Source organism: Phragmites australis, chromosome 1 (assembly GCF_958298935.1).
Source record: "Phragmites australis chromosome 1, lpPhrAust1.1, whole genome shotgun sequence".
In the NCBI taxonomy this organism is placed as follows: domain Eukaryota; kingdom Viridiplantae; phylum Streptophyta; class Magnoliopsida; order Poales; family Poaceae; genus Phragmites; species Phragmites australis.
In genome coordinates, this window is record NC_084921.1 from 9,939,039 (window position 1) to 10,010,000 (window position 70,962).

Here is a 70,962-nt window from a genome sequence, read left to right on the forward strand (position 1 = left end):
TTCAGAAAATTGTCATATTCACGTAGCCCTGTGAACGAGCTTTGCTTACAGATGAGCTCGACCTCAACTCGAATAGTCTCCTTAAGAGAGAAAATCCCATTAAAAAGGATTTTTTTATGAGGACATCACTCCTTTAGATATGTGTAACACTACTCCTTAAGACATACAAGACCAATTACAAAAGTATGTGCACGACAATTAAATCACTAGGTGAACTCGCTTCTCATCATTCATACTTTCTTAGATAGATTGCTACTAAATTTTTATGATGTTTTGTTGCTTAGGAATATGAGAAAAGCATCACAAGTTCATCTGTATGTCATCACTTAAAGGCCAAGTTTACTCGGACTCTAAGTTGGGTCCTAATTGAACTTCAAAGTTTACTCGAAGTCTAGTTGGACTCAAGCTCGAGGACGAGTCATAGGACAGTACGTCAATAAAACGGGTATATCTTTTGCATCAAAAGTACAATTGAGGTGTTCTTAAACTTGCTAAAAAGCTTATGATGGGACATTTCCAATAGATATAGTATCGTCCATAGATTCTTTATAGTTTAGTTAGAGTTAATGAAATAAGGTGTTGCGTCACCGTTGTGGGCCTTATCAGGTCTTGTAAGCGTGTCGGAATCGAAGTTCAGATTGTGTACGCCTCTTTCTACGGCAGCATAACCCTAGGTTGACGTCCTCATATCTCCCCTATATACACAGTAGTTATCGTAGTTTAGTCTTAGGTTTTTATTAGATTATTCTGTTTTAGACAGTTTTGCCGCTTGTTCTGTTTGTGGAACCCCAACTCAAGTACTTCATTGGTTCTGTTTTAGACAGTTTTGCCGCTTGTTCGGTTTGTGCATCTACCTGTTTTTGCTTGTGTTCTCGATTTGCTTGCAGGAAAGGCCTTTTCGGTAAGGTCAACTGTGTCTTGACATGGTTGATAACCATGATATAGTGCTAGAGTGGTTTCGAGGGTTTCTGACCTGTTCTGGTCAGAGCCTTTGGATCATCAATGTCGAAACTCCACCAATTGACTTATCATATTACCTTCGAAAGATCGGGCATACTCACATAAAGTGGTATCAGAGCCTCATTGCCTATCGGTAATCTCAGTTATCTCCTTTGCTTAGTCGTGTTCCATTATCTAGAGTCCAGAAAATTGCCCCACAAAAAGATTTAGATTTTAGATTTTCCGCTGTACAAACCACTTGGTACCTTTCACAATTTTGTTTTTAGTTTTCGCATTGTTGAGTTTAAGTCCATTGTTGGTGTCTTTATTGTTGGTCTTAGTCATCGTGTTCTAGTTCTAGCATCGAGTCTTTGCTATTTTAGTTGTCGGGTATTTTGGGTTCGACCACTAGTTGAGTCAACTATCTACTAGGGTTCGACCGCTAGTTGCTTCGACCATCTACTCAGGTTCGACCACTAGTCACTTTGATCCTCTACGCGGATTCGACCACCTACTTGGTTCAACAATTTAGTCAAATTTGACTTCCTACTCGATTTCACCCTCACAACCTAGTCAGAGTAAATATGTTTCTAGCTGCTCTCGGATACCCCATGTACTCATCATATCGAGCACTGTTCGACAAAGTTCGAGTAGCAATTCTATAGCCAAAACAGAGCAATCCAAAGTTCAGAGAGAGAGAGAGAGAGAGTATCTTTTTATTACCTTTATACCACTGCTCTCCAGAAAAAGTTTGTGACCTGCTCACCTCCTTGGACCTAGAAAAGGTAGTAGAAGAGTTTTGAGATTGAGTCACATTCGTAAAACATAAAGAAGCAAAAAAGCAAATAGTGCCAAAAAAGGTAACAAAAAAAGAGAATTCAAAAAGAAGAAAAAGAAAAAGAAAGAAAAAGAATTCAGTCTGCATTGTGAATTTTCCTCCATAGTGCTTGTATCTATCCTAGTTATTCAGCTTGCTTGAGCTAGTTCTTGAACGTGTTCGGGCTAGCAATTGTAATGAGTATTGTGAACTTTTATTTAGCTTTGCTAATCTGATTTCATTAATTGCTATTCCTTGCTACTAAATATTGCCTCTCCAAGCTCCACCTTCTCTCGATCAGAACACTTCTCCCCATGCAACCGCCTCACTCACACCCGATAAGGTATCACGAATAAGCCACCGGTTTTGCCACCTGTTGTGATTGGTAAGAACACTTGCTTAAGAGTATGTGACTCCACTTTCATCTCCACAACCTAGTAGTTGATAGTGATACTATATTTTGTTGTTTCCTGATTGCTACTAACCATGACAGGTGAAGCATCAGAGGCGCAAGAGTGTGTTTTGAGGGAAGAACACACAATGGTGTTAGATGATCATCGATAAGCTATTAATGATTACATTGATAAGAAGCTTGCAGAAACAAATACTGCATTGTAGTAAGTTAATGATAGTATTGTAATGCTCAATGCATGCTTTGATAGGTTGACCCTGTCAGACACCGAACAATAGGTGAGTGGATCCTCATGGTGCAGCCCACGAACATAAGGAGTCCGTCGCAGATGATGAAATTTTGAGGCAAGAACATGACGCCTTTCATGCATGACAAAGGAACAGATTGAAGTCCAACCATCAAGGAATGAGAGGTAAAAACTTTCAGCATCATAGCCCACTTGTTAATGATGACCCTTGCTAATGTTAAGTTTACTATACCACCTTTTGTAGGTGTCTATGATGCCAAAATATATTTAGATTGGGAGATGATGGTAGAACAAAAATTTAATGCTCACTTAGTTCCTGAGATGCATCGAGTTAGGAAATCTACCAGTGAATTCAAAGATTTTGCCATCATGTGGTGGAATAGGGTATGCAACGATGGGTTAGCACCTACTACGTGGGATGTTTTAAAAGTTGCTATGCATAACAGATTTATTCCACCCTCTTTTAAATGTGATATTATCAGGAGCTGTAAATTAGTATGCTGCATTGTGATATTATTGAGAATGAACAGGCTACAATGGCACGCTTTCAAAACAACCCCGCCTTCAGCTACACGGTCTGCTGCCCCTTTCTCGAGTAGGGTGCATTCAGCAACACCTTCAACACCGCCACAAGCACCCAAGGTAAGTAAATTGACTAGCGTGCAGGCTCCAACTAAGTGTTCTTATTCGGTTGCTTCTACGGGTTGAGTAATGGGAATTGTATGTTGCCGATGCAAAGGGAATGGGTCATGTCATGAAGGATTGCCCAAGTCAGCAAGTATACATTGCAACAGAAGACGGTAGATATGTAATTACCAGTGATGTCGAGGATGAATATGCTCTTGCAGCTAACCATGCAAGTAATGAGGACGAGCATGAGACGGATAGCGATCATTGGGAAGAATTGGATGCCACTACCACAGATGATTATTGAACCCTCATTGTGCAGCGAGTGTTAAGCACTTAAATGGAGCAAGCGGAATAGCTAAAATTCCATAATTTATTTCAGATGTTCCTCATAATCAAGGATTATCGTGTTCGAGTCATTATTGATGGAGGGAGTTGCAACAACTTGGTAAGTTCAGAATTGATCAAGAAGATTTCCTTGCTAACACGAACACATTCTCACCCATAACACATTCAGTGGTTCAACAACAATGGTAGGTTGAAGGTAATGCAAATAGCTAGGGTGTATTTTTCTATTTGTTCATACCAAGGTTATGCTGATTTCTATGTAGTGCCTATGCAAGCATGTTCACTTTTGTTAGGACGACTGTGGGATTTTGATACTGATGCAACACATCATGGTAGAAGTAATAAGTACACCTTATGCATAAAGGAAAGAAAATAACTTTTCTGCCTTTGACCCCTGCTCAAATTATGAAATATGAAAAAGAGATAGCTGGAAATAAGAGAAAAGAGTGTGACCATGAATCCGAAAATCAGCAAGTGGCGAAACATGTTTTCCCACCTAAAAAGGAGAAAGTGACGACAATTTCTATGTCCGATGGAATTAAATTGAAAGGGTGTGTTATGCTTGCCACTAAATCTGATCTTGCTGAAATTTATGAAAATGAGCTTCCATGCTATGTTTTGATATGCAAAGATGCCTTAGTGTCACTCAATGATATATCTAGCTCTTTGCCTCCTGTTGTTGCTAACCTTTTGCATGAGTTTATGGATGTATTTTCAGCTGAGGTATACCCGGGATTACCACCTATTCGAGGAATAGAACATCAAATTGATTTGATTCTAGGAGCGACCTTGCCAAATCGTGCTGCTTATAGGACCAACCTAGAAGAGACTAAGAAAATTCAGTGACAAATCCAAGACCTTTTGGATCGTGGGTATGTACGAGAAAGCCTTAGTCCTTGTGATGTTCCTGCTCTTTTGGTTCCTAAGAAAGAGGGTAGTTGGCGTATGTGTGTTGATTGTAGAGCCATCAATAATATTACTATAAAATATCATCATCCTATCCCTAGGCTAGATGCATGTTTGATGAGTTGAGTGGTTCTATAATTTTCACTAAAAATGACTTGCAAAGTGGATACCACAAGATTCGAATGAAACTAGGAGATGAATGGAAAACTGCATTTAAAACTAAGTTTGGCTTATATGAGTGGTTAGTCATGCCTTTCGGGTTAACTAATGCACCAAGTACTTTCATGCGATTGATGAATGAAGTTTTACGTGTTTTCATTGGAAGATTTGTAATGGTTTATTTTGATGATATCTTGATTTACAACAAGTCACATGAACTACACTTTGAACATCTACATGTTGTTTTTAAGGCTTTGAGAGACGCATGTTTGTTTGGTAACCTCGAAAAGTGCATATTTTGCACAAATTGATACTCCACAGGGAATAGAGGTGGATGAGGAAAAATTGAAACCATAAAGAGATGGACGGCCCTTGAGATGCCACAAAGGTAAGAAGCTTTCATGGTCTTACGAGCTTCTATCGACCTTTTGTGCGGGATTTAAGTACCATTGCTACCACATTAAACGAATTAACAAAGAAAGGAGTAGCTTTCAAATGGGGACCTACACAAGAAAAAACATTTAAGTTGTTGAAAGAGAAGCTCAGCCATACTCTATTGCTCCAACTCCTAGATTTTGGTAAGACTTTTGAGCTAGAATATGATGCTAGCGGGATTAGAATTGAAGGTGTGTGCTAATTCAAGAAGGTAAACCCATTGCTTACTTTAGTGAGAAATTAAGTGGGCCAAGTCTGAATTATTCTACCTATGATAAAGAATTGTATTCTTTAGTTCGTGTGTTTGAAACTTGGCAACATTATCTATGGCCCAAAGATTTTGTTATACATTATGATCATGAGTCGTTAAAATATTAGGAGTCAACCTAAACTGAATAAATGACATGCTAAATGGGTAAAATTTATTGCGTCGTTTCCATATGTCATAAAGCATAAGAAAGGTGAGGATAATGTGATTGTTGATACGCTTTCTAGGCGTTATGCCATGTTATCTCAACTTGATCATAAGATTTTTAGTTTAGAGACCATTACGGACTTATATGCTGCTGACTTAAACTTTAAAGGAGTACTTGAACAATGTAAAGAAGGGAAAATATAGAATAAATATGTGCTAAATGATATTTTGCTCTATCATGCTAACAAGCTACGCATTAGCTAGCTCTGTTCATCTTTTGTTGTTGCAGGAGGCACATATTGCACTACTTGCAATGTTGAATGTTACGTGTCATGTTGTACTACTTGCAATAAAACTAAGTCTCGTTTAAATCCATATCGTCTTTACATGCCTCTTTCTATTCCTAGTGTACCATGGGAGGGTATTTCTATAGATTTTGTTTTATTGTTGCCTAGGACAAAGAGGGGGCATAGTATATTTGTAGTTGTGGATCAATTTTCTAAAATGGCACATTTTATACCTTGTCACAAGAGCGATGATGTTACAAACATAGCTGATTTTTTTCAGGAAAATCGTTCGACTATATGGCATGCATAGTACTATCGTCTCGGATCGTGATGCAAAAAATTTGAGCTACTTTTGGATGTCACTTTGGAATAAATTGAGAACAAAGATGTTGTTTTCTACTACATGTCACCCTCAAACTGATGGTCAAATATAGGTCGTCAACCGCACATTATCCACCATGTTGTGGACTATTTTAAAGAAGAATTTGAGAATGTGGAAAGAGTGTTTACCGCATATTGAATATGCTTACAACAGGTCGGTACATTCCACCACTAAGGTAAGTCTGTTTTAGGTAGTGTATGAAATTAATCCTCGTGCTCCTATTGATTTACTACATTTGCCTACTTCTGAAAGACTTAACTTGGATGCTAAGAAATGTGCTGACTTTATTCTTAAGCTGCATGAAACAACTAAAAAGAATATAGAGAGTATGACTGAAAAGTATAGGATTGCTGAAAGTAAAGGTAGAAAAGAATGAAATTTGAACCAGGTGATTTAGTTTGGTTGCATTTGAGAAAGGATAGGTTTCAAAAATTAAGAAAATTAAAGTTGATGCCTAGAGCTGATGGTACGTTTAAGATACTTGATAAAATAAATGACAATGCATACAAATTAGACCTACCTGCAGATTTTAGAGTTAGTCCCACGTTTAACATTTCATATTTGATGCCATATTTGGGAGAAGAAGATGAACTCGAGTTGAGGACAACTCCAATTTAAGAGGGGGAGGATGATTAGGACATCACTCCTTTGGATATGTGCAACTCTACTCCTCAAGAGATACAAGGAACAATTACAAGAGCACGTGCACAATAATTAAATCACTAGGTGAACTCGTTCCTCATTGTTCATACTTTCTTGAATAGGTTGCTACTAAATTCTTGTGATGTTTTATTGCTTAGGAATATGGGAGAAGCATCACAAGTTCATTTGGACGTTATCACTCGAAGGCCAAGTTTACTCAGACTCCAAGTTGATTGCTAATCGAACTCCAAAGTTTACTCAAAGTCTAGTCGGACTTGAGCTTGAGGTCGAGTGCCAGGACAACACGTCAATAAAATGGGCATATCTTTCGCATATGAAATCCAATTGAGGTGTTCTTGGACTTGCTGGAAAGCTCATGACGGGACATTTCCAATGGATATAGTATCGACCATAGGTTCCTTATAGTTTAGTTAGAGTTGATGAAATAAAGTGATGTGTCACCGTTGTGGGTCTTGTTAGGTCTTGTAAGTGTGTCAGGGTCAGAGTTCAGGTTGTGTACGTCTCTTTCTACGGCTGCACAACCCTAGGTTATCCTCCTCACATCCCCTCTATATATATAGTAGCCGTCATAGTTTAGGCTCGGGTTTTGCTTAGATTATTCTATTTAGATAGTTTCGTGGCTTGTTCGATTTGTGGAACCCAACTCGAGTACTTCGTTGGTAATTAGGAATATTTAGATTGCATCTACCTGTTCTTTCTTGTGTTCTCGATTCACTTGTAGGAAAAGCCTTCTTGACAAGGTCAACTGTGTCTTGGCATGGTTGATAACCACAGAGTAGTGGTGTAGTGGTTGTGAGGGTTTTCAACCTGTTCTTGTCAGAGGCTTTGGATCATTAATATTGAAACTCCACCAATCAACTTATCATATTACCTTCGGAAGATCGGGCATACTCCCATAAATTTGATATATTCTAAGTGTATCATAGCAATTTCACAACATTCGCATGCATGAATTTCATCTCCTAAAAGAAGAAATAGAATATACGACAACCGATTATTCTGATTGTGGCGCATGCGGGACATTTTTTCTACTTCGTGGTAGAGGAGGGTAAGGGCAACCGATCGGTTGGAGATGAATGTTGGTATCACTGTTGGTTTTTAACATGAACTGACATTAATAAGGTATTATCACTGTCGATTCTTACCAACTCAATCATTTGAAACTAACCAACAGTGATACTATAACCACTATTGGTTTTGAGTGTATTGTATACCGACAATTATACTTCATGGATCATTGCCGGCTGGTGGTTTTGACCGACAGTGATCCTCGGGGAATCACTGTCAGCTGAAGCCTTGAGCCGACAGTGTTCTCCCCACCTCCCTCTCTTCGTCTCAATACATGCATACAATGAGACACATATTTAATGTAAATCAATAACAAAGACACCATCATTAATACACAGTAATTCATGTCCTTCATTAATATGCAAATAAAGCTACTTAATCTGGCTTAACGACTCGCCCTTCATTATGATCATGACGTACATAGGAAGGTTTGTCGGTGTCTTCTATGAAACCTAGATCGATGTCCTATCCAAACGGAGGTAGTCCGTCGAATTAAGAAACATGGTGTCATTTGAACATATATACGCAGTCAAACCTCTAGTAGACTTCTTCCTTATCGCATACTCTCTACTAAAAGGTAGGGTATCATCTAAAGGTCTCTCACATGGCAACGGCACAATAGATTCATAAAACTCACCATTTGGGTTCATAACATGTTCGATGAAGAACCCATTGATCTGTTCTCGAATGGCATGTATTTCTATAGGTAGTATCGCACTTGTGCAGTGATCCATTGTTCGGGGTTCTTCATCGCATAACTAATTCATACCTCAAAATCATTAAATGTGGCAGTGTCTCCATCTTTGCTGAATGTGTGCATGAAACTAAGAATATAGAACCCGCAGAGATTGTTGCCGGGTGACTGCCACATACACTTCAAGAGGAAAGGATTCGTCAGTTGAATAATTTGAACAGTTTTGTTTAGTAGGAAATGCAAGACATTAATATTCCCTGCGTACCAGAAGGTCAGTTTTTACATCATACTGCTTCCTGTATGGAAAGTAGACAACACTCTTTTTGTAGTATCTTGTGTACCCTGTACGTGAATATGAATACCAATTAAACTTAGATGCAATCCATGTGAAGATTAAATGATCGAGTTTACCTATTTAGCATGTTGATGAGGTATTGGTAAGTTGATTGAGCTCTCTTTTGTGAGTCCAAGACAATAATCTTGCTCAAGTCTGGGTGGATGACAAGGAGGATCCAATGAAAACTGCAGAATTATATCACCATAGTAAATTAGTACTAGAATTGATTTGCCCATAAAAGCAGAATGCCCTGGCCGCAAACACATACTCAAAGCTGTAGGATAAGAGTATGAAGGTCTTGTATTGGTGGTAAAGCAGACACTTCAATAAGTAGTCCTTGGTGAAGTCTAGATTCGTCTGTACAAGTTCCTTGTTGATAAGCCCAGGATCGATGAATCCTACTTTATTATCTAATTCTTGTCTGCATATGTGAATCTCCATTCTACTAAAGAGATAAGTTAGCCATGCAATTTCAAGGTACAAGATCATATAATATGAATTATATATATATAAGTCACTTACAGAGTCGACACTCTGATTATGGACACGTCGAGGGCATCTTCCTAGTACAATTCATACAAGCACTTGAATTTCACCCAAAGAGAGTCATCCCCGCTGAGGAAATCTTCATCTTTGTATCTTACATGGAACGCATGTATATCCTTCCTAGACTGTTCCAAGTACCATAGATGTAATCGACGTATTGAGTTGTAAGATTATTTTTTATATCTAGTTTGACTAAAGGTTTGCCCAACTCAAACGGTCATCTAACATCCAACTTCAGGATTTTCGCTCCCGCAACAAGCCATGCTAGTTGCTCTGTTGTTAATCCAAAAGTAGCCAAAATGCCCCCAATGCTTGGAGCATCCTCAACGATTGGACCTAATTTGCTCTTGACTTGATTCTTGCTGATGCGTTCGTAGTTAGTCGGTGGCTTACTTGAAGCCATCCCCGTCTGTTTAACTTTGGCTATATTCATGAAAAATTTCATTCTATCTTTAGGCACAACAGGCTTCGGTGGAGGTGTTGGAGGATGGAAAAAAGTTGTTACACTGGCGTCCACAATCTTTTTGGTTTGCTCATCATTAAGTAAATAGACGTCATTGAGTTTCGCCAACTTGTTAGATGGAACCAACTTCTTAGATGATGTTGTCTTCTTTGATGCTACAGAACCTCATCATATTTTCTGAGATGATGGCTGGCTTCTCGATGGTGCTAGCTTCTTGAGTAATGGACTTCTTCGAGGCCATGGCTGAGGAGGTAGACTTATTCGAAGAGATTGTAACACCCAGTTTTAAAGGAACAAAACTGAGCACAACACATATATGCCAGGATTAAGTTTCATACATGAGTTACATCATCAGTGTATCATCATAGTGCCATTATTACAATAATGATATTAACTTATTACAAAAGGACCCGGGGGTCTAAAAGAAAATACAGCGAAAAAAGAGAGCTTCAGTGCCAGAGGGTCTTCCATCTTCCACAGGCGTCAACCAGGGGCACACCAGCCTAGAACAGCAACTCCGAATCGAAGTCGTCTTCATTGAAGGAACCAACTTTATTGATGGCTTCTGAACATCAGAAGGATGCAAGAAAGGGGACAACAAGTGTGAGTACAAAATGTACTCCGCAAGTGTAGGGAAAAACATACTATGGGGCTTAAGTCAAGGAAAGGTTAGACACATGTGAACTGCACTAAGCAACTATGACCTATGACTTCAACAACAGGCATCCTATTTACTAGCTGTGAAGACACAACTATAGCAGAAGGAATAACTCATCGGATTCCATCCGACTACCAAGACTCACCAGTGATTCCATTACCCAGCTACCCGACTATCCATACCAAAAACCTTGATCCCAGTTAATCAAGAAGAAATCCAAGCCGCTCTTGACCGTGAGCACGGCTGATCGATCAGTTTTATACTCTACAGAGTTTGCACACCTTACTCACGAGTCATGATATCATCACCCGCATTACCAGGTGACAGTCTCCATGTTGTCGTGCTGGCCAAGTACTTACGCACTTTTGAGGTGTGCACCAGGAGATCACTACAAGGCCTTTACAAAGCTCCCGTCGACCTGCAAGCACCCATTGAGGTTTCACCACTAACAGTGATTCCATCACTGCAGAAGCCCCCTCTTGTGCCACTCAACCGTCCAATGGTGCTCACAGAATCAGAGGGGTGGCTAACTAATTGGTTAGGCCGTACCCATATAGGCCTCATGGTTGCGCTATTTAGTCGGGTTACATGCTTCAAGAACCGGTCCTAATGCTCTTCTTGGGATCTCTTTCAACTCTTGTAACTGTCGACAGCGCTTGGGAATCCATATTTCCAACCCATCACACCAACACCTCGTGTGTGACCATCGTGCTCCTTATTTTCCAGGGCCAAGGTGAGCTCATCCCTATCCCTATCTAGCTTGAAAGAGCCTTATGTAGACTGCATGTGGGCATCCACAAGCCTTTTTGCAAGAGTTTGCATCACTTCCTGATCTTTGGAGGTTGTAAAGTATAAGCTTCCATCAACCGAGTAAGAAGCACCCCTCCGTCAATTGAAGCATATCAATCGTTCACTCCAACCCTCCATCTCAGGTGTGACACCTTTCTCTCGCAGTTCATCTAGCTCTTGTTACGATTGCCATTTTTTCCTCACGTACCCACGATTGCCGACTTTGTGGGGGTAAAGGTTTTTATTTGAGTTTGCTTTGTTCACCTCACTCAACTTAAGTGCTTCTTCTGACAACTTGTACCCTATAAAGGCTTGTCAATGATCTTCCAGTTATGGCCATTTGCAAAAATCTGGCATTGTACCTTTCTACACATAGGTTCTGTTCAGTGTGTCATTCCAGTTCTTAAATGAAAGATCCATAATAATTAGTGTCTTACGCTTAACTACTTCCATATCTGTCTCTTCATGGAACTCAAACTTCCCTAATATGATGGGTCACAAGATGTCATTCTTGATTGAATCAAGAACCACGTGCAGATCACCCTGTACGCCAGTCACAATCTGTAGCTGATGGGCACGTGATCCTTAATAGCTATCCCACAAACTAACTTGTACAACTCTAAAACTTTCTCTGGTGCAGTTGGCTCCCCTGCTAGTGAGACCTCTGTGATCACAAATAGTCCTGTAGGAATCTTTGAGGGACCACAGACACGATGCCGCTCCTAGGATTGCTCATTGTCGTGACCCTCCAGAGCATCAGGCATCTACAAATAAGAGAAAAAAGTATTAAGAACCTATATGATCATATATACAACACATGAATTCATATACTTATGAATTATTGCATCGCCTCCACTGGTGTCTTTTTGGTCCCGGTTGAGGTAGTTTGATGCGGTGCAAGATCCCTTAGTTGTTTCAGCTAGTAATGATATGAAAAATCCTTCTTTTGTACAATTTGGTTCATTTTCTTTTGATGTGAAGCAAAGCAAGATGAAGGAAGAGCTTCTAGCTTGTACTACCACTTTTCCATGCAAGTTAATTTTTAGAGGATCCTTGTGCAAGAGAACGAAGGATGGAGAAATAAGCCAAGCTAGCTAATACATTCACATTGGTTCCATGCAGGTGTTATTTCCATGTTAAGCATGAGCTAGCTCTTGTGATTAGAGTTCTAGCTGGAATATTTTAATATTTCTAGACAAGAGTTTATGGTCGGGTTCAGTGCTAGTCAGTTTGTTCAAGTTTGAATCAGATTGTGTTTCATTTTGAGTTATGTTCGGTCTAGTTTATCTGGCCGAACGAGTCCAAGTTCTGGTCAGGTCTATAAAGTGCATACGTGCACATGTGAGTCATAGTTGAGTTGGAGTCGTGGTTTGGCCAGCCTGCAAGCCATAGAAAAGGTCAGGGATGTGATCCCTTGGAAGGGGACAGTTACGGTTGTTTTTCTGTCAAGAGTTGAGACTCCAGAAATCACCAGGGTTGGCGACATATCTACTCCTATCAAGGTGCTGAATTAGAACTAATCTCACATCTGTTCTTGTGCTAGGGATTGAGAGCTAGTGCTTGGTTCCTTTTGAATCCGTGGATTCATACCTGGTGATTTTCTCCATTGGATTGGGTCACAGGTTTTTGTTCATGAGTTTACATCTACCTTAAGTTATCCTGCAGCTGGTTCTTGAATTTGAGATATTGATCTGCTCTTTCTCTAGTTCAGTGTTGGGAGAAAGCTATTGGTATTTCAGATTGATATTAACCCAGATAACAATTGGAGCTTGATAATTGGTCGGCTGGTTAGGGTTTAATCTCATTGCCATAATTCTTGTTGGTCGGCTATTTTACAATTATTGTTCTGAAATCTAAGAGAGATATACATGCTGCTATTTATGGTACCGTGAAAGATAAGGCAATAATCATACATCGACTAGTTCATCGCTAGTTCATCTGTATCATTTGGTATCATAGTTGCTCGGGCTACCTTCTTCAATATTTGATAGCAACACATCTCCTTCGTGGGTCGGATTGTAGGAACCACCTTCCTGAGTGTTCTGTATATGATGGTGACAAGCTGTTGGTGGTGTCATTCCTAGCAAATTGTATTTAAATTTACTAATGCATATAACTTGATAGTACAATGGAGCAGACGAGGGAGGGAGAGAGGAAGCCAATTTAATCTGCCACATGCTGATGTTCAATTAAAATGCATGCACATACAATCTTTCACGATATTATAAATGAGTACATTATGACTACATTTGATTAAAAAAGAGCACATTATCACCACATAATTAAATAATTACAAATAGCACTGTTCTCCGACTTTGTTTGTGGTTGAAGCGTACACAACTCATAGTATATAATTAAACAATACAACACATTTGGCAAAAAAAAAACATGGCCTCGACGGCTACTACAACATCAGCTAAATACTTCCAAGGAACCTGCACCTGTCATTATTCCACCTAAATGAAACACGTAGTACCAGGAATAGCTCAGTAAACAACCTGAATGAACATAAAAAAAATGACAAATTGCATTTGGGGCAGCTGGTCATATATTGTATGATCGAGAATAGAACAGTATGTATATAATCTATGAGCTCTCAGTTTTCTAATTAATAATTGGCCCCAAGGTTGAAATATCTTGCCCCCTAACTGTGCAGCTTTATCTCATCATTAACTAGGCAAAGTCATATATGCACACCACCACTGCTACTGAGCTACCAAGTCGAACAGAGAGGCAATATATCTCTTGGCCAACAGACTGATAACAAATAAGAAAAATAAGAGGCAATATATCTCTCGGCCAACAGAATGACACATAGGTTCAGTAAGCTATCATTCAGTTGAGCCAATACAGAGCCACCAAGTCGAACAGAGAGCAATCCAGGTGAGGTAAACTAGTGTACTAATCCACTTTGCCTGTTTTCAATTATTGCTAAACATCATCGAGCAAGCACTCATAAAGAACCAATCTGTAAGTACTAACTGTTGCTTCACTATCTCATTGTGGCATAGCACATCCAGAATGAACAAAAAAAGAAATCAAAGCTTCCAAGTAGAACTAGCTAGTACATCATCAACTAGGCAAAGGCAAGATCTCAACTAATTAAAGACCATGTGCAATTCTCAAAGCTAGGGTTTATCAGGAAGGGCGAGGAGACGAAGGGGGGGCTAGGGTTTACCTCGTTGGTGGCGGTTGGTGGTGGGTCGGTCATCTACAATGAGGCGGAGGTGATGGGGCAGCGGCAACTTTTGGTGTGGTGTAGCACGACGATGGAGAGGTGGAGATACTGGTCGTCGGTCGATGATGATGTGGCGTCGGTCGATAGGGCAGTGGTGACAGGGACAAGGACGGGGACAACGGTGTTAGGGAGATAGCGACATTGAGGAGACTCCAGGTTGGCACGCGAGGTCGGGATGAGGATGGGGACTGCGGCATCGGGGACAACAGTGTCAGGGAGACGGGAACGTCGGGGAGGGGATGGGGACGGCGTGGAGACAGCAGTGTCGTTTCTGGGAATGGGACAGCAGCGAGATGGTGGTGTCAAGGAGACTCTGGGGCGGCGTGCGGGCTTTGGGGATGAGGAGGGGGATAGAGGCATCAGGGAGACGACAGTGACAAGCAGCCGAACAGGAAGGAAGAAGGCGAAAAAATTCTAAGTGATGGCAAGAGGCATAGGGCTTTTATAGGGGGGAGGTATTCACTGTCGGCTCAACGAGCAAACCGGTAGTGAAAGGGGGCTTCACTGCTGGCACAAGAAGTCCACCAGCAGTGAAACGTCTTACACGACTGGCTCACGAGGTCCACCGGCTGTGAAACCCCTTTCACTGCCAGCTGAAGGGGGAGCAAAAAAAAATTTGTGCTACGTGCATGAGGGTCGAACCCACGACCTCTGCGCCCAAGTTTGAACCAATAAACCACTGCGCTACTCAAGTGTATTCGGCTAAGTTGTACTGAATAACTATTAACATTCAGTTAAGCTCTGATTAATCACCAAGCCTCAATATTCATATTTATTTTAATTTCAACTTGTTATTAATTCATTTCATTAAGTAAAACAAATTGAACCAGTCCTTAATTAATACATAGTAATTCATATCCTTAATTAATATAAAAAATATACTTAATTGTCTTAACAATTCACCCTTCATTATGATCATGGCGTACATAGGGAGTTTCGTCGGTGTCTTCCATGATACCTAGGTCAATGTCCTCTCCGAAAGGAGGTTGGGTTTTGAATTGATTGTAGTCTTCTTTATCGATGACATTCTCCACTCCGATAATCCTTCTTTCTCCTTAAAGAACCACGTGACGCTCCTCCTTGTTAGCCGGATTTGAGTCCATTACATATAAGACTTGCATAATATTTTTTCCAAGTATGAATGGTTCTTCTCTGTATCTGACGAGTTTTTGATCCACTACGGTCATACCGTATACTTATCGATCTTCACACCCCCTAGGAGTCTGACCTATTGGCACCGGAAAAGAGGAACATTTAACACTCCATAGTTGAGCTCTCAGATATCCTTTATGAATCCATAGTAGGTCTCCCTATTGTTATTATAGTCGTAGGCATCTATAAGGATACCGCTATTTTTGTTGATGATCCTTTGAATGTAAGGATTATAGTTGATGGTCCATGAGCCAACAGACTCAACTGAGCACATTCTATTTGCTTATCCATCACCTATCTACGTAACCAGGCACCAAAATAATCTCGGTGCTCCCGCGATCCAAACATCGGACTTCCCTAGGTTTGGTGTGTAGCATCTTCTGGTGTTCTTTGACATGTCAGCTCACTTCAACTGATTGTTGCAGAACTATGAAATATGCATACGTGAATGAAACAGGATTGTTAGTGTGGAATGAGTTTGCACCTATCGTTCATTTCTCCTGTAGCCTCCCCTCATGGCGAGATACAGACATACCAATCAATTTGAGATTCATGTAGTCGACGCAAAAAAAAATGACCTCCTCGGTTCCTCGGCCGTCGACCAGGCAACATTCTAGCTAATTTTGGCTACAAACATATTTCTTCAGAACTCCTAAGAACCTCTCAAAAGGGTACATATGATGAAGAAACACGGGGCCAAAAATCCATGTTTCTTTCACAACGTGAACAATGAGATACACCAAGATATCAAAAACCGATGGAGGGAAACACGCCTCAAGCTGGGATGGAGTCTCGACCATGTCTTCCTCCGGCTTATCTAGCTTGGTCGGATTGATGGCCTTCTGTGATGTCGCATTGAAGAATGAACACAACTTTATGATTGTGTTTCGGACCTTCGGTGACAAAATACCTGTAATTGCAATTAGAAGCATCTATGTCATCAACACATGACAATCATAAGACTTCATGCTAGCTAATTTTAAATATTTCATGTTTAATAGTCTATTTATGTTGGCAGAGTAACCGGATGGAACTTTGATTCCATGAAAGCACTCACACATTGCAATTTTCTCCGTCTTGCTCAGAATGTAGCTAGCGAGACGAAAATATTTATCACCTTCTTCCATATCTTCAGGATGTAGATCATGTCTGAGTTTCAAACATTTTAGGTCCTTCCATGCTTGGAGTGTATCCTTATTTTTTGACAGGTATGTCTAGTAATGTACCAATCAAGCTATCACACACAATCTTCTCAATGTGCATGACATCGATTGCGTATCGAACCACCAAATCCGGCCAATAAGCTAAGTAAAAAAAAATAGATTTCTTTTTGAACATAGGAGCTCTAATATTAGATTTCGGAGCTGGTGTACTCCCGCATCCCTTTACAAGGATAACCTTAAGTCCTTTTACCATCTCATATACCTATCTCCCAGTGTGATGCTTAGGAGGTGGTCGAGTCTCAACTTTCCCATCAAAAGCTCTTCTATTGCTATGGAACGGGTGATCCTTGCGAAGAATTTTACGATGACCTAGGTACACTATTTTTTGGCAGTTCTTCAACCACAAGCTCTCTATTTCATCCAAGCAATGCACGGATGCAATTAGCCTTTGACAATCTGGCTCGATAGGTTACCAAGGGCTGGTCAATCTTGGATTGTTATGAATAGTATTACCCATAGGGTGAAGTTCTCTCATTTGTATTCATCCCATGCCCACACACTATTGTTCCACAATGTTACAAGATCTTTCATTAATGGTTTTAGGTAGACATCGATATCGTTGCTAGGTTTCCTCAGCCCTTGTATCAGTACCGATATCATAAGGTACTTCCGCTTCATACATAACCAAGGAAGAAGGTTATAGATACATAGAGTCACATGCCAATTGCTAAGACTACTACTCATGTTACGGAATGGATTCATCCCATCTATACTCAACCTAAATCTTATATGAAGGTGATATGCATTAAAGGCAATTATAGAGATGATTGTATCACATCCATGTTTATGTAGTTTTGAATAATGTGTTATTCCAAGAATGACTATCATTTACATTGATTGACAAGTATGTTGCTTGTTCGTGAAACTCTTTGTTTTATCATGATGTTATTCTAAATTGATCATTGGTCACGTATCATGTTGATGATTCATAAGATCAGCATATGTATTGATTGATGATCACGTTTCACGGATCATAGGTATAAAGATACTAGGTCAATAATGTAGACATTTATGTTGAAAAACATGACGTTGGATAGACCCACCTTGAGATACTGTTGGAATTGTTATTTATGATATGCCATCAGTTGTTATCTGAGATGGTGTACCTATAGGATCCTTAGACCTGATATCGTCATTGATTCCTAGAATGTGTAGTGACATATATTAGGACTATTAAGCGCAATTCCATAATTGGGTAGTCACAAAGGTAGTTTTGAAAAGGATTTGTCATGAAACCTGTCATGGGGTGTGAGCGATCAAGATGGAATTTGCCCCTCCTTGATAACATGAGAGATATCTCTGGACCCCTCGAGGTAATTGAATTGAGAAAGTGCATGGCCATGCCAATATGATTAAAGAGTTAATCATGATGAATTCACTACTTGATTGAGTGAATGGTCGAGCTATCGCAAGGGTGGCATGTATCTCGCCTTGAGCTTGACTGGTATCGTGAGGCGAAAGGATCGGTGCATGTGTATATCAAGGTTCAACCGATATAATTTTTGTGTATACTCGAGAGTCAATATATCCTGCTAGGGACTACTATTGACTTTGGCTTGGAAAGGGTTTCCGAGTCATAGTTATTTTTTACATGAACCTAACATGTCACACACTTAATGGGTTCGAACAAAACATACAAATTAGATTCGTATATGGGTTTGATTGGATTATAATTCATGAGATGTTAGAGTCCTATAGAGCTTCCAACATGGGAGCCACTCCAAAAACCTAGCCGTAACCCTCCACACGATCTCCCAAAACCCTAGCCGTGTGTGCGGTGCTAGCACATCGGTGCTCGGCGATCCTGCCTAATACATTTGGATATTGTAGAGGTTTTGCTACTATTACAGCGCTAATCTCCTCAACGTGAAGATTGCGACGCTTCTGCTCAGCTGGTCGAGGACCTACTCGGTTGGTCGACATATCTGCTCGTCTGGCCATGGAGTAGGACGCGATACACCTAGTTGAAGAACTGGTCAAGAAGTATGACCACCTGCTCGAAGTTGGTCAAGTACGCAATAGACCTGCTTTAGGAATTGGTCGAGAAGCATGACCACCTGCTCTAAGCTAGTCAAGGAGCATGATGACCCGCACGGGGCTGGTTGTGGATCTAATCGAGAAGATACTGAGTAGTTTGATGTGCACGACGTTGGATCGATCTACTTCAACTCTTCTTCTGCTACACTGTGTGTCTAGTGATAACAATCTATGATCTCCTACTTGCATGGTTTTCTGGGTGAATACAGTAAAAAAATTTATTTTTAGGCTAGCATAGCCTACCAGTTCCCCAATAGTGGTATCAAAGCCTACATGTGTAGTTTTTTATTTGGATCAGCCACATATAGATGATATGTGGTAGTGAAAGATTGAATCTTCATCGATTCATGTGATGGATCGGTTGTTGCACGATTTGTTGTAATTGGGGTCGGATGAGGTGTGAGTCGATGGAACCATCTGACTAAAAGATTAGCTCGATCTCCCACCTGCCCACGCGTGAGACTTGCCCCTACTAGCTGGAATCGCCATCAGGGCTAACAACGCACACTGCTACATGGTTGGATGAGCAATAGATCAAGGTTGTGTGTCTTGCCATCATTTCTGGAAAACCTCACGTAATGATCAATATGATTGATCTAGTAGAAATTGAGGCATTGTTAGTGACTCATAAATCAGCTTTATATGATAAAACCGATGAGATTTTTATAGCGATTTCATAGATATAATCTATGTATTTCTGAGAGGTTTCTAGGGCGCTACTCCGAAACCTGCGGGGCGGCTTCCCCTCGACCGTCCCCCCTGCCTGCTAACCAACTAGCGGGACCATCGTGCTATCTGAGCCTAGGGCTTTTAAGGATTATATTTTTAAATCATGTTGTTAGAATTTGATTCTACACTTAACTTATTTTTGCATGGAATGATATGAATAGTATGGCCTTTTTTGTGCATATGATGCATGTTTGTAATTTTCATGGCTTGGATGTCATGGTTAATTGTAGCCAAGGCTATCGTGTTATTGTATAACAGCTTGCGTGCTGACTTGTGATGCTTCATATTCTCATGTAATTCATTGCTAAGTACATGACCATGGAGACTTGAAGCATGATGATCCGGAGGACAGGACCATGGCGATGGAGATCACCATGTGAAGGAGCCATACTATGTCAGAGTTAATATGATTGCCTGTGATATTTATCTATGTTCCTGTCGTGCTATTTTATTCATGTTTTCTATGAGATGGATATTTTTACATGATATAATAGCTTCCCTCAGAAAAATTAAGAGTAATTGATGTCCTTCCAATAGCTGCACCTACATAAGTTTTGATCACTTTTGGTAGGTCTGTCAAAGCAAGGTGCCATCATTTATCTTAACCAGTTAGGGTAGATGTCGGATATCTACACATATAGTGTTGGTTTACTTAACAAAGCTATCAAAACAGTTTTGGACTTTAGGGCATGATGTTCGGCGCAGGGGCATTGGATGCCACCCAACAAACAAGAGTCATATATAATATGATGAGCAAAGTGTTGCATACCAATGTCACTAGGTTTCTAGCAGTGATGCCAAAGCTCACTAGAATTTAGTTAAATATGGATCTTGACCCATTATATGTCGTTAGAGGGAGACGGTTTCATATAATGGGAGTATCTTTTGTTAAATTGTTTAATAAAAGATTTACATAAATATAGTGCTATACTTTGCATGTTTATTTTCTGTTGTACATCATGGCACCGACTGTTAACATCAATTCCAGTTTTAATTTGCGTTTGATTCTTGAAAAAGATAAGCTTTTGGAAACAAACTTTATTGATTGGTTTAGAAATCTGATAATTGTTCTCAAACATGAGAAAAAGGAGTATGTTCTAGAGGTTCCCTACCCTGATGAACCACGTGATAATGCATCTGCCGCTGATCGGAGGGCTTGCGCGAAGTACACCAACGATCACTTGATGTTAGTTGTCTCATGCTTGCCACCATGTCCTTTGAGCTTTAGACTCAATATGAGAACACAGATGCACATGATATGATTGTGAGACTCTGAGGCATGTTTGAGAATGAATCTAGGGCCAAGAGGTTCAACACCTCCAAGTCCTTGTTTGCGTGTAGGTTGATAGAAGGTAATCCAGTTAGTCCTCATATGATCAAGATGATTGGTTACATTGAGAGCCTGGAAAAACTTGGTTTTCCCCTTAGCCCTGAGTTGGCTACGGATGTGATTCTCCAATCACTCCATGCGAGCTTCGAACCATTCATTTTGAATTTTCATATAAATAGCATGGCTGAATTGCATGGGATGCTTAAGACTGTTGAGGAAAGAATTAAGAAAAGCTCTAGTCATGTGCTGATGGATCAGAAGGATAGCAAGAAGAGAAGATGCGAGGCCGAGGCTAAAGTGTTAGATGAGATCTCAAGATCAAAATCTATACCTGTTGGAAAGTCCAAGGTTGGCCCTGTCGCTTTTGATGCTTGCCACCACTACCATAAGTCTAGCCATTGGCGGAGGAACTGTGAGCTATACTTGGAAGAACTCAAGAAGAAGAAGGGAAGTAAGACTTCCACTTCAGGTATAAATGTTATTGAAATTAATCTTGCTACTCGTTCTAATGGTTCATGGGTATTTGAGACCCGATCAAAGATTCATACATGCAAATCATTGCACGGGCTAAAAAGGACTAGGAAGTGTGCAAGAGACGAGATGGATGCTTGTGTTAGCAATGGTGTAAAAGTTGTTGTGTTGGCCGTCAATGTTTATTCCTTATCACTACCCTCAGGATTAGTTTTTAAATTAAATAATTGTTATTACATTACTGACTTGGGCAAGAACATTATCTCTTCTTCATGTTTAGAAGAAGATGGTTATGAATTCATAATAAAGAACAAGTGTTGTTCAACTTATTTGAATGGTATACGCTATGGTATTTGCCTATTGGTGAATTGATTATATATTCTAGATCTTGGGAATGTCCCTGTTTATAACATTAATACAAAGAAGCTTTTGCTTAATGATTTGAATCCCACTTTTATTTGGTATTGTCGCTTAGGTCATATAAATGAGAAACGCATGCAAAGGCTCCATAAAGATGGTCTTCTAAATTCATTTGATTTTGAACCATTTGATACATGTGAATCTTGTTTACTTGGCAAGATGTCTAAGACGTCTTTCACTGGTCAAAGTGAGAGGGCGAATAAATTATTTGCCCTTATACATACAGATGTATGTGGACCAATGAGTTCTACAGCCAAAAATAGTTTTCAGTACTTCAATACTTTTGCCAATGACTTTACTAGATATGGTTACATCTACCTAATAAGGCACAAGTCTGAGTCCTTCAAAAAGTTCAAGGAGTTTCGAAATGTAATACAAAATCAACTTGGCAAGACAATTAAATTTCTGCGATCTAATCGTAAAGGTGAATATGTGAGCCATGAGTTTGGTGATCATTTAAAGAAATGTGAATTGGTCCACAATTGACTCTGCCAGGTACGCCTCAATGAAATGGGGTGTCCGAACGGAGGAACCGAACTTTGCTAGACATGGTCTGGTCCATGATGAGCCAATCTGGTCTTCCATTATTCTTTTGGGGATACGCACTAGAAACTGTTGCGTCCACCTTAAATAGGGTTCCATCTAAAGCTGTAGAGAAGACACCATATGAGATATGGACCGGGAAGCGTCCCGGGTTGTTTTTCCTTAAGATCTGGGGTTGTGAGGGCTATGTAAAACGTTTGACATTTGATAAGCTCACTCCCAAATCAGATAAATGCTTCTTTGTATGGTATCTTAGGGAAATCAAAGGATATTACTTCTATAACCAGGAAAAAAAGGCAAAGTGTTTGTCGTCCGAAATGGTGTTTTTCTAGAGAAAGAGTTTCTCTCAAAGAAAGTTAGTGAGAGCATAGTGCACCTCAAAGAGATTTGGGAACCATCAAAAAGTGTTTCAGTTCCTACTGAACCACAACTGGATGTTACATAATATGTTGTGGAGACACCAGCCCCACGACGGTCGAAAATGGTCAGTCGTGCACCTGAGAGGTTTATGTTCCTAATCACAGAGCAGCGCGATATACTATTATTGGACAATGATGAACCCAAGACCTACTCAGATGTGATGGTGGGACCAGATCTGAGAGATGGCTTAGAGCCATAAGATCCGAAATAGAATCCATGCACAATAATCAAGTTTGGAACTTGGTTGGTCCACTTGATGGTGTTAAAGCAGTTGAGTGCAAATGGGTTTTTTTAAAAAAAGATAGACATTGATGTAAATGTTCATATCTATAAGGCATGATTGGTGGTAAAAGGTTTCAGGCAAATTCAAGGAATTGATTATGACGAAACATTTTCACCCGTCGCAATGTTAAAGTCTATCCGGATCATCCTAGCAATTGCCGCATATTACGACTATGAGATATGGCAAATAAATGTTAGAACGGCTTTCCTCAAAGGAAACCTAAGTGAGGATGTGTACATAGCATAGCCTAAGAGTTTTGTCGATCCGAGAAATGCTAGGAAGATATGCAAGCTACAAAAGTTCATCTATGGACTAAAACAAGCTTCTCGGAGTTGGAAACTTCATTTTGATGAAGTGGTCAAAGGGTTTGGTTTCATCAAAAATGAAGAAGAGCTTTGTATTTACAAAAAGGCTAGTGGGAGCGCACTTGTGTTTCTGGTCTTATATGTAGATAACATGTTGTTGATTAGGAATGATATTCCAATGCTTGATGCTGTAAAATCTTCATTGCGAAAGAGTTTCTCAATAAAAGATCTTGGAGAGGCAGCATACATATTGGGCATAAAATCTATAGAGATAGGTCAAGAAGGCTTATCAGATTAAGCCAGAGTGCATACATCGACAAGGCATTGAAAAAGTTCAATATACAGGATTCCAAGAAAGATTTCTTGCCAATGTCACATGGTATCACTCACAGTAAGAGTCTGTGTTCTTAGACACCTAATGAGCTTGAGAGAATGAGTATGATCCTATATGCTTCCGTTGTCAGGTCCATCATGTATGTCATGCTTTGTACACGCCCAGATGTATCATAGGCTCTAAGTGTTACGAGTAGATATCAATCAAACCCAGGTGAAGTTCATTGGGTAATAGTAAAGAATATCCTAAAGTACTTGAAAAGAACTATGGATATGTTCCTAGTCTATGGAGGTGAGGAGGAGCTCATTGTAAATGGTTACACCGATTCTAGCTTCCAAACTGACAAGGACGATTCAAGATCGCAATATGGTTTTGTGTTTTGCCTTAATGGAGGAGCAATGAGTTGGAAGAGTTCCAAGCAAGAAACGATGTCGATTCCATGATGAAGGCCAAGTATATCGTAGCTTCTAAAGCTGCAAAGGAGATTGTTTGGATCAGAAAGTTTGTTTCTGAGCTTGGTGGGATGCCTAGTGCTTATAGTCCAATGGATCTCTATTGTGATAATAGTGGAGCCATTATGCAAGCCAAGGAACCTAGGTCGCACCAAAAGTCCAAACATATATTGCGATGCTATCACCTTATTCGAGAGATTTTAGATCAGAGTGATTTGAAGATATATAAGGTACACAAGGATTTGAATATTTCTTATCCGTTGATAAAACCAGTCCTGTGGCCCAAGCATGAGGCGCACATGCAAGCTATGGGTATTAGATACTTACATGATTGACTCTAATGCAAGTGAGAGATTGAAGATGATATGCCCTAGAGGCAATCATAGAGATGATTGTATCACATCTATGTTTATGTACTTCTGAATAATGTGTTATTCCAAGAATGACTATCATTTACATTTATTGGTAAGTATATGACTTGTTCGTGGAACTCTTTGTATCATAATGTTATTCTAAATTGATCCCGGGTCACGTATCATGGTGATGATTCACAAGACCAGCACATGTATTGATTGATGATCACGTTTCACGGATCTTAGGTATAGAGATATCAGGTCAGTAATGTGGATATTTATGTTGGAGAACATGATATTAGATAGACCCACCTTGAGATACTATTAGGATTGTTATTTATGATGTGCCATCAGTTGTTATCTCAGATGGTGTACCTACAGGATCCTTAGATATGAGATCGTCATTGATTTCCAGAATATATAGTGACATACTTAGGGGCTGCCAAACGCTATTCCGTAACTGGGTAGTCATAAAGGTAGTTTTTGGGTTTGTCAAAAACATGTCGTGGGGTGTGAGCGATCAAGATGGAATTTGCTCCTCCTTGATAACATGAGAGATATCTCTAGGCCCCTCGAGGTAGTTGGATTGAGAAAGTGTATTGTCATGCCAATATGATTAAAGAGTTAATCATGATTAATTCACTACTTGATCGAGTGAATGGTCGAGCTATCATAAGGGTGGCACGTATCTCGCCTTGAGCTTGACTGATATCATGAGGCGAAGAGATCAGTGCATGTGTATATCAAGGTTCAACCGATATGATCTTTGTGTATACTCGGGAGTCAATATGTCCTGCTAGGGACCGCTATTGACTTCGGTTTGGAAAGGGTTTCTGAGTTATAGTCGTTTGTACATGAACCTAACGGGTCACACATTAAATAGGTTAGAACAAAACATACGAATTGGATTCGTATATGGGTTTGATTGGATTGTTATCCATGAGGTGTTAGAGTCCTAAAGGGCTTCCAACATGAGAGCCCATTAGCGCGATCTATATAGAAGAGGCATGGGGTGGGACGTGCAGATGTGAGCCACTCCAAAACCCTAGCCGCAACACATGATCTCCCATAACCCTAGCCACGCGTGCGGTGCTAGAACATCGACGCTTGGCGATCCTGCCCAATATGTGTGGATATCCAAGAGGCATTGCTGCTATTGCGGCACTGATCTCCTCAATGTGAAGATTGCGACACTTCTATCCGGCTGGTCGACATATCTTCTCGCCTAGTCATCGAGTAGGACGCAATAAACCTGGTCAAAGAACTGGTCAAGAAGTATTACCACCTTCTCGAAATTGGTCGAGGACACAATAGACCTGCTTGAGAAACTAGTCAAGAAGCATGACCACCTGCTCGGAGCAGGTCGCGGATCTGATTGAGAAGTTGCTCGAGGAGTTTAAAGCTCACAACATTGGATCGGTCTGCTCTAACTCTTCTTCCGCTGCACTGCGCGTCAAGTGGTAATGATATATGATCTCTTGCATTGTTTCCTGTGTGAATGCGGTAGAAAAAAATTGTTTTTAGACTTCCATAGCCAACCCATTCCCCAACATTATATTCCTTACATCTTCTGCAATTAACTTCTTATATTTTCTGTCAATGTTTCTCCACTGCATACAATCAGTGGGGTGTCTCAGCTTCCATCATCCTTGCACTCCTTGGTGTGCCATTGCATAAATTCGGCATGCCTTTTGTTCGCGAATAAACACTTCAAACGGGGGATTATAGGAAAATACTACACCACCTTGATGGGAGGCCTTTTCATCTTTCTTCACCATGGATATCATCACCGTCACACTTGTACCATGCGGCACCACAGACAAGACACACTTCCAAGTCTGCATGCTCTTCACAATACAACATGCAATTGTTTGCACATGCATGTATTTTTTGTACTTCTAACTCTAATGGGCACACAACCTATTTAGCTTGGTACGTGTTCTCTGGTAGCACACTCCCCTTTAGAAGCAATTTCTGCAAGAACAGTAATAACTCTGTGAAACCTACATCAGACCACCCATTGCTTGCATTCAATTGTAGCAGTGAAAGCACGATATGCAATTTTGTGTGCTCATTCTCATAGCCTGGGAATAACGGTGTTTTTGAGTCCTCTACCATACACTAAAACTTTTGAAACTCTCTTTCATTGGTGAAGTTCCCCTCCCCATCATGCAATATCTGCTCCAGATCATTATCGTCGTTGTCGTCAACCAACATCTGCTCTAGATCATCATCGACCAACGTATCTCTGATATGTGGTATATCGGTGTATTCGTCAACTAGCATATCGGTGCACAAGTCTTCGTCTTCTCTACCAATGTTTTTCCCTTTGTGTACGATCTCAACTTCACCGTGCTCAGTGGGAATGTATATGCTGGGTGGTGGAAAATTGTTTCTTAGTCTCGCAATCGACGCATAGACAACACATGTACTGAGACTGTGTACTTGACTTGTGCACCACGGCTGCTACCAGGAAATATTCCATGTCATTCTTGTACTCTATGCTCACACGGCTTGCATCGTGCATCCATCTTCTATCTATCTACAATTATATCATTATTATAAATCCACATTCAAAATATCTAGAAGATTTTGCAATCACCAACAATAAATTACCTCGCCATCTCCTGCCGACAATTGACCCAGGTTGGAGGAGACACCTGTTGTATGTTTTCGTGTTCGCTCCCGATGAGTATTTGTTTGTTTCATCCCTAGAAATTTTCATTATTATTTAATCCTTATATATAAATAATTAAGTAAAATTAAAAATAAATACCCTAATACATAAATTTCCTATATTGGAGCTTGATAACTAAATAAAATATTAAAAATATAATTGGATCTTGCTACATACCTAAATATCATGGCTAAAATTTCTAATTCATTAAAAATAAAAAATAAATATGATCATAACTAAAGTTTCTATATTAGAGCATACTAATTAATTAAAATATAATAAATATAATTAGAGCTTGTTACATGCTTAAATATCATGGCTAATTTTTCTAATTCATTAAAAATCAAAAATAAATATGTTCATACCTAAAGTTTCTATATTGGAGCTTGCTAATTAAATAAAATATAAAAATTATAATTGGAGCTTCTATTTACCTTAATTTTGTGGCTAATTTTTCTAATTCATGAAAAACTAAAAATAAATATGCTTATACATGTAGCTAATGTAAATCAATAATAAAGACACTTTCCATCATAAGCTACTAACTGAATCTTCCATATCATAAATAAGGTATGATTGCATCTACATTGTCTTAAATATCATGGTCATAGGTTCATCTCCATTATTTTAAAATCTAGAGCAATTTAGCAAATAAAATTCAACTAGAAATGGATTGGTGATGAAGTTACATACCTTGGAACAACTAGGACATGGGGATTCCTCAAAATGGCCGCCACCAAGCAAGAACAGAGCTTCTCTCTGTTGTGCTCGGCTTGGGGAAGGGGAGGGCCACTATTATATAGTCGAGACATCACTGCCAACTTATACAACTAACCGGCGGTTATGTCCTACTAATACTATTGGTCGGTGGCTTCAATCGACAGTGATGATGGAGTTGGGCATTACTACCAGCTTAGGCCATTGGGCGGTATTAAAGGGCTAGCATATAAGACCAATTCTGTACTAGTGCATATGTGTGTGCCAAAATACCAAGTCCCAGCCATTATATAGGAGAGAGTTTTGCAGTCGATTGGTAAGAGGAACCTACTATAAAAAGCATATTTTCATCAGTTTCGAAAGCCAACTAACTATAATAATTGATGGCAATGTATAAACCATACACACGTTTCAATCGAACTGACCTTACCGAGGGGACATAGGTTTCTCGAATCTGCGGAGTTTCTCCCTCACCAAGGGGACTATAATATTTATTTTTGGCCCCCAGTCTCTCTTTCTATTGGACACACATCATGATCAAGTCACTCATGGTCCACTTCTTCTTATAAGTATTGTAATTGATCTTAAATGGAGTGAACTCAGGAGATAGTGAGGTCATAATGAAATGGACAAGAAATCCTTCAAAAAAATCTCCATGTCCATGCCCTTGTGCTTGCCGGGCATATCAGTAATCATCATAATGTGCTCTCTTAGTGCTTAAAAGTCTCTGAATGAGTGTTTTATCATAAACCTTAGAGATGCATTTGAATTGCTCCTCCACAGATGTCAAGTACATCTTAGCCTTATCCCAACAGAAATGGAGTTCTTCATTACCATAAGAGATAAACGGTTTGACTGCTCCTACTTTTCAGTAATTGCATCATGTTTTTTCTTAAATTCATCACAATTCTCCATGCGAATAGCGGGAGCAATGGGGGCGTCAATCCTGAGTGCATAATAAACGTCCAAAACACTAAGGACAACCATTGCTTTAGCTTTCCAAACAGAAAAATTGTTCCTTGTGAGCTCCTCTATGCTGTCAATGGTGGCGGCATTGGTGGAAGTATTAAGAGCTGAAGGAAAATTTTGAGCCAAATTACAACATTATCATAAAGTAATATTTGTATGAAAATAACTCTATGTCAGTCTGATTAAAATCAAGAAAAAACTCAATTCCAATCCATATCATCGTTGGGCAGAAAACAGGAAAAAAATCAATAAATACATAAATAACACATGATTACAATTAATGTTGGTCGGTATGCAACGACAGCCAAATAACATCAAAATTCTCTAAATAAATTTTTCCGTTGGTTCTAATTTATCCAGATAAATATTCATAAATTTTGGTGCATAAAATATCATTATTTGAGTCACATTAGTCAATTAAACCAGTGCATAAAAGGAAAACATCGAATTCACTAGGAAACTCACGTCAGATAAATAACCTTAAATTTTGGTACATTAAAAAATTATTTATTTGGACCATATACATTAAGAATTCTAGTGGTTTAAAATAAAAAACGTTAAAGAATTCACTGGAAAACAAGATTAAATAAAAGAGCTCATAAACCTTAAGGAGACCGGGTCGCAGCCCACTTCTGCAAGTGGCCCAAGCAATCGCGCCGACCCGTTCTTTTTTATGCGTGCACGCCTTCGGCCCAAGATTGCGGCGCGACCCACTCACACACGTGCCCTCCCACACACGGTCTAGAGAACCCGAAGTGCGACCCATCAACCCTTGCACGCACGCGCGATAACCCAAAAGCGAACAGCGGCCCGGTCAGGCAATGTTGGCCTTTATCACTCGCGTAGCCACCCATTCACACGACGCCATCAATCTTCATTAGATAGCCGGGCGCACATATCATTGGAACAAAACCCATTGGTCGACCGCCAGCAAGAAGAGCAGGAGGGAGAGGAAGCAAATTCTATAGGATCCTATCCTATGAAAGACCCTCTCCCCTGTGATGACACATGTCCACTCCCTCTATCTCCTCTTCAGCCCAGCCATTAGATCACGAAATGGATGGTATGGATGGGGTTTTACAAGGGTCTTTCTGGACAGGGTCCTATAATTTGCTTCCAGAGGGGGGGGGGAGAGAGAGAGAGAGAGAGAGAGAGAGAGAGAGAGTACAAGTCGTAACGGCGCCGCCATGGGTCGGCTTGCCGGGGCGCACGTGCGACTGCGGTTGCGCGTGGCTCCGTCGAGCTGGTCAATGGTGGTTTCGTGAAGGCGACCTCCGCACGTGGCGAGAAGGAGACGTGCTCCGATAGACCTCCGACACGCGCAAGGAGAAGGGGACGATGCAAGGAGGTCCGGATGGAGGATCCACACGCGCGACTGAGAGGTGGAGGACCCGCCAGAGAAGAAGAAGAAGAAGAAGAGGGCTCTGACGGACCTAAAAATTACGAGAAGCACCATATGCCGTAAGTTCTCCTCATCTCTCCTTTAGTCTAGGGTTTCTGATTGGGGGTTGCTTCTAAGGTTAGGGATTTAGAGCTAATTTGTGGTTTTGGGGATCAAGGGATTGCCTTAGGGTTCTTCAAAACATTCGATTTCCCCTCCTTACTGCTGTCCAAAACTAAAAGAGCCCCAGCCAAGCCCTAATTGACTGGACCCAAGCCCAAATCATCCCCAAAATGAGCCAATAAGCACATAAACACATACATGTATGCTTAAAATCGCCTAATTGCACTATTCCGAGTCTAAATGGCTTTAAAACATGAATTTATGCACATAACCGTGACATAAACTCACTAATGAGCCCTAATTTGATATGAAAACCGGCTAATTATGTACAGCTCATTCAAGGATGATCAATCCTTGTACTGCAGCTTGTGCCATTCACTGTCGTTGTAGCTTCTAGCCCAGCCCAGAAAATGTGAACACTTGGTTTACCAAGTCCGTCCATGCGTTGCCTAGCCATTTCGTAACATTCCTACCTGCAGATCTGATACTACTAACTTAACAGTGTAAGTTGCAACCAACTAGGGCATAACAGAATTTGAGACCACGTCCATTCAATCATTCCACCTTGCAGCACAGCACGGCCACTACTGAGAAAACAAAGAGTTTTCTAATCATATGACCTCCTCTCAATCATATCGTCATGTCCAAAGTGAAGCATTGTTAATCATATCTATGACCAATTCCTACCCGATGATGTATCTTTTGGCGCTCGAGTTGACGTGTCGGTTCGTCACTGCATAAAACCGTTTTAAATGGAAGCCACCTTTCGGTGTAATTGTTTATTGATGGGTAATATTTTTGGGCAAGCCTAATGATAGGCTGTGGACTGATCGGACTGTCCCGTTCGATGCGTCCGGACATTCGAGTTACAGTGTTTTCGATTGAAGAAACAACGAAAATATTTATAGTTTTCCCATGCTAGTGGGAGACTCCCAGGGATGGTGTCGTGAGGATTTGTAAGCTGGGGATGTATGCCCACCTTTCTGATTACTGAAAATGTTTAGACGAAGCGGTTTCCACTAATATGACAAAAAAAAAGAACTTGCGCGCTGGCATTTCCACTAACAGGGCAAGCAAACAACGTGTAGACGAAGCGGTTTTGATGATGGATTCATAATGTTTATCCCTTCGATACCCTGTATATTCTTCACCCCAACTAACATGTGTACCAGCAAAAACCGACCAGACCTGACGAGAAAAGGTTGTGCAATCTCCAAGCAAATAAATTGGCTAACCACTGTGCAGCTATCAGTTGCAACCTCCTGCGGTTAGAAAGAGGATTATAGTAGTATAAATTACCTCGACAAGCTTATACACTTGCGGAGCACAAGTGTGTATATATAGTATATTCGTACGACCAGGTCCAAGCCAATGGTACGGTGGCAGTTGCTGTATTGCCGAGTTGACTTCCAGAGTTGCCACCTTATATGAAGAGCCTAGGATTGGACAAGAATCCTGCAGAACTTCCAGTTCCAGTCCAGCAGCAGAATCTCCTTTCCCAGAGACACAAAACTAAGAGTCTGCATCGAAACCAGGGGTGTCATCAGCTCACAATGTCCAAGGTCCGTGATCATGCTTTTGTTTCTGCAAATTACTTCTGATCATGAACCATCTGTTCTGAGTGTTTGTGTTGTCGCTTACCTATTGCAGAAGACGGTGGTCAGAGCTGATCTCATCGGCAAGAAATGCACGAGTGAGATCCTGGCAGCTGTTGCCACGATCCAAGGTATCTATCTATCGAGCAATGTGTGCGTACGAACAAAATGGGCTAACACCATGCCGTGACTCGTGACCGTCCTCCAGGGATCAAGTCGATGGAAGTTGATCATGACAAGTGCACGCTGACGGTGGTCGGCGTCGTCGACCCGGTGTGTATCGCGCTGGCGCTCAAGAAGAAGTGCTTCGCCGCGACCATCGTCAGCGTGGAGGACGACAAGCCCAAGGAGGAGAAGAAGGACCCCTGCAAGGAGGCGTGCGAGAAGCTCTGCAAGGAGAAGTGCGACAAGGCCTGCTGCAAGGAGTGCAAGGAGAAGTGCGAGAAGGCGTGCATGGAGAAGTGCGAGAAGTTCTGCAAGGGGAAGTGCAAGTGGTGCGACAAGGGGTGCTCCTGCAGCAGCTGCACGACGAGGCCCGGCTGCTACTACACCCCCTATGCCATGCCTAGCTGCTACTGCTAAGACTGCAGGCTTGTGGCCTATGGCGGTTACTGCTAGAAGAGCGATCACCAGCGGGAGAATGCACCATCCAGTAGGGGGTCTGCAGACTCTACGGGAGTGCAGTATATTGTTGTGACTTTGCTTATGAATTTCACCATGAATTTTTTTTCATTGTTAACGGTTTCCTTTTTCTTTTGTTACTATGCACATGTTCTTTTGTTACGTTGGGGGCAGAGTATTTCTGCACTTTTGTTGTGGTGATTGTTGTTGTTGTACAGTTGTGCTGTGTTCTTTTCTTTAGTCTGTAAAGATAACTGGATACCATGGTTACTCATATTTGGCTCTTCAACTGGTGTGGTACGATGAATCAGAATTTTTTTAAAAATATTATTTTTTTACAGAAATTTTAAAAATATTGCACAAATTTGAAAAATTACAAAAAACCCCACTGTTGTGAGTTCATTGTGCAAAATTATTGAACTCGCGAAAACTAGATTTTCGTAGGTTGGTGAAGTGAAAATAGGAATTTTCAAAATTTGGAAGCGCGAAAACATTTTCGCGGGACGATTGTGTGAAAACCTCAATATTTTCGCAGTACGGTTGTGTGAAAACAGTTTCACACAACGATTGTGCGAAAAGTACATTCCGCTGTTCTCTCATACACTCTCGCCTCTTATCTTTGCTCTTGGTCGTCTCGTCGTCAAAAAAATCATTCGCTCGGTCAGCCGTTTCTAAGAGAAGAGAAGGGCGAAGGGAGAAGGAGGAAGAGGAAGAAGACAGAAGGAAGAAGAGAAGGAAAGATGAGGGAGAGGAGGAACAAAGGAGGGAGAAGGGGGAAGGACACGAGGAAGATTTCTATTTTAGTATTTTTTTTTAGTTTTTTTATTATTTAGGTTATGTACAAATTATAGATATTTAGTTATGTTATCATATAGATGTACAAATTAATTTGAGATATTAGTTCTAGTTTTTTTTAAGGTTTTATATAGTTTTTAGTCTGAGAATATTTTTTTGTTTGTTGTAAATTATGTCATGTTGTAGATATGTCAATGTCACACCCTGATTTTCAGATTTCTCAAATTTCTAAAATTTTTCAAGATTTGATTATAGGTTGAATAATTAGAGTAGGAAAAAGCCTATTTTCTAAATTCAAATTTGAGTTAAGTTATTAATTGTTTGAATGCATTCATGTGGTGGGCTTGTGGATACATTCCAAGAAATTTATTGATTATTTTCCTGTTAGTTTGATAATGGTGGTTCATGTGGTGGACTTGAGGATACGTTCTAAGAAAAGGTGTTAGGTTTTGTTAGTTATTTTCCTATTGGATAGTCTTTGCTCAAGTGTCACATATAAGGACCGATTCGTAGAGCGACAACCTAAGAAATATCATACCAAACACGAGGCCAATATGGGTAAGACTTAGCATATCATTTAGACACCTAGCTAGCATTCGTTGGAGTACCAAAACCTAATTGATGGACCATACTTCCCTCTGACGGCACACCACTGGCGTGTGTTAAGTGTCTTGCAAACACGGCAATAAGGATATCACGACTCGTGGCTAAAAGTTGAACAACCTCTGCAGAGTGTAAAACTATTAAAACAGCCGTGTCCTCGGTTATGGGAGACTTGCATCCTCACATGATTAGATGAGTTTGGTTTGGTCGTGGTTATGGTTTGCAAGATGGTTAGTTTTGGGTGAAGCCTAACGGTTGGATTAATTGGGATATATTCACTTAACAATGGTTTAATGCTTTTAAAGTTTAATTGTTTTCTTTACTCGTATTTACGTAAATATACCTTGTGTTAGCCTATTCTTGATATAAGACTGCATATCATTATTCTCCTGTATACTTGCTGAGCGCATCATGTGCTCACACTTGCTATTTTCACAATGCCATGCGACATGTACGGTGATGTTCAGTAAGTGAAGATGCTGAAGACTATCAAGACGCGGTTGTGACATTCTAGGCACGTGTCTCGGCCGGTTGACTGTGGTGTTGTTGGGCACCAGTGCTTCTGTTCCGCTGCAGATATCTACATAGAAGATAATATATGTCAATTGTTGTAAGAGTTAACGTTTATTTAATAAAAGTATTACTTTTGTTACTTCACATGTGACGTCCTTATGTGTGCTGAACATCCTGGGCACATATAAACCGTATCTGGTTTTGTCCGTTAAAACCGGGTCTGACAGTCAAACGCTATAAGTCTTAGAGTAAATATTTTTAAGTAACATTTACGTAAGCTTCAATTATATATTAGGGGGAAAATAATTTAGGTTATGCTAGTTTAATATGTAAGTAAGATTAGTGATTAGAAATATTAATTATAGGTTATATTTAGGTTTACACATTGAAAAATATTAATTGTAGGCTTAATACGTATGTAAGACTAGGGATTAGAAAGATTAATTAGAGGTTACATTTTAGGTTACCAAGATTTAATTATGGTACATAAATTATGGTTTGAAAATTTTTAATTTGAGTTTTTCTTTGTTTGATTAGTAATCGTAAGTTGATAATTTGTTTGATATATTTTTTACGTTGTAGTTATGTCAAATCCTATAAGGCTTAGAGTTTTCTATGGAAATAGTTAAATCCGAAATGGTCCTTCTGGTGTTGATTTGAGTAATTTTTTGTTTACCATCCATGAGCACTCAAACACTGAGGGTACTAGGATGAAGGAGATGATAATGTGGTTCACCCGATATTTTCAGTTAGATCCTGATATTTATTATGTTACTGTACAATGCATGTGGACTCGTACTATGGATCCAGTTTTTTGGGAGTTAAAGCCAGTGTATCGAACGGAAAAGTGGTTAAAATGGTTGGAATGGTGTGGGCGGCGTGGGGTTGAGTACACCATGCTGGTGCAAGCAAGTACAAAAGATGTGGATCAGTTCACCAGATCGTGCTAGTGGTATGTCATTGTTCCAAAGATGATTTCATAGTCAGCAGGAGGCGATGCAAGGATGACTGTCGCAGACTCGAAGTGGTCATAGAAGCCAGTGTCAGAGAATCCAACACGGATACACACTTGAGACATGATCGATCCTAAAAAATAGATGAGGGCTCCTACTTGGCGCGCCAACTATCGAAGATTAGTTCGCAACAATATATCCGTAATTAAACTGGGATACCTTCAAGATCAAGGATCGAGTAGGAAACAAAACACACGATGTATACAAGTCCGGGCCCTCAGTACGATGTAATACCCTACGTCCTGTGTGGATAATGTTGTATATGGATTATCTTGAGGACAATCAAGGTGGCTAAACTTGTTACCATGGAGTAGATCGGATCTAAACTAATATAGGGTTGATGTCGCCGAGTATCTCCAAAGCTAGGGTCTGGGTGCTTGCGTCGAGTTGTGTTGGCGTTGATCTATCGTGAGTTGTTCTCCGTCCCCTATTGAGGGGTTTGGGTTCCCACCTTATATAGGGGTTCTGGCGCTACCCTGGATCCGCCGTAGTCGATAAGAAGTCTTTTATCTTGTTAGTCAAGGCAAGACAGTCGAATCCAGCTTGGATACTAGTCGTACTCGAGTCGGTTAACCTGATCAAGACCTTCCTATTACAGGTTTCATGATCTCCAAGTATATCAGGTCCCACAGATTCGGAAACGTAATATCTGGAGTTGTCAATCAGGTGTACGATGTACCCTATCCGTGTATAGTGTACTCCTTATGTGCATATACCCTATAGTTAGATATTCAATAGTGAGGATGATTTGGATCCGATGTCCTTCCAGTAGGATGAAAGGATGATTGATCACATGTTTGGTGGTTCCATATCCTATGAGTCTAAACGACAGTACAAGACGGTGGCTCAAGAAGTCCTAGCTACCATATCTAAAGGTCGTCAGGCCGTTAAGTGGTCAGACACTGAAATCTCCTTCAGCCAAGAAGATTGCCCTAATAACATCGTACGACCAGGATGTTTCTTGATAGTGATCGAGCCTATGATAAATAATTGTAGGGTTACCCAAGTCCTTATTGATGGAGGGACTTTCCTGAACATCCTCTTCTATAACACATTCGAAGATATGCAGATCTCTCAGTCTTCCATCAAGCCTTCCATGGTATAGTACCTAGATCTTCGGCCACTCCCATCGGCGAGATATCGCTACCCGTTACCTTCGGAAAGCATGACAATTTTCAGACAACAAATTCTATTCGATGTGGTCAACTTCGAGATGGCATACAATGCCATCTTAGCAAGACGTACTCTTGCCAAATTCATGGCAGCCATGCATTACCCTTATCAGTGCGTGAAGATCTTGAGACCCGAGGGATTCATCACCGTCCGGGGTTGTCCCAAAGTTAGTCACTGTTGTGACAAGCGGAATCTCAACATGATAGCTCAACATCAACCAAGCGAGGAACCCAATAGCTCAATGATCAATGTAGATAACAAGCCTTAGTCGTAACCATGATCACAGTGCTTTGCGATGCAAACCTAGAAACCTCGGGGGCTCAACTGCACAACTGGCTCAGAATCCATGAAAAAGCGCCTACACTATCTGGAAGCAATAAGGGTCATTGCTTATCGACTTAATCTAGTATGTATCATTTAGGTTTAAGACAATAGGTCTACATAGCATGTTGCTCATCAATAAACTTTGTAAGTTTTAAGTGTAAATCCTAAGAATACTTTCTCGTAATAATAAAGATCATATTGCCTATAAAGTCGTTCGACTTCATTTTCTGCCTTACAGAGTTAGTCATTGTTGTGACAAGCGGAGTCTCAACATGGTAGTTCAACACCAACTAAGCGAGGAACCCAATAGCTCAAGAATCAATGTAGATAACAAGACTTAGTCGTAACCATGATCACAGCGCCTTGATATGCAAACCTAGAAACCTCGGGGGCTCAGCTCCACAACTAGCTTGGAACCCATGAAAAAGCGCCTACGCTACCCAGAGGCAATAAGGGTCATTGCTTATCGGCTTAATCTAGTCTGTATCGTTTAGATTTAAGACAATAGGTCTACATAGCTTGTTGCTCATCAATAAACTCTGTAAGTTTTAAGTGTAAATCCTAAGAATACTTTCTCGTGATAATAAAGATCATATTTCCTATAAAGTCGATCGACTTTATTTTTCTACCTTACTTGTCTTTTCGTGCATCTTCATGCCTGACAAACGGGGTAAGCCTCTTCTTAAATCCTTCATCACAAATGTGCACCAGGGTGGCGAAAAGTTTGTCTCGACCTGAGGGCAATGATTTACCTTTTCCTTAAAGATATTTTTACTATTTGGACTACCTACTCGGAATCTCTATTTCCGAGTAGACAGTCGAGGCCTTATTAAGTGCTAGGTGCTGGAAACCAAAAATGATATATTGTGTACCCTTTGAAAGTATATTCTAACGACAAGAAAAGGATCATTGCATTGCGAACTTGGGGTTACAAAAAGGCTGCTTATCACATTCCACATGTGACTAGGGGCTACGACGCCTCCCACTCAAGCGGACCATAGGCCAGTCATAATAAGTGCTCTGATTAGTTATCAACACGTCCTGAACTAATCGAAGGAAAAAGGCAAAAAGAAAATCATGATATGCTATCAAACGAGTATAGCACGAGGTACTCCCATTAAGCATGGAAAACTTTTAAAGTTCCTGACTAAAAATAACAAAATCTACCAAGTGTTTTTATGAATTGCAGGGTAAAAGTAAAAGAACTACGCCGAGGGCAAAAAATCCATCACGTCCATGAAGACCTTGGTTGTCATGGTCACCTCCTCAACCTTGCCAGTCGATGATTCTTCTGACTCATCCTAGAAACCTTCTAGTAGAAGTTGGTGTTAAATTCTGGTTGGTGGGTCTTCAGGATAGCCAACGCATAGGCGAGTACCAGCTTTGCACTCTATCGAGACTAGCTCGAAAGGTGTTCGGTGACCGTCTCTCGGAACCCACCGAATGCCTCAGCAAGATTGGTGGCCCGTATAGCGAGCCCTGGAGCATCCTCTACGCTAATAACCTCTGTTCGGACAGTGAGCCCTTGAGCGTTGCGACAAGTTGATGGCGAACAGCGGACATCTGGGCCCCTTCCTTGGCAATAGCTTCTTGGGTCATGGAGACTTCTGCAGGGCGACATGTTCAGAAGACAAGATGAATAAGCAGCCAGATGGGATACCAGAAGTTCACTCTCCATCCGGTCCTCTAGAGCAGCATCCGCCTTCTCCTTCTCGGCCGTCACCTGAGAGAGCTACTCAGATGCTAGCCTTATTGGGATCACAACGAGTCTTGTTCAAGCGATGCCTGGCGAACTACAAAGAACATCAAAGGTCAGTACCAGCTATTCATAGATTAAATTGCTAACCTACAGGTAGACTCTTACCATAAAGAAGGTAATGAAAACTAAGTCCGACTACTGGCCTATCCTCCCTTCGATCATGTCCCCCTAGGTTGCATCCAACAAAGTCTCGTACCTCCTCCGTGGAAGGGTAGCAACGACCTCAGGGCTGTCCACCTCCAATTCCTGACTGGTGGCCACCAATGCTGGGGGCTCACCATGCTTACTTCCATCTACTTAAGAGGAGGGAGGGGTTGGAGGTTGGGTAAGTCATGGCTTGGGTACTATCAGCAGTATTCCGGTTGGCCTACGAGAAAGACGAATCCAAACCATGCATTCCATCAAGCATACGAAATAATTTTCAACATACCTGAGCCATTTCCTAGTCATCGAAGGTTTCACCAGCTGGGTAAAGGGAACATCGCCCGGTATACTCACTAGGACCCCTTCCTGGGCCGAAGGCTAAAACATACTCAATAAAATAAAGAACAGGCACGACTGCAAAAGATCTGGGTAAATGCTCAACTTACCAAGGTCAAGGCCACTGCTGAAATTGGCACTGGGTTGACAAGAGCAAAAGGATCAGGAGCGGCTGATGTTGGAATCCTAACACCACATGCCGTTGAATCTTATTCCTGCGAAGTCATCATCCTCCAACACCATGCCATTGTCGAAGGATGTGATTAGCATTGCGCTGACCCCACTCTTGCTTAGACCCTTGCTCCCCGTGATAAGAACATCATCCGGGTCTAGAGCTGGGGCTCCCACGTTTTCTACCTCTGGATCGGGTCCTCCGCATCCGAGAAGCCGTCTATGTCGGCAATAGCTATCACTACAAGTATGACTACTCAAAAAGAAAAACAAGAATCAAGAAGGTTTTGTGGTACTTACCAACATGATTCTTGCCCAAGCCTCGGAGTTCATCTCCATGATGGGAATCGTGACATTCTTGTGACTGGAAGAAGGGATGACTTCAAAAGGACCCTGACCTTTTTGTCTGTAGCCTCTGGTGAATACACTACAAGAAGAAGTAATAGTCAATGAGAACAGATCTTGAAAATCCCTTACATATGGCTATTCGGGATCATGAAGTACCTATCTCACCATTTCGGGCTGGATCCAATCCGGCTAGAAACTATCCTTCAATATGCATGCTGTCCAAAATGATATCCTATGCTAGGGTTTACTAGTTTTGACTTGATATTTTCCTTGTCGCCATTGATGTATCATGTTAAGAAGATGGGTAGATCATGCTAGCGCTGTCCGGGTGGGGAAAAATGGTTAATGAACTATGTAACACTGTCCGGGAGGAAAAATGGTAATTCTTTTTGTAGCAACATGGTATAGGTCTTCCCCAACAGAATGGATGGATTGTGGTGCTGCCTATGGCAAGTTTGTGTATGTATCTGTATGGGGTCCTAAGGACCGGTTCTTGGACATGTAACCAAGTTATATCCGTACAACCATGAGGCCTATATGGGTACGGCCTGGCCAAATAATTAGCGACCACCGATTCTGTGGGCATCATTGGACGAGTATGTGGCACAAGAGGGGGCTTCTGCAGCGACTCCATCGACTGTTAGCGGTGAAACCTTAGTGGGTGCCTACAAATCAGCGGGAGTTTTGTAAAGGCCTTGTAGTGAGACCCCGGCTCCTTACCCCGGAAGTATGGAGTAGCAAGGGAACCACGACTCGTGGATCTGTGCAAACTCTGCAGAGTATCAAACTGGTCGATCAGCCGTGCTCACGGTCAAGAGCGAGCTTGGACTTCTTCAAGATTAGTTGGATCTGGGTTTTGGTATGGTTGGTCGGGTAGCCAGGTAATGGGATTATCTGGTGAGCTTTGGGTAACCGGATATGGGATATCCGGTGAGTCAAATCCTTTGGTTGTAGCAAGTGTCTTCACACTTAGTAAACAGAATGCCTGTTGTTGGAGGTATAGGTTAAGTCATAGTTTTAGTTGCTTAGTGCTAATAACCCCTGTCAAGCCTTTTTCCTGTCTCAATCCTCATACCATACTTTCCCCTGCACTTGCGGAGTACAACCTTTTGTACTCACCCTTGTTATTCTCCACCCTGCATTCTTCCGCCAATCAGAAGCTGTCTTTGAAGCTGGTGCCTTCGACAACGACGACTTCGATCCTGAGCTGCTGTTCTAGGCTGTGGAGCCCCCGGTCGACGTCTTCGCCTGTGGAAGCTGGAGCCGCTGGCGCTGAAGACCCCCCCCCCTCTTGTCTCCCGCTGTGTTTTCTTTTAGACCCTCGGGTCATTTTGTATTAAGGTTAAGTACGATGTAATATTTTGCACTGTGATGATAACACTAATGATGTAAGCGCATGTATGGAAGTTGTTCCTGGCATACATGTGTTGTGCCTGGTTTTGTCTGCTTTAAAAACCGGGTGTTACAATAAAATAAAGAACAGGCACGACTGCAAAAGATCTGGGTAAATGCTCAACTTACCAAGGTCAAGGCCACTGCTGAAATTGGCACTGGGTTGACAAGAGCAAAAGGATCAGGAGCGGCTGATGTTGGAATCCTAACACCACATGCCGTTGAATCTTATTCCTGCAAAGTCATCATCCTCCAACACCATGCCGTTGTCGAAGGATGTGATTAGCATTGCGCTGACCCCACTCTTGCTTAGACCCTTGCTCCCCGTGATAAGAACATCATCCGGGTCTAGAGCTGGGGCTCCCACGTTCTCTACCTCTGGATCGGGTCCTCCGCATCCGGGAAGCCGTCTATGTCGGCAATAGCTATCACTACAAGTATGACTACTCAAAAAGAAAAACAAGAATCGTGACATTCTTGTGACTGGAAGAAGGGATGACTTCAAAAGGACCCTGACCTTTTTGTCTGTAGCCTCTGGTGAATACACTACAAGAAGAAGTAATAGTCAAAGAGAACAGATCTTGAAAATCCCTTACATATGGCTATTCGGGATCATGAAGTACCTATCTCACCATTTTGGGCCGGATCCAATCCGGCTAGAAACTACCAAGCCCCGGTAATCCTCGACTTCAGAGGATTAAGCCAACGCTTGATGGAATCCTTGCCGATGTCATACACCATCAGGTTCCTCTCGTTAAGGTGTAGGATCTCCCCGATAAAGTTCTAGCGAAGGGTGGTCATCACTAGCTCATGGGTCCAGGCGGGCCTCGACAATAGTGGGGGTGACAAGCCTCGATAAGGAACCCTCTTCAGGCTAGGTTGGAATAGAACCACTTATTATGCCAACCAAATTAGGAGGACTTGGTGGCAAAGTTGATGTACTCTGCCAACTTACCTTCTTGGAGCCAGTGCCACCGATGACCTTGTTTTGGAGCCTCTTCAAGATGTACAAGTACCTAAAGAGATTGAAGGATGGAAGAAAGCCGAGAAATGCATTGCATATATGCACGAAGACGCTCAGCATGATAATGGAATTAGGATTAAGGTGGATGAGCTTCAAGCCATAGAAAGCCAGCACCTCGAGGAAGAAGCCGGAGGGAGAGAAGTAGAAGCCGCAGTGGAAGAAGTCAAGGAAGGCCATCGAGTTGTGGGTATCCAGGCTCGGGATCGTCTGCCCTGTCACCAAAACGTGCAGGGAATGAAAACCTAGGAGGAGTCACATCCTTGCTCTCAGCCTTCTCTAAAGCCTCCACCATAATCTCTGATTCTGGCCATTCTAGGATCGCACTCGCCATCTCTTCGGTGAAGGAGCTGTCTTACTCAATCTTTTTCTTGCCCATGGCAATGGAGAGATTGAGGGAAGAGGGTTTTTTGGGGGGTTTTTGGAGCAGGGGCTCAAGGAGAATGATGAGTGTGACAAAAAGAAGATGATGATGGAAGAATAGACATAGAGTGGAGGGTCCCGAAAATAGCGTTTCAACTGACAACATGACATGATTCATAGTCATGATCTTCCGCTTTATCGTCACATCGCATTTAATGCCCGGTGCATGCAGGGCAGTTGGCATTGTGCCCCAAGGAGTCAAGCTCCTCACGCTACTACCGTAATCATGATATTATGCTAGGAAAAGATTCTCATAACTACTCAAAATCTGCATGGTGACGTTTCAACTTCTGAAATTAGCCAGTGATAAACTTTTTCCTTCCAAAAAGGCGAAGCTAATAGAAAACCTACACGGATGGAGCACCTCCTTGAGAACTCTCTTGAGAACTTGAAGGCGTTTGGAATCCCGAGTAGGTGATATGAGAACCCAGCAAGTTTGGTTAGATGGCTCACCCTAATAAAAATCCAAGTCTACTCGATGATACGGTGAGACAAAAAGCTTATCTTTGTTGGTTATGTACTTGAACTAGCGAAGGCTCATTTCACGTACTGATGGGAGGCTTGACGATGAATAATGGATGTTAAAATATCCGGTACCCTAGGGTCTCCCATAATTCTCGGGGCATATATTTATCTCTGGGAAGGGGATCCTAGGAAGAAAAGAAACTACCCACAGATACCCAAGGCGTCCCATAATCGGAAAAGTCTATCTCCAAGAATAGGAAGGAGGAGTCCAAAGGACGTACGACACCACCATATATATACAGAGCCAAGGGACCCTGCGGAGGATGATACAAGCAATACAAGCCGAAACAAGTCATTAGAATCCAAGGAGAAAGTTGCTGACTAGGTTTAAATCCATTTAGTCTAGTTACACCCCCTTTTGTAATATGCTTGTCAAAGATTAGTTCCTGACAATATATTCATAATTGAACTAGGGTACCTTCAAGATCAGGGATCAAGTAGGAAACAAAACACACGATGTATATAGATTTGGGCCGCCGAAGAGGAGTAATACCCTATGTCCTGTGTAGATGATATTGTATATATATTATCTCGAGTACAGTCAAGGTGGCTAAGCCTATTATAATGGAGTAGATCGGATCTAATCTAATTTGGAGTTGAAGTTGATGAGTATCCCCAAAGCTAGGGTCTTAGTGCTTGCATTGAGTTGTGTAGGCTTTGATATGTCATTAGTTTCCTTTGGGGATCAGGGTCCCTGCCTTATAAAGGGGTCCTAGCGCCGCCTTAGTCCCAATCGTAGTCGATAAGGAGTTCTTCGTCTTGTCGGTCATGGCACGATAGTCAAATCCAGCTTAATACTAATCATGCTCAAGTAGGTTAATCCAATCGAGCCCTTCCTAGTATAGGTATATGTGATCTCCGAGTATATTAGGTCCCATAGAATTCAGATCCACAATATTGGAGGTGTCCATCAGGTATATGGTATAACTTATCCATGTATAATACACTCCTTATGCACATATACCCTATAGTTAGATATTTGATAGTAGCCCCCCAACACTACTCAACAGATAGGATTTCCACAAGCGCCTACTCGAGTACTACCAAGTCTAAGCCTGGTCAAGTAAGGTAGATCAAGCTTGTAGTTGAAGGAATTGAGTAAAGGATTTCCTCTTCCGAATCAACTATAAGCGCTATTGGGTCGAGCGCCCTACCGTTGTCCACACTCGAAACTCAAGAAAGCTTGAAAATTCAACTTCTCAACATCCGTCTCTGGGTAGAGTTAAAAAGAAATTTCTAATATTTGAACCTTGCATTTACTGCACTCAAATGGGCGTGCAAAGATTTTGCACGATGCCATCACCCCGTCTTTCACTCAGAGTGAGGTGCCATAGTAATGGGAGTAGTTACCAAAGAAAATGTTGAGTGCTAGGCGTTATATTCATACGAACCTGGACTGTAGCTATTCTTCATCCTCTCACCATAGCCTCCTGCTTCAAGGTTTCACCTTTTTTTGCCTAAGCATGTGCCGCCACATAGCAATCTTGCTCCATGGCCTCCAGCTCTTCTACAAACACCACTGCTCCTTCCTCGCCTGAGAAAGAAACCAACTTGAAGGCCGCCAATGCCTCCTTCGAGCAGTTGGATGAGATGAGGCTCTTGACCCATGCCTGGGCGATCTCAATGATGCAAGAATCAAAACTCCAGGAACTCCAAGAATCAGGTGAGGAATTCCCATCCTGCCAGTTTGATCATGAGATTGTGGTTTTTTACTCCTTTTTCCACTACGGTTTTATCACTTTCAAAACTGAAGGAACATACCCTCGATCACATGAACCAAGCAGCCTCCATAAGCACCGAGACAATGCTTGGTCTTCTCAAAAGCTACAACCCCAACCTCAACACATCAGTAGTGATGGAGGGGTTTGGATGTTCAGCAGAAGAAGTAGCAAAAATGATTGAAGATGTTAAGCCCTTGGTTCCCAAGTCGTTGAATCTCTGGCACTTGAGCTACCAGACGATGAGAACAAAAGTATTCCTTCTCGCAAGTTTTCTGTGGTTTCCAGCTTGAAACATTTGAAACTTACTCCGTGGGTTGGGGATATATGTAAACATTACTATTATTTTGCTTGTTTAGTATGCTCTTACCATTATCCCCTTGTTGATGAAATAGAGTCGGCATAAGTAGATGCAAAAACCGAATAGTACATGCTAAAACCATCCTTGAAACCTACTTATGAGATATCCATCGATACCTGAAAGCTCAATTGAACATTTTATTAAATGCATTGGACCTCAAGTGACCACTCGAAGTATCCTCAATAACATGAAAAAGACTAGTATAAAACTAGAAAGAGAAGAAAAACACAATGATTTTTGCAAACTTTTAGCCAACTTGCCTATTTGACTAGCGTGCGAACATGGACTCGATGTAGAACACACATGAGACCGACTAGAACTTCAAAACCTTATTGGTCGTTAAGTGTGAGGTGTCAGACAATCTATTGTGATGTTATGCCTTATGAGGTATAGTTTTTCGTCATCGACCCAACACATGCATCTATTGATTCTATCCAATGCAGTCGACACAAAGCTAGATAAACTTTATAAAAATTTGTATTTACAGAACATGGTATTACTATGTAACCCCCATCTCTCTGGTCGAGAAGGAGATTTCCCAAACGGAGAGTAAGAAAGAACATACATGTACCATCAAAAGTATATGGCGTAGCCTCGACTCTGTACTCATTGACTGAATCAAGTGGAGAGTAAAGCCGCAGCATTGAAAGTATGCAATGTAGCCCCCGACTCTTTATTTGATGTGATAATCAAAACAGAGAGTAGAGCTGTAGCATCGAAAGATACTTGACGTGGCCCCTGACTCTTCACTCATTAATTGAGTTCGAGTAGAAAGTAGAGCTTTAGTGCTGACATTAAACAATGTAGCTCTTGGCTCTCTGGTTTGCGTGATAACTAAACAGAGAGGGAAGGATAGCATCAAAATTATGCGATATAGCCCCCGATTCTTTGCTCGATAACTGGATCGAGTGGAGACTAGAGCGTAAGCATCGACTCATTATGCTCGAAGGTATAAACCTTCGAGTGTATGGTTGTGGTTATGTTATGGTCATCGAGTGAATTTGAACAATCAGGTAGGTGAAACTTAAAACCCACTCCTGTTCATGCTTGTTTTCACCACAACCTCTTATTTAATGTATCGTAATGACACATCATCCCTCTGCCCAAAGATTAGACATGCCATAATGCCTTGGCAACGTCTCGGCCTCCACCCGATGTGTCAGCCTTGAACTGTCGTGCACCTAAGGTGGCCTCGGAAATTCAATCATCGTTATTAGATCTTGACAGCTCCAAACCTTTCTGTTTGACCTATTTTTGTGGCTATAAATAGGGGGAACCCGAAGCCGTTTGTTTTCCAATCTACTTTTGCTCTTCCCTGCACATTTCTCAGTATGATTCGTAGAACTTGAAACCATGGCCTCCACTCCACCGTCGTCTCCCGAGCAATATCTAGAAATCAAAGAAGTTGGATCTCTCACTGCCAAAGCCTCTTGCCATTGTTCTGCCAAGAGTCATCATTGTTTCCTCCGATGAAGAGGAATCGAGTGAGAGGTATGGGACGAGAGTGAAAAAAAAAGTCCGTTGGAGGTCAACGACCCTTCACCTAGCACCTCCGGCGCTCCCTCGACCGTGACATCGCGGAGCGAATGGCGCAGGAGTCAATGACACGTGCCGCACAAGGAGGGCATGAGGATGGTGGTGATCTTGATGAGATCATCGACCAGGTTGCCAAGGAGGTCTTCGACGATGGAGCCCCCTACCTCCGATGGTGAAGAAAGCACAGTTCTCTTCTACATTCTCAACCGCCAGATCGACTTTATGTCCCACGGATGGTCACTCGGCATCACCGGTGTCGGTCAACTGCTCTAGCAGGGTCTTCGCCTCGGCCACTCTCCCTGGCCCTTATGTTGGTTAGTGACCGATTCCCGGGGTGATCAGCTACCACCCCTAGGAGGAGAAAAAGAGGTTCCTCAATTCGTTCGAGGGCGAGTAGGGGTCCACATACTCCTGAACTCTTGGAGGTGGTGGACCTTCACTATTTGCAAGAACTACGCGATTGTTTCTATCAACTTTGCACTAGCTATGCAGGTCAAAATGAAAAATATGTAATAGGGGTAGTCAGTCAGATCAAAATGTAATCGATTACCTTTAACATACCTTGTCTATGAATGAAATTGGTCAGAGTTGATCGATGTCCCATGAGTTTTTGAGTTCTTCACTGTTTGAAGTAGATAGTTGTATTGATCCAGGTCGAGTGACTTTGACTACTATATAGGGTCTTTCCCACTTAGGTGATAACTTATGGCGCTCAGCCTATTTCTGCACCTTTCGTAAAACAAGATCTCCAACAATGAGTCTCCTAGGTTGGATTTTTTTAACTGTGGTATCTACACAACCCTTGTTGATACTTATATGCTCGAATGGACACTCGATCATGGTACTCCTCGAGTAGATTGATATCGTCCACTCGTAACTGCTCTTGCGCCTCATACAAGTAACTTACACTCATGGCGACCTAAATTACAATTCAATCGGAAGCACTGCTTCTGCTCCATAGACTGAAAAGAAAGGAGTTTCACTTGTGGCTCTGTTAGTTGAGGTACGAACGACCTATAGTACTGAGGGAAGTTCCTTCACCCATCGTTTTGAGTAAGCTTTCAGTCTGTCAAAAACCTGAGTTTTGATACCCTGCAAGACTATACCATTGGCACGCTCAACCTGGCCATTACTTTGAGGGTGAGCTACTGAAGTGAAACAAGTTATGATGCCAAAATCTTCGTAGAATGCAATAAAGGTCCCACTTCTAAATTGGCCACCGTTGTCTGTAATTATCTGACACAGAATGTTGTATCGAGTAATTATGCTCCTCATAGACTTCTTAGCCGCTTCCGTGGTTATTTTTCCCACGGGTTCAGCCTCGATCCACTTAGTGAATGTGCTGATAGCCACAAATAGAAATTTGAAACCACCTTGGACCCTTAGGAGTGGTCCCAAGACATCCAAGACTCAGACGGAGCATGCCAAGAAAGAGGAATTGTTTGTAGAGCTTTGGATGGTCGAGTGGTCTACGTTCCAAAAAATTGGTAGCTTTTGCACTTTTTCACCAGCTCGGAAGCATCCTAGAGGGTAGACGAGCAATAGAATCCCTGGCGGAAAACCTTTCCAACCAAGGTTTGGTAAGATGCATGATTACCACACATGCCTCCATGGATATCAAGCAATATCTTATTGCCCTCTTTCTGAGTGATGCACTTCATCAAGATTTTGTTATTCCCCTTTTGGAAGAGCTTGCCGTCTACCAAAGCATATAGCTTGGACTTATGAGAAATTTTCCCTGCGGACGCATCATCATCAGCGATTTCTCGACCTTTGAGATAGGCTCATAATGGAGTCATCAAAGTCGATTCGCATTCGGATAGTGCAGCTTTCGTGTCTAAAAATTCTGCCTCGCTAACCCGACCAGACTACTAGTCGAGTTGGGCAGCATCTGCACTCGAGGCTATCGAGATAGATGGTTCAAGGAGTTTCTCGATGAAGACTCCTATAGGTGTGGAAGAATGAGACAAAACGAGCATGGCTAGTTCATTGGTAGTGGAATTGTCACCTCTCTGGATGTGCATAACTTCTAGCCCTTCGAACTTTTGCTCGACCTTTTGTACATCGCTCAAATAAGCTGTCATGTTGTCGTCTAAGCATTGGTACTCCTTTGCACTTGGTTTATGACAAGCTGTGAGTCCTTTTTCACGAGTAGTCGCCTAATTCCAAGTGATATATCTATGTGGAACCCATTTACCAGTCCTTCATATCCGCGACATTGTTGGAAGCTTTAAATTCTACTTGAACAACGTACCCGAGTTTGTTGACCATTGGAGATTTTAGCACGATGACAGCCCCCTAGCCTTGAAGCATGAGCGATTCGTCAAAGAAAAGCATTCGGTGATCCTCGACCATATTTAGCTTTGTTTCCTCAACATTTGTCCATTCGGTGATGAATTCTACTAGTAGTTCCAACTTAATGCTTGTTTCTGGTGCGTAATCTACATCGAACTTGTTGAGCTCGACCGCCCATTGCGCGATTCTTCCAGTAGCCTCCCTATTGTGTATAACATCCTTCAGCAGATACGTTGTTACGACAGTGATCCTGTGCGCTTGGAAATAATGTCATAGTTTCTAGAAAGTCATCAAGACTGCATACAACAACTTCTGAACTTACGACTATCGTAGCTTCGCATCATGTAGGACTTCGCTTACGTAGTAAACCGGTTTCTGGATCTTAGCCTTCTTTTCAGGCCATTCTCGCTCGACCACTAGAACCGTGCTCACAACTTGTGGGGTGGCTACAATGTACAGAAAGAGCTCCTCTTTTTCGTTAGGTGGGGTCAGAATTAACGGAGATAATAAATACCTTTTTAAGTCTTGAAAAGCCTTCTCCACTTCTTCCGTCCACTCGAACCAATCATGTTTCTTCAGTAGCTTGAAGAAAGACATCCCTAATTCACCCATCTTGGAGATGAATCGACTAAGAGCCGTTATGCATCCTGTCAATTTTTGAACTTCTGTCACACCCGGTTTTAATGGACAAAATCAGATGCGGCTTATATGTGCCTTGGATGTTTAACACACTCAAGGATGTCATAAGTGAAGTAACAAAAGCAATACTTTTATAGAATAAATGTTTAACTCTTACAGTAATTGATATATAATATCTTATATGTATATATCTACAGCGAAACAGAAGCACTGGTGCCCAACAACACCACATGCAACCGACCGGGAGACACGCTCCTAGAACGTCACAACCTCATCTTGACAGTCTTCACCATCTTCACTCACTGAGCAGTATTGCACATGTCGTATGGCATAGGAAAAATAGCAAGTGTGAGCACATGACACGCTCAACAAGTATATAGAAAAATAATGATATGTAAGCTTACATCAATGATAAGCTAACTCAAAGGTTTATTTGCATAAATGCGTACAATAAAAGACAGTTAAGTAAAAGCATTAAATTAAATGAAGTTTAACCCAACTTCCCACCAACATCACCACTAAAGTCAAAATATTGCGCAAAATCTTCACCACACATACCATCCAGTACCATCGTAACCACATCTATGACCATAACCAAAACCATTCTACCACCAACTAATCATGTGGGGATCCAAGTCTCTCATGACCATGCAATTTTATAAAACAAAATAATTTAAAACATAGGACTAATATGATCAATAAGTACACTTGTCTTTTACCCAATGTAGCTCAGTGTTGTCGAAACCTTGGTCTTGAAGTTCATTGAACTGCTCCAGAATGTAGTCGACTAATCGTTGTAACTACTGACAAACAACACAAAGGAAAACACTAAGAACAACATACCAAACATCATTAAAATATTTTAAAAAATATTATGGTTGGATAGGTATGATTTTAGAAAATTTAGACGAAATAATTGCCTAAAATGGAATTAGGATGAAGAAGAGCATGCTTTCGAAAGACGAATTAGGTTGAAAACGAAAGACTGGTTTACTGGAGTTATCTTCCTATGGGAAAAGGCTTTACCGTGCAATCATTATGTTAGGCTTGACAACATCATTGCACAAGGTTAAATAAGTATAGGGCTAACTAGACTTCACTGACTAGGCTAAGGAGGATGATATGGTGCTGACTTGGCATGCCATGCAAGCATCATCTTGGATTAAAGAAGGGGTACGTTGAGGTCTAGTCTTGATCACCCACGATGGATAAAGAGGTTAGAGGTTGCATTTTTGGGTTAAGGATACTGCTGGTGAAATTGCATAGCGGCGGCAGCTCGAATTTCGTCGGAGATAGCGATCGGAAACGTAGCCACTGACATCAACTTTAGGCTTCGGTGGCGTTTCAATGAAACGAGGGAACCATCATGTAGAACATGGAAATGCTAACTCAAAGGTATGGTCAGTTTTGGAAGGGGTCGTCCAAGGTAGCAGCAAAACAATGATGACTGCTGCTAGGTTTGGTGGTGACCGCGATCAAGTGTAGCAACGAAGATGCACGCTTTCTCGAAGATTGGCTATGAAATTTGAGAAACTGTCTAGATAGAAATGTTCATAATTCCTAGGAACACAATTCTATAGCACAGATTTGGGCAGATTATCCCCTGAGAGGAAGATCGATCAGCGAAGATGAGATGATTGATTGCTTGGGAAATCTGCGGTTGGCGACCATGTTCCTGTCGTGTCGCTGCACAAATAGTGAAGACTCCTAGGGTTACGTTGAAGACTCCATGAGACACACCGTGACACAGATGGCACATCCATACGGCTTCTGAATTGACGGAGAACGCGAATGCAAATTCGGTGCGCATGCAGAACATGTCCAGACTGGGGCAACGGGCATGGTGGTTGAGTTCCTGGGGGCGTTGGTACTCTAATAGCTGATCTGGTTGGTGAAGGAGTGAAAAACATCCTGGGTCACGTGCTGGACAAAGGCTATGGTGATTCGACTTCTGGTCAGCCGGGAACTTCGATGCCAATCATCGATGGCATGGCTATCCGTAACGATGATGATCGTGGCGGCACAAATTGGGCTTTGGCCGGGGCTAGGGCTTTTCTAGGGACTTAGTATGATGGTAAAACAGGAATAATTGAGAAGAAAGAGGGGTCCTCACCTTGCTTTGACGGTCGAGGGAGATGCCAACGTAGCGCATCACGGGCAAAGGCAACACTAGAGAACGGCGGCGCATGGGCACGGCAGCAGCGATGGCTAGAGCTTGGGGGTGTGGAATAGGGGCAGGAGAGGGTGTGCAACTCCTATTTATAGGGCTAGGGGCGGCTGGATGAGGTGGAGTGCAAGCTGGACATGACTCGGGTTTGAGTTTGAGCCGGTTAGGATTTCCTTTTTCACAGCTCTATTCTGATGATGATATCTCCACCCTACAAACTCCAAATTAGATGTTTCTAGACTCTACCTTATATTACTCGAAAAGACCTACAACTTTGGTATTCATTAGAACTTCTGAAAATGACATCTTGATTTTCAAAAATATGTCACAAGATAAACTGTTTGAACTCAGACTTATCTGCGTAGCGCTGATTTTGGAGGCCATAACTCCAAACTCCATTATCCAAAAGTGGACTTAAATAGTTTCAATCGAAGCTCTCGATGAAACCTACAATTTTGGTATTTTCAAGATTTGTATTTGATGCTGTCTTAAACTCCAAAACTACATGGGAAGGAGAGATTGTTCAGGACTCCATGAATATTTACAGATTTCATGGATCCTTTTTGTTGGGGCTTCTAGAACACTTGTGTGTCAACCAAGGGCTTAGGCTTGGACAAGATTGGGCTCAAAGACACTTTAGGCACATCTAGAGTTTTATAAAAGAAACTTTTGTAGAGAAATTTGAATTGATCTTGGAGTGAATTTGTGAGAAAAGAAAGATGAGGTTAAACAAGAATGTGAGTAGATAAGGAATTTGAAATTTTGGACTTGGAAAGGATTTGAGAAAAAAAAGATCAACTTTAAACAAGAATTTGAATAAGATTTGAATTGAACTAGAGAAGGATCAGGTATGATCAAGGATTGAATAGATGACGAATTCAAAGATTTTGAATTCCAACCATTAAGATCCTTAACTTATTCACTATTGTGTTTTTTAAAAACCTTTTCAAAACCTTTTTCACTCAAAACACCAAAGACAGAAAAATAAAAAGATCTCTAATGCATTTGTATTGCTCCTAACAAAACTCAGCATCAATGCTTACAAAATTATAACCTATATTGATTGATTGTTTATTAAAATAGGTTTTAGACCTATTTTGCTGGTGAAGCTATTCAACAATCTTATTTTTTTTAAAGTTGTGAATTCTAAAAACTAGGGTGTTACAGCTTCCTTTAGTATTGAGATAATTGTATTTGGTCGAGAGCTTCTATTTTGCCCGGATTGGCCTCAATGCCTCGAATTGACACCAGGAAACCTAGAAGCTTGCCGGACTGGACGTTGAATGTGCACTTCTGGGGATTAAGCATCATATGATACTTCCTGAGGTTGTCGAATGTCTCCTTGAGATCGTCAATCAATGCATCTTCGATTCTAGACTTGACCACAAGATCATCGGCATAAGCTTCTACATTACACCCAATTTAGGGTTGTAGGCAATTTTGAATACACTGTTGATATGTAGCACCAGTATTATTTAAACCAAAATTCATTTTTACATAACAAAATACACCAAACGGGGTGACAAAAGTGGTTTTTTCCTCACCCTCTATTTTCATGCTAATTCGGTGATACCCCGAGTAAGCACCTAGAAAATATAGCACTACACAACCCGTACTAGAGTCAACAATTTGATCGATACAAGAGAGAGAAAAAGGATCTTTGGGACAAGTTTGTTTAGGTCAGTAAAATCAACACACATTCTCTATTTAGGATGGTGAACACCCGCAATTGGCTTTATTCACAAGGACGGGATTAGCAAGCCATGTAGGATGGTGAACCTCTTGGATGAATCCCGCTTTCAGGTGTTTGTCGATCTCCTCCTGGATTGCTTGTTGTCTATCCTCCGCAAATCTTCATTGCTTCTACACCATAGGTTTGGCGCTAAGTTTCATAGCTAGTCAATGCTTGATCACTTTCCTGGGGACCCTGGGCATGTCAGGAGGTTGCCAAGCAAACACATCTTGTTTTGCCCGGATGAAAGCAATGAGCTCGAGTTCCTATTTGGGATCAAGGTTGACCCCTATCTTGACTGTCTTGGCTAGTTCAGATGAGTCAAGGGGCACTACCTTGATGCCACCACCTTCCTTCCTTCCCTTAGCACCATTGTTGTTATCACCTTTGGCGGTGGTGACGGATCTGGAGGCATTAGCGAGGTTGATGAGCTCGGAATCCTTGACCTCGGCATGCCTCTTGAGGTAGTTGTCGCTCGACCGAAGTGTTCAACCATATCTAGGCTCTGCTTATCACACTTAACCGCTTCACATTAATCTCTCTTGATGGTTATGACCCCATTAGGGTTTGGGATCTTGAGCACCTGGTATGCGTCCTCTTTAGCACAGTCATTAGATCATGGGATTGATGGTATGGATAGGGTCTCACGAGAGTCTTTCTGGACAGGGTCCTATAGAATTTACTTCCGGAGGGACAAGGAGGGAGAGAGAGAGAGAGTGTGTGTGTGTACAAGTCGTAACGGCGCCGCCATGGGTCGGCTCGCCGGGGCGCACGTGCGACTACGGTCATGTGCGGCTCCATCGAGCCGGTCAGTGGTGGTTTCGTGAAGGCGACCTCCGCACGTGGCGAGAAGGAGACGTGCTCCGTTAGACCTCCGACACGCGTATGGAGAAGGGGACGATGCAAGGAGGTCCGGACGGAGGATCCACGCGCGTGACCGAGAGGCGGAGGACCCGCCGTAGAAGAAGAAGAAGAAGAAGAAGAGGGCTCCGGCGGACCTAAAAGCTATGAGAAGCACCATATGCCTTAAGTTCTCCTCATCTCTCCTTTAGTCTAGGGTTACTGATTGGGGGTTGCTTCTAAGGTTAGGGATTTAGAGCTAATTTGTGGTTTTGGGGATTAAGGGATTGCCTTAGGGTTCTTCAAAACATTCGATTTCCCCTCCTTACTGCTGTCCAAAACTAAAAGAGCCCCGGTCAAGCCTTAATTGACTGGACCGGAGCCCAAATCATCCCAAAATGAGCCAATAAGCACATAAACACATACATGTATGATTAGAAGCTAATCAGAGCCTAATTCATGAACTTATGGGCATAAAAGTCGCCTAATTGCACTGATCCGAGTCTAAATGGCTTTAAAACATGAATTTATGCACATAACCGTGACATAAACTCACTGATCAGCCCTAATTTGATATGAAAACAGGCTAATTATGTACAGCTCATTCAAGGATGATCAATCCTTGTACTGCAGCTTGTGCCATTCACTGTCATTGTAGCTTCTAGCCCAGCCCAGAAAATGTGAACACTTGGTTTACCAAGTCCGTCCATGCGTTGCCTTGCCATTTCGTAACATTCCTACTTGCAGATCTGATACTACTAACTTAACAGTGTAAACTGCAACCAACTAGGGCATAACAGTATTTAAGACAACGTCCATTCAACCATTCCACCTTGCAGCACAGCACGGCCACTACTGAGAAAACAAAGAGCTTTCTAATCATATGACCTCCTCTCAATCATATCGTCATGTCAAAGTGAAGCATTGTTAATCACATATATGACCAATTCCTACCCGATGATGCATCTTTTGGCGCTCGAGTTGACGCGTCGGTTCGTCACTGCATAAAACGGTTTTAAATGGAAACCACCTTTTTAGTGTGAGAAATTTTACGGTAGTCTAAAATTAATATGAGCCATCTATTTTTAGAGTTCAACAGTACAGATTAGCCAGGATACTACTCATTTCTCACCGGTAGTATAGGTAATATATGTGAGTAGTATGGTAGTATTAGGCTTATTTTGAAAAGAAAAATATGTAGTATGAAACTAATTAACTGTAGTTATATGTCTCTAAATAGAGTAATATTTCATTGCCGTTTTAACATTTTAATCTGCATTTAGCATAAGAATTCATTTGCTACCCATCGGTTAGGATAAGCGATTCGACGTTTGCGGCGTCGATCTTTCTATTAGTAAAAGCATGGTAGGTAATTTTATTGGTAATTTTAATAAAAATTATCATAATTACCAAAATATCTAATTACGTGAATCGTCAGATTAGATTTATACTACCTCTTACCTCTAGGTAGTATGGAGCACCATAAAAAAGCTCTTCAGTGTATGTGGTACTGATGGAGACATCACAGTACAACTTCATCACCAGAGTTTAAATTCGCTCAAGATTTACATATGCTTTAAAATTTTAAATTCGCTCAAGATTTACATATGCTTTCGTAATTTATTTATAAGCGTAAAACGGTTTTAAATGGAAACCACCTTTTAGTGTATTGTGGTATTGATGAAGATATCAGAGAACGACTTCATCCACCAGAGTTCAAATAAATCCGCTCAAAATTTACATACATACCAGTGCTTTTACAGTTTATTAATAAATATATGGTAGGAGATGCACTCATCAGGTTGGTGAGTATGCTGTGCATGCGTATGTGTACGAGTGCGTCATTCTTGTAATCGGAAAAAAAGCTTAGAATTACTATGAGCTTCTCAAGCTTCCAACAAGCTTGGTCTCCATCTCCGGTCACCCGCGTTTCAAAACTGAGTCGATCCCAAGGGTGAGTCAACACACAATGTCTGCCAAACAAAATTAAGGCATAAATACTTGGTTAAGTAACTAATCAATCATTTCCGTGAGCCATTCGTACTAGCTTATTGTTTTCTCTTCGACCCGTGCAGAATACAGTTACGAGAGCTGATCTCATCGGCAGGAAATGCATGACATGACTGCTATATTTTCAACTCTCGCAGCTAGCAGAACTCTGAACTCGCCGTCAGCAGTGACAGGTGTAAAGGGCCCACCTGTCAGTGACCGTCAGCGCCGCTCTTGATCATGTTGTAATCTCACGCCATGCGCATGCGTACGTGCATCGTTATGCAGGGACCGAGTCCGTGGTCATCGAAGCCGCGCGAGAGCTGCACGCTGGTGGTGGTCGTGCTCGAGAACTAGCTCAGGAAGGCATGCCTGGCAGCGACGACCGTCAGCTCCTCCCCGAGGACGACAAAGCCTGAGGATCCGGAGCCGTAGAAGAAGGAGAAGCGCCATCTCTGCCATGCCAAGAAGCCAGTTTTTGCAGTTTCTTCCATATGGTTCTGCCACATATCTAATATAATCCACCAACGGTTTGTCATTTCAGTCGTGCTCGTGCCCAGGAGTAGTGTACTGGCTAGCTAGCTGCTAGCACGCAAAAAAACTAACCTGCGTGCCGGCATTTCCACTAACAGGACAAGCAAACAACGTGTTGACGAAGCGGTTTTGATGATGGAATCATAATGTTTGCCACTTCAATACCCCAAAATTCGTGACGAGCAAAGCCAGTGCCATCTCCAAGCAAAGAATTTGACCAACCACTGTGCAGCTATCCCCGTATTTTTTTTAAAAAAAGCTATCAGTTGCAACCTCCTGCGGTTAGAAAGAGGATTATAGTAGTATAAATTACCTCGACAAGTTTATACAATTGCGGAGCACATGTGTGTATATATAGTATATTCCTACGACCAGGTCCCTGCCAATGGCACGGTGGCAGTTGCTGTATTGCCGAGTTGACTTCCAGAGTTGCCACCTTATATGAAGAGCCTAGGATTGGACAAGAATCCTGCAGAACTTCCAGTTCCAGTCCAGCAGCAGAGTCTCCTTTCCCAGAGACACAAAACTAAGAGTCTGCATCGAAACCAGGGGTGTCATCAGCTCACAATGTCCAAGGTCCGTGATCATGCTTTTGTTTCTGCAAATTACTTCTCATCATGAACCATCTGTTCTGAGTGTTTGTGTTGTCGCTTACCTATTGCAGAAGACGGTGGTCAGAGCTGATCTCATCGGCAAGAAATGCACGAGTGAGATCCTGGCAGCTGTTGCCACGATCCAAGGTATCTATCTATCTATCTATCGAGCAATGTGTGCGTACGAACAAAATGGGCTAACACCATGTCGTGACTCGTGACCGTCCTCCAGGGATCAAGTCGATGGAAGTTGATCATGACAAGTGCACGCTGACGGTGGTCGGCGACGTCGACCCGGTGTGTATCGTGCAGAAGATCCAGAAGAAGAAGTGCTTCAAAGCGACCATCGTCAGCGTGGAGGACGACAAGCCCAAGGAGGAGAAGAAGGACCCCTGCAAGGAGGCGTGCGAGAAGCTCTGCAAGGAGAAGTGCGAGAAGGCCTGCTGCCAGGAGTGCAAGGAGAAGTGCGAGAAGGCGTGCATGGAGAAGTGCGAGAAGTTCTGCAAGGGGAAGTGCAAGTGGTGCAACAAGGGGTGCTCCTGCAGCAGCTGCACGACGAGGCCCGGCTGCTACTACACCCCCTCTGCCATGCCTAGCTGCTACTGCTACGACTGCAGGCTTGTGGCCTATGGCGGTTACTGCTAGAAGAGCGATCACCAGCGGGAGAATGCACCATCCAGTAGGGGGTCTGCAGACTCTACGGGAGTGCAGTATATTGTTGTGACTTTGCTTATGAATTTCACCATGAATTTTTTTCATTGTTAACGGTTTCCTTTTTCTTTTGTTACTATGCACATGTTCTTTTGTTACGTTGGGGGCACAGTATTTCTGCACTTTTGTTGTGGTGATTGTTGTTGTTGTGCAGTTGTGCTGTGTTCTTTTCTTTAGTCTGTAAAGATAACTGGATACCATGGTAACTCATATTTGGCTCTTCAACTGGTGTGGTACGATGAATCAGAATATTTTAAAAAATATATTATTTTTTTACAGAAATTTTAAAAATATTGCACAAATTTGAAAAATTACAAAAAACCCCACTGTTGTGAGTTCATTGTGCAAATTATTGAACTCGCGAAAACTAGATTTTCGTAGGTTGGTGAAGCGAAAATAGGAATTTTCGAAATTTCGAAGCGCGAAAACATTTTCGCGGGACGATTGTGTGAAAACCTCAATATTTTCGCAGTACGGTTGTGTGAAAATAGTTTCACACAACGATGGTGCGAAAAGTACATTCCGCTGTTCTCTCATACACTCTCGCCTCTTATCTTTGCTCTTGATCGTCTCATCGTCAAAAAAATCATTCGCTCGGTCAGCCGTTTCTAAGAGAAGAGAAGGGCGAAGGGAGAAGGAGGGAGAGGAAGAAACAGAAGGAAGGAGAAGGAAGAAGAGAAGGAAAGATGAGGGAGAGGAGGGACAAAGAAGGAGGGAGAAGGGGGAAGCACACGAGGAAGATTTCTATTTTAGTTTTTTTTATTTTTTTATTATTTAGGTTATGTACAAATTATAGATATTTAGTTATGTTATCATATAGATGTACAAATTAATTTGAGATATTAGTTCTAGTTTTTTTAAGGTTTTATATAGTTTTTAGTCTGAGAATATTTTTTTTGTTTGTTGTAAATTATGTCATGTTGTAGATATGTCAATGTCACATCCTGATTTTCAGATTTCTCAAATTTCTAAAAAATTTCAAGATTTGATTATAGGTTGAATAATTAGAGTAGGAAAAAGTCTATTTTCTAAATTCAAATTTTAGTTAAGTTATTAATTGTTTGAATGCATTCATGTGGTGGGCTTGTGGATATGTTCCAAGAAATTTATTGGTTATTTCCCTGTTAGTTTGATAATGGTGGTTCATGTGGTGGGCTTGAGGATACGTTCCAAGAAAAGGTGTTAGGTTTTGTTGGTTATTTCCCTATTGGATAGTCTTTGCCCAAGTGTCACATATAAGGATCGATTCGCAGAGCGACAGCCTAAGAAATACCATACCAAACACGAGGCTGATATGGGTAAGACTTAGCATATCATTTAGACACCTGGCTAGCATTCGTTGGAGTACCAGAACCTAATTGATGGACCATGCTTCGTAGTGATTCCCCTGGCGGCACACCACTGACGTGTGTTAAGTGTCTTGCAAACACGACAACAAGGATATCACGACTCGTGGCTAAAAGTTGGACAACCTCTGCAGAGTGTAAAACTGTTAAAACAGTCGTGTCCTCGGTTATAGGAGACTTGGATCCTCACATGATTAGATGAGTTTGGTTTGGTCGTGGTTATGGTTATGGTAATGGCTATGGTTTGCAAGATGGTTAGTTTTGGGTGAAGCCTAACGGTTGGATTAATTGGGATATATTCACTTAATAATTGTTCAATGCTTTTAAAGTTTAATTGTTTTCTTTACTCGTATTTACATAAATATAACTTATGTTAGCCTATTCTTGATATAAGACTGCATATCATTATTCTCCTGTATACTTGCTGAGCGCATCATGTGCTCACACTTGCTATTTTCATCATGCCATGCGACATGTACGGTGATGTTCAGTAAGTGAAGATGCTGAAGACTATCAAGACGCGGTTGTGACGTTCTAGGCGTGTATCTCGGCCGGTTGACTGTTGTGTTGTTGGGCACCAGTGCTTTTGTTCCGCTGCAGATATCTACATAGAAGATAATATATGTCAATTGTTGTAAGAGTTAATATTTATTTAATAAAAGTATTGCTTTTGTTACTTCACATGTGACGTCCTTATGTATGTTGAATATCCTAGGCACACATAAGCCGTATCTGGTTTTGTCCGTTAAAACTGGGTGTGACAGTCAAACGCTATAAGTCTTAGAGTAAATATTTTTAAGTAACATTTACGTAACTTTAATTACATATTAGGGGAAAACTAATTTAGGTTATGCTAGTTTAATATGCAAGTAAGATTAGGGATTAGAAATATTAATTGTAGGTTATATTTAGGTTTACACATTGAAAAATATTAATTGTAGGCTTAATATGTATGTAAGACTAGGGATTAGAAAGATTAATTAGAGGTTACATTTTAGGTTACCAAGATTTAATTATGGTACATAAATTATGGTTTGAAATTTTTTAATTTGAGTTTTTCTTTGTTTGATTAGTAATCGTAAGTTGATAATTTGTTTGATATATTTTTTACATTGTAGTTATGTCAAATCCTATAAGGCTTAGAGTTTTCTATGGAAATAGTTAAATTCGGAATGGTCCTTCTGGTGTTGATTTGAGTAATTTTTTGTTTACCATCCATGAGCACTCAAACACTGAGGGTACCAGGATGAAGGAGATGATAATGTGGTTCACCCGATATTTTCAGTTGGATCCTGATATTTATTATGTTATTGTACAATGCACATGGACTCGTACTATGGATCCAGTTTTTTGGGAGTTAAAACCAGTGTATCGAATGGAAAAGTGGTTAAAATGGTTGGAATGGTGTGGGCGGCGTGGGGCTGAGTACACCATGCTGGTGCAAGCATGTACAAAAGATGTGGATCAGTTCACCAGATCGTGCTAGTGGTATGTCATTGTTCCAAAGATGATTTCATAGTCGGCAAGAGGCGATGCAAGGATGACTGTCGCAGACTCGAAGTGGTCATAGAAGCCAGTGTCAAAGAATCCAACGTGGATAGGCACTTGAGACATGATTGATCCTAAAAAATAGATGAGGGCCCCTACTTTGCGCACCAACTATCGAAGATTAGTTCCTAACAATATATCCGTAATTAAACTGGTATACCTTCAAGATCAAGGATTGAGTAGGAAACAAAATACGCGATGTATACAAGTCCGGGCCCTCGGTGCGATGTAATACCCTACGTCCTGTGTGGATAATATTGTATATGGATTATCTCAAGTACAATCAAGGTGGCTAAACTTGTTACCATGGAGTAGATCGGATCTAAACTAATATAGGGTTGATGTCGCCGAGTATCTCCAAAGCTAGGGTCTGGGTGCTTGCGTTGAGTTGTGTTGGCGTTGATCTATCATGAGTTGTTCTCCGTCCCCTATTGAGGGGTTTGGGTTCCCGCCTTATATAGGGGTTCTGGCGCTACCCTGGATCCGTCGTAGTCGATAAGGAGTCCTTTGTCTTGTTAGTCAAGGCAAGACAGTCGAATCCAGCTTGGATACTAGTCATACTCGAGTCGGTTAACCTGATCAAGACCTTCCTATTACAGGTTTCATGATCTCCAAGTATATCAGGTCCCACAGATTCGGATCCGCAATATCTGGAGTTGTCAATCAGGTGTACGATGTACCCTATCCGTGTATAGTGTACTCCTTATATGCATATACCCTATAGTTAGATATTCAACAGTGAGGATGATTTGGATCCGATGTCCTTCCAGTAGGATGAAACGATGATTGATCACATGTTTGGTGGTTCCATATCCTATGAGTCTAAACGATAGTACAAGACGGGGGCTCGAGAAGTCCTAGCTGCCATACCTAAAGGTCGTCAGGCCGTTAAGTGGTCAGACACTAAAATCTCCTTCAGCCAAGAAGATTGCCCTAATAACTTCGTACGACCAGGCTGTTTCTTGATAGTGATCGAGTCTATGATAAATAACTATAGGGTTACCCGAGTCCTTATTGATGGAGGGACTTTCCTGAATATCCTCTTCTCTAACAAATTCGAAGATATGCAGATCTCTCGGTCTTCCATCAAGCCCTCCATGGTATAGTACCCGGATCTTCGGCCACTCCCATCGGCGAGATATCGCTACCCGTTACCTTAGGGAAGCATGACAATTTTTAAACAAAAAATTCTATTCGATGTGGTCAACTTCGAGATGACATACAATGCCATCTTAGCAAGATGTACTCTTGCCAAATTCATGGCAGCCATGCATTACGCTTATCAGTGCGTGAAGATCTTGGGACCCGAGGGAGTCATCACCGTCCGGGGTTGTCCCAAAGATAGTCACTATTGCGACAAGTGGAATCTCAACATGGTAGTTCAACACCAACCAAGCGAGGAACCCAATAGCTCAAGGATCAATGTAGATAACAAGCCTTAGTCGTAACCGTGATCACAGTGCTTTGAGATGCAAACTCAGAAACCTCGGGGGCTCAACTCCACAACTAGCTCAGAATCCATGAAAAAGCGCCTACGCTATCTGGAGGCAATAAGGGTCATTGCTTATCGACTTAATCTAGTATGTATCATTTAGGTTTAAGACAATAGGTCTACATAGCATGTTGCTCATCAATAAACTCTGTAAGTTTTAAGTGTAAATTCTAAGAATACTTTCTCGTAATAATAAAGATCATATTGCCTATAAAGTCGATTGACTTCATTTTCTGCCTTACAGAGTTAGTCATTGTTGTGACAAGCGGAGTCTCAACATGGTAGTTCAACACCAACTAAGCGAGGAACCCAATAGCTCAAGAATCAATGTAGATAACAAGACTTAGTCGTAACTGTGATCACAACGCCTTGATATGCAAACCTAGAAACCTCGGGGGCTCAGCTCCACAACTAGCTTGGAACCCATGAAAAAGCGCCTACGCTACCCAGAGGCAATAAGGGTCATTGCTTATTGGCTTAATCTAGTCTGTATCGTTTAGATTTAAGACAATAGGTCTACATAGCTTGTTGCTCATCAATAAACTCTGTAAGTTTTAAGTGTAAATCCTAAGAATACTTTCTCGTAATAATAAAGATCATATTGCCTATAAAGTCGATCGACTTTATGTTTCTACCTTACTTGTCTTTTCGTGCATCTTCATGCTTGACAAACGGAGTAAGCCGCTTCTAAGATCCTTCATCATAAACGCGCACCAGGGTGGCGAAAAGTTTGTCTCGACCTGAGGGCAATGAGTTACCTTTTCCTTAAAGATATTTTTACTATTTGGACTGCCTACTCGCAATCTCTATTTCCGAGTAGAGAGTCGAGGCCTTAATAAGTGCTAGGTGCTGGAAACCGAAAATGATATATTGTGTACCCTCTGAAAGTATATTCTAACGAGAAGAGAAGGATCATTGCATTGCGAACTCGGGGTTACAAAAAGGTTGCTTATCACATTCCACATGTGACTAGGGGCTACGACGCCTCCCACTCAAGCGGACCATAGGCCAGTCGTAATAAGCGCTCTGATTAGTTATCAACACGTCTTGAACTAATCGAAGGAAAAAGGCAAAAATAAAATCATGATATGTTATCAAACGAGTCTAGCACGAGGTACTCCCATCAAGCATGGAAAACTTTTAAAGTTCCTGACTAAAAATAACAAAATCTACCAAGTGTTTTTATGAATTGCAGGGTAAAAGTAAAAGAACTACGCCGAGGGCAAAAAATCCATCACGTCCACGAAGACCTTGGTTGTCATGGTCACCTCCTCAACCTTGCCAGGTGACGATTCTTCTGACTCATCCCAGAAACCTTCTAGTAGAAGTTGGCGTTAAATTCTGGTTGGTGGGTCTTCAGAATAGCCACCGCATAGGTGAGTACCAGCTCCGCACTCTATCGAGACTGGCTTGAAAGGTGTTTGGTGACTGTCTCTCGGAACCCACCGAATGCCTCAGCAAGATTGGTGGCCCGTATAGCGAGCCCTGAGCATCCTCTCCACCAATAACCTCTGTTTGGACAGCGAGCCCTTGAGCATTGCGACAAGTTGATGGCGAACGGCGGACATCTGGGCCCCTTCCTTGGCAGCAGCTTCTTGGGTCATAGAGACTTCTGCAGGGTGACATGTTCAGAAGACAAGATGAATAAGCAGCCAGATGGGATACCAGAAGTTCACTCTTCATCCGGTCCTCTAGAGCAGCATCCGCCTTCTCCTTCTCGGCCGTCACCTGAGAGAGCTACTCAGACGCTAGCCTTATTGGGATCACAACGAGTCTTGTTCAAGCGATGCCCGACGAACTACAAAGAGCATCAAAGGTCAGTACCAGCAATTCATAGATTAAATTGCTAACCTGCAGGTAGACTCTTACCATAAAGAAGGTAATGAAAATCGAGTCCGACTACTGGCCTATCCTCCCTTCGATCATGTCCCCCTAGGTTGCATCCAACAAAGTCTCGTACCTCCTCTGTGGAAGGGTAGCGACGACCTCAAGGCTGGCCACCTCCAATTCCTGACTGGTGGCCACCGATGCTGGGGGTTCGCCATGCTTACTTCCTTCTACTTCAGAGGAGGGAGGGGTTGGAGGTTGGGTAAGTCATGGCTTGGGTACTATCAGCAGTATTCCGGTTGGCCTACGAGAAAGACGAATCCAAACCATGCATTCCATCAAGCATACGAAATAATTTTCAGCATACCTGAGCCATTTCCTAGTCATCGAAGGCTTCACCAGGACCAGGAGGGGGTGCTAATCTCTTGCTCCCCAACGCTAGCTGGGTAAAGGGAACATCGCTCGGCATGCTCACTGGGACCCCTTCCTGGGCCGAAGGCTAAAACATACTCAATAAAATAAAGAACAGGCACGACTGCAAAAGATCTGGGTAAATGTTCAACTTACCAAGGTCAAGGCCACTGCTGAAATTGGCACTGGGTTGACAAGAGCAAAAGGAGTAGGAGCGGCTGATGTTGGAATCCTAACACCACCTGCCGTTGAATCTACTCCTGCGAAGTCATCATCCTCCAACACTATGCCGTTGTCGAAGGATGTGATTAGCACTGCGCCAACCCCACTCTTGCTTAGACCCTTTCTCCCCGTGATAAGAACATCATCCGGGTCTAGAGTTGGGGCTCCCACGTTCTCTACCTCTGGATCGGATCCTCCGCATCCGGGAAGCTGTCTATGTTGGCAATAGCTATCACTACAAGTACGACTACTCAAAAAGAAAAACAAGAATCAAGAAGGTTTTGTGGTACTTACCAACATGATTCTTGCCCAAGCCTCGGAGTTCATATCCATGATGGGAATCGTGACATTCTTGTAACTGGAAGAAGGGATGACTTCAAAAGGAACCCTGACCTTTTTGTCTGTAGCCTTTGGTGAATACACTACAAGAAGAAGTAATAGTCAATGAGAATAGATCTTGAAAATCCCTTGCATATGGCTACTCGGGATCAGGAAGTACCTATCTCACCATTTTGGGTCGGATCCAATTCGGTTGGAAACTACCAAGCCTCGGTAATCCTCGACTTCAGAGGATTAAGCCAACACTTGATGGAATCCTGGCCGATGTCATACACCATCAGGTTCCTCTCGTTAACGTGTAGGATCTCCCCGATAAAGTTCTAGCGAAGGGTGGTCATCACTAGCTCATGGGTCCAGGCGGGCCTCGACAATAGTGGTGGTGACAAGCCTCGATAAGGAACCCTCTTCAGGCTAGGTTGGAATAGAACCACTTATTATGCCAACCAAACTAGGAGGACTTGGTGGCAAAGTTGATGTACTCTGCCAACTTACCTTCTCGGAGCCGAAATCCAGTGCCACCGATGACCTTGTTTTGGAGCCTCTTTAGGATGTACAAGTACCTAAAGAGATCGAAGGATGGACGAAAGCCGAGAAATGCATTGCATATATGCACGAAGACCCTCAGCACGATAATGGAATTAGGATTAAGGTGGATGAGCTTCGAGCCATAGAAAGATAGCACCTCGAGGAAGAAGCTGGAAGGAGAGAAGTCGAAGCCGCAGTGGAAGAAGTCAAGGAAGGCCACCGAGTTGTGGGTATCCAGGCTTGGGATCATCTGCCCCACCATCAAGACGTGCAGGGAATGAAAACCTGGGAGGAGTCACATCCTTACTCTCAGCCTTCTCTAAAGCCTCCCGTAATCTCTGATTCTAGCCATTCTAGGATCGCACCTGCCATCTCTTTGGTGAAGGAGCTGTCTTTCTCAATCTTTTTCTTGCCCATGGCAATGTAGAGATTGAGGGAAGAGGGTTTTTTGGGGGGTTTTGGAGCAGGGGCACAAGGAGAATGATGAGTGTGACAGAAAGAAGACGATGATGGAAGAATAGACATTGAGGCAGCCTCTCCCTTTGCCTTTATGCAGAGTGGAGGGTCCCAAAAATAGTGTTTCAACTGATAACATGACATGATTCATAGCTATGATCTCCCACTTTATCATCACGTCGCATTTAATGCCCGGTGCATGCAGGGCAGTTGGTATTGTGCCCCAAGGAGTCAAGCTCCTCGCGCTACTACCGTAATCATGATATTATGCTAGGAAAAGATTCTCATCACTACTCAAAATCTGCATGGTGACGTTTCAACTTCTGAAATTAGCCAGTGATAAACTTTTTCCTTCCAAAAAGGCGAAGCTAATAGAAAACCCACACGGATGGAGCACCTCCTCGAGAACTCTCTTGAGTACTTGAAGGCGTTTGGAATCCCGAGTAGGTGATATGAGAAACCAGCAAATCTGGTTAAATGTCTCACCCTAATAAAAAAATCCAAGTCTACTTGATGATATGGTGAGACAAAAAGCTTATCTTTGTTGGTTATGTACTTGAACTGGCGAAGGCTCATTTCACGTACTGATGGGAGGCTTCACAATGAATAATGGATGTTACCATATCCGGTACCCCAGGGTCTCCCATAATTCTCAAGGCATATATTTATCTCTGGGAAGGGGATCCTAGGAAGAAAAGAAACTACCCACAGATACCCAAGGCGTCCCGTAATCGGAAAAGTCTATCTCCAAGAATAAGAAGGAGGAGTCCAGAGGACGTACGACACCACCATATATATACAGAACCAAGGGACCCTGCAGAGGATGATACAAGCAATACAAGCCGAAACAAGTCATTAGAAGCCAAGGAGAAAGTTGCTAACTAGGTTTAAATCCATTTAGTCTAGTTACACCCCCTTTTGTAATATGCTTGTCAAAGATTAGTTCCTGACAATATATTCATAATTGAACTAGGGTACCTTCAAAGTCAGGGATCAAGTAGGAAACAAGACACGCGATGTATATAGGTTTGGGCCACCGAAGAGGAGTAATACCCTATGTCCTGTGTAGATGATATTGTATATATATTGTCTCGAGTACAAGCAAGGTGGCTAAGCCTATTACAATGGAGTAAATCGAATCTAATCTAATTTGGAGTTGAAGTTGATGAGTATCCCTAAAGCTAGGGTCTTAGTGCTTGCATTGAGTTGTGTAGGCTTTGGTCTGTCATTAGTTTCCTTCGAGGATCAGGGTCCCTGCCTTATAAAGGTGTCCTAGCGTCGCCTTAGTCCCAGTCGTAGTCGATAGGGAGTTCTTCATCTTGTTGGTCATGGCAAGATAGTCAAATCTAGCTTAATACTAGTCATGCTCGAGTAGGTTAATCCGATCGAGCCCTTCCTAGTACAGGTTTTTGTGATCTCTGAGTATATTAGGTCCCAAAGAATTCGGATCCACAATATCGGAGGTGTCCATCAGGTATATGGTATAACTTATCCATGTATAATACACTCCTTATGCACATATACCCTATAGTTAGATATTTGACTGTAGCCCCCTAACGCTACTCAGCAGATAGGATTTTCACAAGCACCTACTCGAGTACTACCAAGTCTAAGCCTGGTCAAGCAAGGTAGATCAAGCTTGCAGTTGAAGGAATTGAGCAAAGGATTTCCTCTTCCGAATCAACTAGAAATGCTATTAGGTCGAGCGCCCTACCGTTGTCCACACTCGAAACTCAAGAAAGCTTGAAAATTCAACTTCCCGACGTCTCTGGGTAGAGTTAAAAAGAAATTTCTAATATTTGAACCGCGCATTTACTGCACTCAAATGGGCGTGCGAAGATTTCGCACGATGCCATCACCCCGTCTTTCACACCGAGTGAGGTGCCACAGTAATGGGAGTAGTTACCAAAGAAAACGTTGAGTACTAGGTGTTATATTCATATGAACCTAGACTGTAGCTATTCTTTATCCTCTCACCATAGCCTCCTGCTTCAATGTTTCACATTTTTTTGCCTAAGCATGAGCCGCCACATAGTAATCTTGTAACATGGCTTCCAGTTCTTCTACGAACACCGCTACTCCTTCCTCGCCTGAGAAAGAAACCAACTTGAAGGCCACCAATGCCTCCTTCGAGCAGCTGGATGAGATGAGGCTCTTGACCCATGCCTGGGCGATCTCAATGATGCAAGAATCAAAACTCCAGGAACTCCAAGAATTAGGTGAGGAATTCCCATCCTGCCAGTTTGATCATGAGATTGTGGTTTTTTAATCCTTTTTCCGCTACGGTTTTATCACTTTCAAAACTAAAGGAACATACCCTCGATCACATGAACCAGGCAGCTTCCATAAGCACCGAGACAATGCTTGGTCTTCTCAAAATCTACAACCCCGACCTCAACACATCAGTAGTGATGGAGGGGTTTGGATGTTCAGCAGAAGAAGTAGCAAAAATGATTGAAGACGTTAAGCCCTTGGTTCCTGAGTTCGTTGAATCTCTGGCACTTGAGCTACCTGATGATGAGAACAAAAGTATTCCTTCTCGCAAGTTTTCTGTGGTTTCCAGCTTGGAACATTTGAAACTTACTCCGTGGGTTGGGGATATATGTAAACATTACTATTATTTTGCTTGTTTAGTATGCTCTTACCATTATCCCCTTGTTGATGAAATAGAGATGGCATAAGTAGATGCAAAAACCGAATAGTACATGCTAAAACCATCCTTGAAACCTACTTATGAGATATCCATTGATACCTGAAAGCTCAATTGAACATTTTATTAAATGCATTGGACCTCAAGTGACCACTCGAAGTATCCTCAATAACATGAAAAAGACTAGTATAAAACTAGAAAGAGAAGAAAAACACAATGATTTTTGCAAACTTTTAGCCAACTTGCCTATTTGACCAGCATGCAAACATGGACTCGATGTATAACACACATGAGACCGACTAGAACTTCAAAACCTGGTTGGTCGTTAAGTGTGAGGTGTCAAACAATCTATTGTGATGTTATGCCTTATGAGGTATAGTTTTTCGTCATCAACCCAACACATGCATCTATTGATTCTATCCAATGCAGTCGACACAAAGCTAGATAAACTTTTATAAAAAAATTGTATTTACAGAACATGGTATTACTATGTAACCCCCATCTCTCTGGTCAAGAAGGAGATTTCCCGAACGGAGAGTAAGAAAGAACATACATGTACCATCAAAACTACATGGCGTAGCCTCGACTCTCTGCTCATTGACTGAATCAAGTGGAGAGTAAAGCCGCAGCATTGAAAGTATGCAATGTAGCCCCCGACTCTTTATTTGATGTGATAATCAAAACAAAGAGTAGAGCTGTAGCATCGAAAAATACTCGATGTGGCCCCTGACTCTTCACTCATTAATTGAATTCGAGTAGAAAGTAGAGCTTTAGCGCTGACATTAAACAATGTAGCTCTTGGCTCTCTGTTTTGCATGATAACTAAACAAAGAGGGAAGGATAAGCATCAAAATTATGCGATGTAGCCCCCGATTCTCTACTCGATAACTAGATCGAGTGGAGACTAGAGCGTAAGCATCGACTCATTATGCTCGAAGGCATAAACCTTCGAGTGTATGGTTGTGGTTATGTTATAGTCATCGAGTGAATTCGAACAATCAGGTAGGTGAAACTTAAAACCCACTCCTGTTCATGATCATTTTCACCACAACCTCTTATTTAATGTATCGTAATGACACATCATCCCTCTACACAAAGATTGGACATGCCATAATGCCTTGGCAATGTCTCGACCTCCACCCGATGTGTCAGCCTTGAACTGTCATGCACCTAAGGTGGCCTCGGAAATTCAATCATCGTTATTGGATCTTGACAGCTCCAAATCTTTCTGTTTGACCTATTTTTGTGACTATAAATAGGGGGAACCCGAATCCGTTTGTTTTCCAATCTACTTTTGCTCTTCCTTGCACATTGCTCAGTATGATTCATAGAACTTGAAACCATGGCCTCCACTCCACCGTCGTCTCCCGAGCAATATCTAGAAATCAAAGAAGTTGGATCTCTCACTGCCAAAGCCTCTCGCCATTGTTCTGCCAGGAGTCATCATTGTTTCCTCCGATGAGGAGGAATCGAGTGAGAGGTATGGGACGAGAGTGAAAAAAAAGTCCGTTGGAGGTCAATGACCCTTCACCTAGCACCTCCGGCGCTCCCTCGACCGTGACATCGCGGAGCGAATGGTGCAGGAGTCAATGACATGAGCTGCACAAGGAGGGCATGAAGATGGTGGTGATCTTGATGAGATCATCGACCAGGTTGCCAATGAGGTCTTCGACGATGGAGCCCCTGAGCCTTCGATGGTGAAGAAAGCACAGTTGTCTTCTAAGTTGTCAACTGCCAGATCGACTCTACGTCCCACGGATGGTCACTCGGCATCACCAGTGTCGGTCAGCTGCTCTAGTAGGGTCTTCGCCTCGGCCACTCTCCCTGGCCCTTATGTTGGTTGGTGACCGATTCCTGGGGTGATCAGCTACCACCCCTAGGAGGAGCAAAAGAGGTTCCTCGATTCATTCGAGGGCAAGTAGGGGT

The 70,962-nt window shown here is 41.9% G+C and overlaps 2 protein-coding genes across 2 annotated transcripts; both read left to right on the plus strand.

The window, feature by feature from the left end:
- The first annotated feature begins 31,678 nt into the window (after positions 1–31,678).
- Positions 31,679–32,841, plus strand: LOC133887605 (uncharacterized). Its single transcript, XM_062327552.1, has 3 exons — positions 31,679–31,911; positions 32,000–32,075; positions 32,153–32,841. Exons 1-3 carry the CDS (start codon positions 31,777–31,779, stop codon positions 32,524–32,526), a joined length of 585 nt encoding a protein of 194 aa, XP_062183536.1. The 5' UTR covers positions 31,679–31,776; the 3' UTR covers positions 32,527–32,841.
- A 24,431-nt stretch (positions 32,842–57,272) lies between these two features.
- LOC133887617 (uncharacterized) lies at positions 57,273–58,424 on the plus strand. Its single transcript, XM_062327563.1, has 3 exons — positions 57,273–57,492; positions 57,581–57,656; positions 57,742–58,424. Exons 1-3 carry the CDS (start codon positions 57,358–57,360, stop codon positions 58,152–58,154), a joined length of 624 nt encoding a protein of 207 aa, XP_062183547.1. The 5' UTR covers positions 57,273–57,357; the 3' UTR covers positions 58,155–58,424.
- The last annotated feature ends 12,538 nt before the right edge of the window (positions 58,425–70,962 follow it).

What these genes read in the sequence shown, in the direction of transcription:
- LOC133887605 (XM_062327552.1), top strand. Translation starts at nt 31,777, where the DNA reads ATGAAGAGCCTAGGATTGGACAAGAATCCTGCAGAACTTCCAGTTCCA. An exon ending in ATCAGCTCACAATGTCCAAG is followed by an intron (nt 31,912 to 31,999) that starts GTCCGTGATCAT and finishes TACCTATTGCAG; the next exon opens with AAGACGGTGGTCAGAGCTGA. An exon ending in AGCTGTTGCCACGATCCAAG is followed by an intron (nt 32,076 to 32,152) that starts GTATCTATCTAT and finishes ACCGTCCTCCAG; the next exon opens with GGATCAAGTCGATGGAAGTT.
- LOC133887617 (XM_062327563.1), top strand. Translation starts at nt 57,358, where the DNA reads ATGAAGAGCCTAGGATTGGACAAGAATCCTGCAGAACTTCCAGTTCCA. An exon ending in ATCAGCTCACAATGTCCAAG is followed by an intron (nt 57,493 to 57,580) that starts GTCCGTGATCAT and finishes TACCTATTGCAG; the next exon opens with AAGACGGTGGTCAGAGCTGA. An exon ending in AGCTGTTGCCACGATCCAAG is followed by an intron (nt 57,657 to 57,741) that starts GTATCTATCTAT and finishes ACCGTCCTCCAG; the next exon opens with GGATCAAGTCGATGGAAGTT.